General features: G+C 38.9%; 4 protein-coding genes across 4 annotated transcripts; 2 read left to right on the top strand and 2 right to left on the bottom strand.

Moving 5' to 3' along the window:
* Positions 1–13928: 13928 nt before the first annotated feature.
* LOC309840151 (olfactory receptor 52P1-like) lies at positions 13929–14876 on the bottom strand (the record flags this gene model as incomplete). The annotated part of the gene is made up of 1 exon (XM_082682224.1): positions 13929–14876. One exon carries the CDS (start codon positions 14874–14876, stop codon positions 13929–13931), a length of 948 nt encoding a protein of 315 aa, XP_082538350.1.
* A 15137-nt stretch (positions 14877–30013) lies between these two features.
* Positions 30014–30964, top strand: LOC309840140 (olfactory receptor 52K1-like; the record flags this gene model as incomplete). Its single annotated transcript, XM_082682206.1, has 1 exon — positions 30014–30964. The coding sequence occupies one exon, from the start codon at positions 30014–30016 to the stop codon at positions 30962–30964; it is 951 nt and encodes a 316-aa protein (XP_082538332.1).
* Positions 30965–41692: 10728 nt separating this feature from the next.
* LOC309840284 (olfactory receptor 52K1) lies at positions 41693–42637 on the top strand (the record flags this gene model as incomplete). Its single annotated transcript, XM_082682364.1, has 1 exon — positions 41693–42637. The coding sequence occupies one exon, from the start codon at positions 41693–41695 to the stop codon at positions 42635–42637; it is 945 nt and encodes a 314-aa protein (XP_082538490.1).
* Positions 42638–53882: 11245 nt separating this feature from the next.
* Positions 53883–54836, bottom strand: LOC309840125 (olfactory receptor 52M1-like; the record flags this gene model as incomplete). Its single annotated transcript, XM_082682192.1, has 1 exon — positions 53883–54836. One exon carries the CDS (start codon positions 54834–54836, stop codon positions 53883–53885), a length of 954 nt encoding a protein of 317 aa, XP_082538318.1.
* Between the last annotated feature and the right edge of the window lie 17253 nt (positions 54837–72089).

The raw sequence follows: 72089 nt of genomic DNA on the forward strand, positions 1-72089 counted from the left end.
CCAGGAGCATGGAACATTTTTCCATTTCTTTGTGTCTTCCTCAATTTCTTTCATGAGTACTTTATAGTTTTCTGAGTATAGATTCTGTGTCTCTTTGGTTAGGTTTATTCCTAGGTATCTTATGGTTTTGGATGCAATTGTAAATGGGATTGACTCCTTAATATCTCTTTCTTCTGTCTTGCTGTTGTTGTAGAGAAATGCAACTGATTTCTGTGCATTGATTTTATATCCTGACACTTTACTGAATTCCTGTATAAGTTCTAGCAGTTTTGGAGTGGAGTCTTTTGGGTTTTCCACATATAGTATCATATCATCTGCGAAGAGTGACAATTTGACTTCTTCTTTGCTGATTTGGATGCCTTTAATTTCCTTTTGTTGTCTGATTGCTGAGGCTAGGACCTCTAGTACTATGTTGAATAGCAGTGGTGATAATGGACATCCCTGCCGTGTTCCTGACCTTAGTGGAAAAGCTTTCAGTTTTTCTCCATTGAGAATGATATTTGCGGTGGGTTTTTCATAGATGGCTTTGATGATATTGAGGTATGTTCCCTCTATCCCTACACTTTGAAGAGTTTTGATCAGGAAGGGATGCTGTACTTTGTCAAATGCTTTTTCAGCATCTATTGAGAGTATCATATGGTTCTTGTTCTTTCTTTTATTGATGTGTTGTATCACATTGACTGATTTGCGGATGTTGAACCAACCTTGCAGCCCTGGAATAAATCCCACTTGGTCGTGGTGAATAATCTTTTTAATGTACTGTTGAATCCTATTGGCTAGTATTTTGTTGAGTATTTTCGCATCTGTGTTCATCAAGGATATTGGTCTATAGCTCTCTTTTTTGGTGGGATCCTTGTCTGGTTTTGGGATCAAGGTGATGCTGGCCTCATAAAATGAGTTTGGAAGTTTTCCTTCCATTTCTATTTTTTGGAACAGTTTCAGGAGAATAGGAATTAGTTCTTCTTTAAATGTTTGGTAGAATTCCCCCGGGAAGCCTTCTGGCCCTGGGCTTTTGTTTGTTTGGAGATTTTTAAGGACTGTTTCAATCTCCTTACTGGTTATGGGTCTGTTCAGGCTTTCTATTTCTTCCTGGTTCAGTTGTGGTAGTTTGTATGTTTCTAGGAATGCATCCATTTCTTCCAGATTGTCAAATTATTGCCGTAGAGTTGCTCATAGTATGTTCTTATAATAGTTTGTATTTCTTTGGTGTTAGTTGTGATCTCTCCTCTTTCATTCATGATTTTATTTATTTGGGTCCTTTCTCTCTTCTTTTTGATAAGTTGGGCCAGAGGTTTATCAATTTTATTAATTCTTTCAAAGAACCAGCTCCTAGTTTCGTTGATTTGTTCTATTGTTTTTTTGGTTTCTATTTCATTGATTTCTGCTCTGATCTTTATGATTTCTCTTCTCCTGCTGGGCTTAGGGTTTCTTTCTTGTTCTTTTTCCAGCTCCTTTAGGTGTAGGGTTAGGTTGTGTACCTGAGATCTTTCTTGTTTCTTGAGAAAGGCTTGTACCGCTATATATTTTCCTCTCAGGACTGCCTTTGTTGTGTCCCACAGATTTTGAACCGTTGTATTTTCATTATCATTTGTTTCCATGATTTTTTTTAATTCTTCTTTAATTTCCCGGTTGACCCATTCATTCTTTAGAAGGATACTGTTTAGTCTCTATGTATTTGGGTTCTTTCCAAACTTCCTTTTGTGGTTGAGTTCTAGCTTTAGAGCATTGTGGTCTGAAAATATGCAGGGAATGATCCCAATCTTTTGATACCGGTTGAGTCCTGATTTAGGACCGAGGATGTGATCTATTCTGGAGAATGTTCCATGTGCACTAGAGAAGAATGTGTATTCTGTTGCTTTGGGATGAAATATTCTGAATATATCTGTGATGTCCATCTGGTCCAGTGTGTCGTTTAAGGCCTTTATTTCCTTGCTGATCTTTTGCTTGGATGACTTGTCCATTTCAGTGAGGGGAGTGTTAAATCCCCTACTATTATTGTATTATTGTTGATGTGTTTCTTTGATTTTGTTATTAATTGGTTTATATAGTTGGCTGCTCCCACGTTGGGGGCATAGATATTTAAAATTGTTAAATCTTCTTGTTGGACAGACCCTTTGAGTATGATATAGTGTCCTTCCTCATCTCTTATTATAGTCTTTGGCTTAAAATCTAATTGATCTGATATAAGGATTGCCACTCCTGCTTTCTTCTGATGTCCATTAGCATGGTAAATTCTTTTCCACCCCCTCACTTTAAATCTGGAGGTGTCTTCGGGCTTAAAATGAGTTTCTTGGAGGCAACATATAGATGGGTTTTGTTTTTTTATCCATTCTCATACCCTGTGTCTTTTGACAGGGGCATTTAGCCCATTCACATTCAGGGTAACTATTGAGAGATATGAATTTAGTGCCATTGTATTGCCTGTAAGGTGACTGTTGCTGTATATGGTCTCTGTTCCTTTCTGATCTACCACTTGTAGGCTCTCTCTTTGCTTAGAGGACCCCTTTCAATATTTCCTGTAGAGCTGGTTTGGTATTTGCAAATTCTTTCAGTTGTTGTTTGTCCTGGAAGCTTTTAATCTCTCCTTCTATTTTCAATGATAGCCTAGCTGGATATAGTATTCTTGGCTGCATGTTTTTCTTGTTTAGTGCTCTAAAAATATCATGCCAGCTCTTTCTGGCCTGCCAGGTTTCTGTGGATAAGTCAGCTGCCAATCTAATATTTTTACCATTGTATGTTACAGACTTCTTTTCCCGGGCTGCTTTCAGGATTTTCTCTTTGTCACTGAGACTTGTAAATTTTACTATTAGGTGACGGGGTGTGGGCCTATTCTTATTGATTTTGAGGGGTGCTCTCTGAACCTCCTGAATTTTGATGCTCGTTCCCTTTGCCATATTGGGGAAATTCTCCCCAATAATTATCTCCAGTATACCTTCTGCTCCCCTCTCTCTTTCTTCTTCTTCTGGAATCCCAATTATTCTAATGTTGTTTCGTCTTATGGTGTCACTTATCTCTCGAATTCTCCCCTCATGGTCCAGTAGCTGTTTGTCCCTCTTTTGCTCAGCTTCTTTATTCTCTGTCATTTGGTCTTCTATATCACTAATTCTTTCTTCTGCCTCATTTATCCTAGCAGTTAGAGCCTCCATTTTTGATTGCACCTCATTAATAGCTTTTTTGATTTCAACTTGGTTAGATTTTAGTTCTTTTATTTCTCCAGAAAAGGCTTTTATATCTCTCGAGTGGGTTTCTCTAATATCTTCCATGCCTTTTTCGAGCCCGGCTAGAACCTTGAGAATTGTCATTCTGAACTCTAGATCTGACATATTACCGATGTCTGTATTGATTAGGTCCCTAGCCTTCGTTACTGCCTCTTGTTCTTTTTTTTGTGTTGAATTTTTACGTCTTGTCATTTTGGCCAGATAAGAGTAAATGAAGGGGCAAGTAAAATACTAAAAGGGTGGCAACAACCCCAGGAAAATATGCTTTAACCAAGTTAGAAGAGATCCAAAATCGTGAGTGGGGAGAAAGGGGATAAAAAGAGGTTCAAAAAGAAAGAAAGAAAAAAAAAGAAAAAAGAAAAGAAAAAAAAAGAAAAGAAAAAAAAATTTTTAAAAAAAGAAAACACCTGAGAAAAATGTAAAAAAGAAAAAATATATATATATATATTAGATAAACTAGTAAAAAATCGTTAAAAAAGAAAAAGGTAACAGTTAAAAAAAAAAAATTTACCCGAAGGCGAGAAGAAAAAAAGAAAAAAAAAATGAAAAAGAAAAAATTAAATCAACTGCAAGACTAAAAAAAATCACAGGAAAAAAGCCATGAGTTCCGTGCTTGGCTTTCTCTTTCTCTGGAATTCTGCTGCTCTCCTTGGTATTAAACCGCACTCCTTGGTAGGTGAACTTGGTCTCGGCTGGATTTCTTGTTGATCTTCTGGGGGAGGGGCCTTTCAGAAAGTGGTTGTTTTTCTGTTTCCAGAATTGCTGTTCTTCTTCTCTTCGATCTGCCGATGGATTTTCAGGTGTTTGCAATCTTTAGATAAGCTATCTAGCTGATCTCCGGCTAGCTGAAGCAGTCTCAGCTTGCTACTTCTCTGCCATCTTGACTCCTCCCCCAACATAATACATTCTTATACAGATTCTTAGTTCATGAGTTTCTTCCCTTGTTTGCTGTCTTTTTCCCCTTCTGACCTTGCATCCTAGGGTGGCTCAGGCTCTGTATACCAATCTTAAGACTGCAACTGTCTCTATTTCTTAGAAAAACTGAATGGATTATCCTGACCCACTTCACATGGATAGTCTTCTGTTTCTAGCCACCGAAACATTTAATATCCATCTTCTTACTCTTGAGATGGTCCAGACAGATACTTTATATCTACTCATTACTTCAAAGCATGTATTATAGTAGTAACTTATTTAAGCTACTTGTTTGAGTCATTCATCTGAATAGGATATAATGTTGGCCCCAGGCCTATTAGAGTTACAAAATAGAGAAAAGCAGTGTCATGAGAAGGGCTTGGACCTCTAACCCTGCTGGGAGATTGCTTAATTAGTGGATATCAGAAGGGAAAGAGAAACCAAAGGACTCTAGAGGGGACCAGTAAGTGAGGAGAACAGGTGGGCCTAAAGAGAAGATGAGACAATAGAGCAGTACATGTTAAGATGAACCGATTGGACAAGAATGAAGGAGCAGTGATCCTGGGCACCAGATAGAGTTTTTCCTGTATTACAAGGTCAGAGAGACTGAAACTAAGAAAGTAACTGTACAACAGCTTAAATTAGGGTAGCATCCCTGATATCAGCAATATCCTGTTGGGAAGACAGAGTTCGGTATTTTAGTTTCAGTAAGTTGAGAACAATTGGTAACATCTCAGACTTTAAACCTTCATAAAAGCTGTGCCTTAATAGTACATTGCATACTAAAGACTTTGATCTTGGACTAAGGAAATATAGGAAAATAAAATCTGAAAGCCTGAAGTTAAACCTCTTAAGATAAGATCTTGACACATCAATAAGTAAATCATGCCTGCTAGACAAAAACTAAAAACTCCTCAAGGCAAGAAAATGAGATCAAGAGATTTTTCAATACATCATTTACAATGTCTGGTATACATTGAAAAATTACTATACATACCAAAAAAGCATAATCAAAGGGACACAAAGTTAGCAGAAAGAGACTTTTCACAGCTCATAATTTGGGTTAAACAAATATTTTCTCTTTGTGTTTAGAATTAAATATTAAAACAAATATTTTACCATAACTATAAAAACAGTTTAAAAAGTACAAAGAAGATGGGTAAATAGGTAACAATTGTTAGTAGGCAACCTTCTTGGGAGCTTCCTAGGTGTAATCTGAAACAGGTCCCTGTACACAGAAGGCAAGGAAAGATCGAAGAAAGAGTCAAGTCACTCCAGATTGGTGGGTAGAAGATTTAAAAAAGGAACTTACATATGAGTCCTGTCTTGGGCAGCCACAAGGTGAGCTGATCTCTACATACACCCACCAGAACTTTAAAAGTTTATATAGAGGCCTTAACTGAGCTTAGTCATGTATACCACCCAGATGGTCTCAGACACCTTACTCTCTCAAGGATATGTCCTGGGAACAGCTCCAGTGTGAGGATGGTAGGCAGAGCATACTCCCAAGGACAGGAGAGGAGGTGAGAGTGTCTGATTGGGTCCAATGGTTCTCCTGATATGAGGGTTTAAGGAGAGATTTAGAAACTGCATAAAAGAATCAAATTAAAATTATATATCTGAAAATATATCTGAAGTAAAATCATTATTGGGAAAAACATCAGATTGGGTAATGTGAAAGAAAGGATAGAGAACCTGAAGACCAAGTCAATAAGTTATTCAGTATTCTATTAACTGGTTAAGAGAAACAGAAAAGAGTTTAAATAAGTAGAATGACATTTGGGTCTCTATCAAGTAGTCTTACATATAAGTAGTTGAAGTCCCAGGAGGAGAAAAATGGGTCAGAAAAATAACTGAATTAAAAACATTTTCCAAATTTGATTACAAAATTATAAAATTAACCCACAGACCCAGGAAATTCAGAGTCCTAAGCAAAATGAATACAAAGAAAATTACACACTGACATAAAGTCAAACTGATGAAAACTAAATACAGAGGAAAAATGTAATCAAAACTTCTGAAAAAAGGTATAATTATGGGAATAATTAGAATTATGAAAGACTTTCATTAAAAAATGAGGTAAGAAAATGAAGGGCCAATGTATTTAGAGTGCTAAAAGGAAAAATAAACCTATCAATTTAGAATTCAATAGCTAGCAAAAAATTTTTTTAATCTAAAACACATTTTTAAAAAATATTTTATTTATTTATTTGACAGAGATCACAAATAGGCAGAGAGAGAGGGGGAAGCAGGCTCCCTGCTGAACAGACAGCCCAATGTGGGGTTCGATCCCAGGAACCTGAGATCATGAACTGAGCTGAAGGCAGAGGCTTTAACCCACTAAAAACCACCCAGGTGCCCCTCAAAAACACATTTTAAATAAGAATATTTTCAGATAAAAAGTGAGAGAATTTCTTTCCAACAAACTTATACTACAAAAATGCTAAAGGAAGTTTTTCATGTTGAAGAGAAATACTATATACAAATTTAGATCTATAGGAAGGAAAAAAGAGCACTGAAAATAGTAAATATATACATAAAATAGTTTTATTAAATTCTTTGAAGTAGTTTAAGTTTAAGTTTATAATGCATATAAAATATATGTAAATATATAGCTTATGTAAAATATGTATAAAAATGTGGAGATTCCCTAGGAAATTAAAAATAGAGTTACCCTATAACCCTGTAATTGCACTACTGAGTATTTACTCCAAAGATACAAACATAGTGAAAAGAAAGGCCATCTGTACCCCCAATGTTCATAGCAGCAATGACCATAATCGCCAAACTGTGGAAAGAGCCAAGATGCCCTTCAACAGACGAACGGATAAAGAAGATATGGTACATATATACAATGGAATATTACGCCTCCATCGGAAAGGATGAACACACAACTTTTGTATCAGCATGGATGGGATTGGAGGAAATTATGCTGAGTGAAATAAGTCAAGCAGAGAGAGTCAATTATCATATGGTTTCACTTACTTGTGGAGCATAAAGAATAACATGGAGGACATTAGGAGAAGGAAAGGAAAACTGAATGGGGGCTATTGGAGAAGGAGACAAACCATGAGAGGCTGTGGACTATGAGAAACAAACTGAGGGTTTTGGAGGGGAGGGGGATGGGGGTTTGGGTGAGCCTGGTGGTGGGTATTAAGGAGGGCACATATTGCATGGAGCACTGGGTGTGGTGCATAAACAATGAATCTTGGAACACTGAAACAATAAAATTAAATTTAAAAAAATGTATAAAAATATCACAAAGGACAGAGTAAATGGAACTGAACTGTTTAAATTCTTATGTTTTACATGAAGAGATATAATATGAATTTAAGGAATATTGTTATAAATTAGGGATTTGGAGGGTAAGCCCTAGAACTATCTGTACAAAAATAATATGCAGTACAGACAACCACAAGTGGAAGGGATAGAATAGTATTTCAAGTATACCTAAGTATACAAGTATTTTAATAATATGAAGTACAGCTAACCACAAGTAGAGGGGATAGAATGGTATTTCAATATGTGTTCAATTACCTCCCTCCCCCAAATGCAATATAGCAGAAATAAAGGAATAAAGAACAAAGGAGGCAAATAAAAAACAAATAGTAAGACAGACAAACAGACTTAAAGTATATTATAACATTAAATGTAAACAGACTACACATTCCAGTTAATAAGCAGAATTTGTCAGACTAGATACATAAGCATTTTTGTTCTTTACAGTTAATTAAATATAAACCCACTGACAGTTTAAATGTAAAAGGATGGAAAATGATGTACTATTCAGTTTACCAGAAGAAAGTTAGTTGTATAATATTAGGCAAAATTGACTTAAAAGCAGATCACAACTCAAGATAAAGAGGCTCATTTTATAATGCTAAAAGTGTCAATTAAAATAAAATGAAAACAGAGAGGGAGGCAAATCATAAGAAACTCTTAAATGTAGAAAACAAACTAGGGTTGCTAGAGGGGAAGTGGATGAGGAGATGGGGTAATTGGGTGATGGGTATTAAAGGCACTTGTAATGAGCACTGGGTGTTATTTGCAACTGATGAATCATTAAGTTCTACCCATGAAACTGACGGTACAGTATATGTTACCTAAATTGAATTTAAACAAAAAAAATTTAAGGATAAATATATAAAAATTAGAAATATGTATACACCTAATAACAGATCTTTGAAGTACACAAAGCAAAACTGACAGAAATAAAAGGAAAAATAGAGGAAAATCCACAATTGTAATTAGAACTTTTTAACAGTTCTGTCAGTGACTGATAGGAGAACCAGATAAAAAAATCCTTAAAGATATGGTAAAGTTGGCCATTGATCAACTTGACCTGAGTGATAACCATAAAATATACTCTAAACCTGAAGAAATATTAATTTGAAGTGCACATGGACTATTTACTCAGGCTATGTAAGGGCCATAAAACAAGTCTGAATACACTTTGAAGGGCTGAAATACAGTCAGCCCTGTATATTATGGTTTGCCAACCATAATGGAATTAAATTATAAATTAAAAGCAATAATAAATATAGGAACTCACCAAGTACTTGAAAAGTAAACAACACACTTAAAATAACCCATGGGTCTTAAAAAAGTCATAATGGAAATTAAACAGTAGTACAAAATATGTTAACACAACATATTAAAATATGTGGGATACAGCTAAAGCAATGCATAGAAAGAAGCTTCTACATGTGAGTTTTTATGAAAAAAACTTAAAAATCAGTGACCTTAAGTTTCCACCTTAAGAAGCTAGAAATAGAGGAGCAAATTAAACCCAAAGTAAATAGCAGAAAGGAAATAAAGAGCAGAAATTAAAGAAAAACAAATAGAGAAAAGTCAACAAAGCCAGTCTCATTTTAAAAATTAATAGAATTGATATACTTCTCTCCCCTACCAGCATGACAAAATAAGACAAAGTAAACATGAATAATGAATATAATAAAAGGTGACAAATCCTACAGAATTGAAAGGAAAATAAAAGGATATTATGAATAATTTTATAGACTTGTTGGTATATTATGACAATTGTTATTTTGACAATCTAGAGAAAATGGAAAGATTGTGAAAATAGAAAGTTTGAATAGAATCATATTCATTAAAAATTAAATGTAAAATAAACAAAGGAAACTTCAGACCCAGATTTCTTTCCCATGTAATTTTATCAAATATTTAAGGAATACAATACATGTTATATGAACATTTTCAGAAAATAGATCAATAGGGAATACTTTAATACATTTTAGGAGGTAAACAAAACCCTGATATAAGAACTTGACAAGGAAATTACAAGAAAGAAAATTACAAGATCAGTATCTTTCATGAACACAGGCCAGTTATTCCTACCAAAATATTAGCAAACTGATTCCAGTAATATACAAATTTGATAGCACATCCTAACCAAGTGGGGTTTATTCCAGGAATACAAGGTAGTTTAACATTAAAAAATAAGTCAATTGGTATACTCCATTAGTAGAATGAAGGAGAAAATCATGAGATTGCCTAACTATATGAAAAAAATGATGACCAAATTCAATACCATCGGAATAATTTTTAATAATTAGTAAAGAAAACTTATGAAAAACCTATAGTTAATATGATACTTAATTAAGAAAGATTGAATACTTTCCTCTTAAGATCAGAAATAAGACAAGGATGTTTGCCTAAATTTATTGAATGTTGTATCAGAGGTCCTAGCCAATATGAGATCAGAAAAAAGTTTTTTTTTTTAAATCTTATTTTTTAAAAAGATTTTTATTTATTTATTTGACAGAGAGAGATATCACAAGTAAACAGAGAGGCAGGCAGAGAGAGAGATAGCAGACTCTCCATTGAGCAGACAGCCCCGATGCAGGGCTTGATCCCAGGACCCTGGGATCATGACCTGAGCCGAAGGCAGAGGCTTTAACCCACTGAGCCACCCAGGTGCCCCCTAAAAAAATAATTTCTACGAAAATTATTACGAGGGTTTGATTATATGTTTTCTAACAAATTTATATATATATATATATTTACATATATATGTACATATACACATATATATATCAGTCACTGTGGAAGTACAGTGTAGGAGGACTTATACTATTTCGAGACTTATTATAAAGTTATTAAGACAGTGTTGATATGAGGATATGAGATTGATATGATAATCAAATAGATTAATCAAAGAGAAAAGAAAATCCAGAAATACATCCACACATAAAGAGTTGACTGATATTTGACAAAGTTGCCAAGGCAATTCAATTTGGAAAAGAGTTTTTTCAACAAATTCAGGAACTGAGTATCTGTAAATGGAAAAATAAATCTTGATATCTACTTCACACCATATACAATTATTTTTTGTGTTGGATCACAGACATAGAATTAAAAGTTAAATCTATAAAACAAAGCACTAACCATGAATAAGATTGCTAATTTTGAATTTGCAACTAAAAATTTGTTTCATTATGTTCAGTTAGCCAACATATAGTACATAAGTTTTTGTTGTAGTGTTCAACGATTCATTAGTTACTTTATATGCAACTAAAAATTTCTTTTTATCGAAAGAGATCTATAAGAAAATCAAAAGGCAAGCCACAAAATTAGCTAATATTTTCACTATGTTTATATAACAAATGACTTGTATTCAAAATATATAAATGACTAGTACAAATCAATAAGCAAAAAGTTCAATAAAAATGGACAAAAGGCATTGACATTTTATAGAAGGTGTATGCACAAACATTAAGTGTATAAACAGTTGCTCAATGTCAGTCATCAGAAAAATGCAAATAAAACCCATAAATTACCATTTTACACATATTGGAATGGTTAAAATAAAAAAAGTTTGGTAGTTTCAAGAGTTGATCACGATGTGGAACAACTGAGAAGTGTCTTACAGCCCTGGCAAGAGTATAAAATGGTACAATTACTTTGGAAAACAATTCAGCAGATTCTATTAAACATGTTTACCTTATAACCCAGAAATTCTACTTTTAGTGTAAGAAATAGTCGTAGCAGTTTTTTATAATAGTAAAAAAAAAAAAAAAAGGAAGCAACTCAAGTGTCCCCAAGTAGTTAAACTCAGTGTATTCATGCAATGAAATATTAGCAAATAAAAAGGAATTCACAGCTCATGCACAATATATGAATGAATATAAAAAACATGTTGAGCCAAGGAAGTTGGACACATATATATTACATTATTTCACTAATATGAACTTCTAGAACACTTAAATTTGATCCAAGGTAATCAAAATCAAATAGTGATTTTCTCAGTGGGAGACCCCTAAGGGTTTTACCTGGCAAGAGCACAAGGGAACTTTCTGGGATTATAAAAATATTCTGTATCTTGATTAAGGTGGTGGTTATTCTGTTGCACACATTTGTCAGATATCATCTATATTTTTAACATATGCATTTTTTAGGTAAATTATACCTCATTAAAAAATAGTTTTAGAAAAAAAAATCAACTGTAATCAATAGTCCCAGATAGTGTATAGCCGATTTTCTTGATTTCCCCAATAATTTGAATTAAATATCCTGGAGACTAGAATTTATTGGCCAGTCTGAGGTCTCTAGTTGCCTGGAAACCTGGGATGTTTGTGGGTAAATTAAAGCTACTACTTTTGAGCCCTAAAGTAAAGGAAGAATTATTTTCATAACACAGGAGTCATTGAGAGTACATGGGTGGGAAGATTTTGCTGAGGTTGCCTATTCAAGTTGTCACCAGGGATTTATCTTCCTGAATCATCATTATATTTCCAAACCTTAGAAGAGTGTTTGGCATGTTGCATATTCTCAGAAGGGTCAGTAATATTAGGAAACAATTATCCCCTCATTCCTAGATTAAATATTATTAGATTTTTGGTTTCAGGGTCTAGATTTATAGGAACTTACTGGGTAAGGGGTAAACAACACAGAATTTAGAATTAAAAAGATCTGTATTCTGGCTCTGATATTTACTGATTTCTTGGGCAAGTTATTACCTTCTTAATCTTCTGCCTCTGGCTCTGTAAAGTATGGGTAATTATATGCCCTCATCAGATGGTTATGAGACTATAAGACGATGATGCATATTCTTGTGAGGCACTGCAGAGTGTTAGCTAATCCATTGCTATAACTGGAGGAAGTGAACAGGCTAGGTCTTCCTGAGCCTGCGAGTGGCCTTCTGTGCAAGCTCTTCCCTAACTTACTAAAATGCTTTGCTTGGGAGCCAAATACCTATTAACTCCCTATCTGCATGTGGATTCTAAGCAGGGATGTCAAAACCAGAGACTCTGAACTCTGGATCCTAATGGGCCTTCTAATCATAGCCATCACTCTCAATTCTAAAACCTGCTCTGGAGGTCAAACTGGACTGCTTTCTTGATTTTCTCTCCAACGAAGGGGTCTGGTCTTTTCCCTGGATATTTGAGGCTTCTTGGCAGCTCGACATGGCCACTCCCAGAGAACGGGCTTGATATCATCTAGCCTGAGACTTTGTTACCACACCTTACACCCAGGCATTGTTGAAGGCTTCTGAGAAAACAGGCTTTCCTATCTGTACAGACGTGGAATGAAAGAGGTGGGTACTAGGATCTCTTTTCTCTGAGCAATTTAGGTGTCCTTACTCAATACCCATGGTCCCTGTGCTTTTCCTAAACATACTTGTTTAATTTAGCTAATTAAACTAATTTGTTTCACTCTTGTCTCCCTACATGTAGTTCTCCTTTAACAGTGAACAGTGAACAGTCTCCACAGGATTTTTGACCTAATCAAGTCCATACCCCTAGATTTTTAACATACTAAATGCTCACTGAAGAGATGAAAACTTTCACCTTCCTAGATTGACATTACACCTTGTTGCTTATTTCTCTGTACCATGGACACAGTTGTCCCTGTGGTCCATTGTTGAGTGTTCTGTCTTCATTTCTCTGCTTCTCCTCTCTGTGTATGTGTTTCTCCTGTCAAACTTGGAGTTCACTGAGGGAGGTATTCATGTATCCATACCCAAGTTGAAACACCTGACTATGGATGAGGATTATTTTTCCTTTTTAGATCATCAGACCTGTCTTTCTCATTTTATCAAGGTCTCCTAGAAGGTAGGAGCCATGTTAGAAGAGCAGTGTAGAATTCTCTGGGAGGCCATCATCAGCTTGGTGACCATGTTTCCCAATAGACAGGGGATTCCTAGGCTTTGTAACCATATCTACATCACAAGTGGGAAATATCTGATGATTCTTCACGCAGACTGATGCTATATCTCCTCATCAAAGTAAGGATACCATTGGGTATGTGTTTTTCTCTCTCGAGAGACCATTGACCATTGACCAGCAATGGTCAAGAGACCATTGCTATTGGTTCACAAACTGGCTCCCATACACAAAGAGCAAGAAGAGACGAAGGAAAGGGGCAGGCCACTCAAGACGGGTAGGTGGCAGGTTAAATAAGCAAGGGACTTCCTTAGGAGATTAGTCTTGGTGGCCACAAGATAAGTACCTATCTGCAAAATCTTTTTTTTTTTTTCCCCCATCTGCTAAATCTTAAAAGTTTATATAGAGGCCTTAACTGGGTTCAGTCAGATATACTGTCCAGATGGGCCCAACAATACTTTACTCTCTCAAGGCTGTTTACATGGAACAGCTCTCACTGTGGGAATGGTGGGAAGAATGTACGTTCCAGGGACAGAAACATGGATAAGGTTTGCCTAAATGCCCCCAGCCAACTCACAGGTTAACTGGTGGTTACATCCTCTCAGTGGCCTCCTCCAAGAATTGCTCAAGGCCTAAAGGAAGAAGACAGTTCCAGGGTGGGGCTGAAGACTTAAGAGTGAACAATGCCCCGCTTCATCAGTCGGAGGGCTCCATCCCGGATCTGTTTGGTCTTCATGCCGTAGATGATGGGGTTGAGCATGGGTGGTACAACAAGGTAGAGGTCAGCCAGGAGGATGTGGATGTGCCGGGGTACATGCTGGCCAAAGCGCTGTGTGTAGAATGAAAAGAGTCCTGGTGTATAGAAGAGAAGGATGACACCAAGGTGGGAGCCACAAGTGCCAAATGTCTTAGCCCTTGCCTCTTTGGAGGAAAGGCCTAACACAGACCGGATAATGAGTGTGTAGGAGACAGCGATGCAAATGGAGTCTGTGCCCACTACCAGCGTGGCAGCAGTGATACCATAGATGTTGTTTGGCCGTGTGCCCCCACAAGCCAGCTTCACCACAGCCATGTGCTCACAGTAGGAGTGGGCCACCACTCGGCTACAGTAGCTCAGCCTTGCCAGTAAGCAGGTGAGTGGGGTCATGAGCCCCAAGCCACGAAATACAGCAGCAGCTGCCAGCTTGCCCACAGCCTCTGGGGGCAACAATGACCCATAGTGCAGTGGCCGGCAGATGGCCAAGTAGCGGTCAAAGGCCATTGCTAGTAGGATACCAGATTCGACAGCTGAAAAGCCATGGATAAAGAACATCTGGGTAGCACAGGCCTCAAAGTTGATCTCAGTAGCATTTGTCCAAAAAAGCGCCAGGAGCTTGGGCACAGTAGAAGTGCAGAGTACCAGGTCAATGATGGACAACATGCTTAGGAACAGGTACATGGGCTGGTGCAGGGCAGGCTCTGATCGTACCACCAGTAGCACTGCCATGTTGCCAAGTACTGCCAGGGCATACATGGAGCAGAAGGGAAATGCAATCCAAAAGTGGGATGCCTCCAGGCCAGGAATTCCCATGAGCAGAAAAGAGTTTGGGTTCTGATGGCTGTGGTTTGTGAACTGCATGGTCAGGTCCAGGTAGGGTGGGTAGAGAAGACCTTACTACCCAGCTCTGAGCCCCAGGAAGCCCTGAGAGATGAAGCCACAGGGATTCATTCTTATTCTGTGGCTGAAATGAAGTGGGCAGCAGAAAATATTTGAGTTAGATCTCATGAGAAATATCCAGGGATCAGAAGGTTGTAGAGCATTGGGAAGTGATGCAAGGTATGAGGTGAAGTTATTACCAGGGATCAAAGGAGTCCTTTCCACTTGTGCCTGATTCAATGATATCTAGGCTGGGACTGCAGGGTGAGTGGCATGGCTATAGAACTCACTCTATGGTGAAGGAAAGTGACTAGAGAATCTTACTAGTCCTTACAGAATCCTATTCTGTCTAAATTCTCATTTCTTTCTGATCCATCTGCCTGTGGGACAATGAAACGGTGACATAATGATGAAAGGCCAGGCAGATTGGATGGAAGACTCAAATGTAGTTACTTTTTAAGATGGGAAGATCAGGATGAGAAGTAATAGAAAGGAGAGTGGGGGATATTCAATGGGTTTTTCAGGGCACTGAGCCCATGGTTACTCATGGATGAGGCTCAGAACCTGGCTTCTGACCCAGAACAACCATCATATGGTGAGGGCCTGAGTCTCTTACAGCCTGCTAAAGCCATAACATTGCCTGGCTCATGTTAGTACTTGCATCCTGTGGTTGTTGTAGGTGTCTGTATGGATACTGGTAGAAACAGTGAGATGATGCAGAATTAGTCAGTGGCAGAGGTCAGGCTAATTTGGCCATAATATGTGATTTGATAAAGTTATTGAGGGATGAAAACACAGTCTCATAAAAATCGAAGGTACATAAAGATGGTATAAGTGATTTTTAATCACTGGGGACACAACTGTTAACTGTAAGCAGATGTTAACTATTCCACTGCGTATCTTTGCCTATTATCCACACTTTCCATGTCCCCTGATCTTCCCTTACCTATGTGTACCTTCTCATTACTCTCTTATCCACTAGCCAGCCAGTAACTGAGAATTTGAGAAAGAATTTGATTAAATAATAAAGTCAAGAAGGGGATAGTAGAGGAACAGGAGTATGAAAAGGAAAGTTGAGAACAAGAACTAGGAATAGACATAGGAGAGAGAAAGTATCTTTCTCACATTGATTTCTAATATAATGGGATTTAACTGTGTTCTGGTTGCTAGTTGGGACAGAGTGGAATTAACTGAAACCTCTGGAGATAGCCCATTTATATCCCCAACATTAAACTGCAATTCTTCTAACAATCCCTTATACCAGCTATCCATACCCAGAAAAAAGAGGCAAGAAGGGAAAGTAAGCTCTTCTAATGTGGTCTGGGTGAAGGGACCCTGGACCAGTATGCCATCCCAGTGCCAACTGTGGCTTTCACTGTGATACTGAGACAACCATCTTGTCCCTTTATGCCTCATCATCCCTTCTTCCATGTGTTTCCTATTTTTTTTCTTCTGTACTATTTCGCCTCCCTGAATTTCTATCATTCAGCTTGGGATCAAGTATATCCAGAGGGAATTTCAGTTTTGTTGGTGGCTGAAGGGTCAGGGACAGAACAATCTGGGAGGGCGGTCCTTGTAAAATGGTATATGTAAACCTGTTCTGTTCTATGAATGAGCATATTATGTGCTTAGTTCAGCATGTAACTGTGTGTCTATATATGTTGCTGAATAAAATGCATGAACAAGGCTATACTCAGAAGACACAGGTACATACATTTAGTTAAGACACTGTTTTGGAGTGTCCATACTTCAAGGCCCTTTCTTTGGTGTGGAGAAAATTGAAAGCTGAATAATCCAGACATAAATGGGACAGTCTTGCTTTTCCCCTTTTTCCTTCTTCCACTCAGCCTTTTAATAATTGACTCGGTTCCCTCAGCCTGAGTTGCCTCTCAAAGAATGTTCACTCTATCTTTGAAGTTACATAGCGCAATGACTGCCTGCTCCCCTTGCCTCAGACCCATTTGCACAGATAGAGAAAATGAAGTTGGAAAAGCATATGTTGAACATAGTGTGCCTGGATTCTAAAAGAGATCAAGGTGAAAGTCTTGGGGGTCATCACTTCCTGTCTTCAATAATATTTGAGTGAGATCACATAAAAAATGTCCAGGATAAGACTGTAGGGCATTGGGAAGTGACACAAGGCAGGAGGTGGATTACCATTGCCAGCATTCAAAGGAGCTTTTGCCACTTCTGATTCAATGATCCCTAGGCTGTGGGTTGGGAGGGGAGTGGCATGGTTCCCAAACCTTCTCCATGTTGGAGGTGAGTGGCTAGAGACACTTACAACTTTTTCTCTCTACCTGTGAATGCTCTTCTGCTATATTGTAATTTTCTTCTAATTTATCTTTCTCCAGAGATATGGCAAGGAGAGACTCTCAGCCCCTTCCACATAACTCACCCAGAATAATTCTACTTTCTGTCCCTCCCATTGTTCTGAATTGCCTTAGCATTTTGTATTAAAAAAGGCTTTACCTAAAATATGTTAGAACAGGAGCTCAAGTACAGCAACAAAGCTGCCTCCTGAGGAAAGGAACAAGTCGTTCATTGCTGGAAGTGCTTATGAGTATCTGGAAGGCTACTTGCCAAGGATGAGATTTTTATTAGTGGACGAGTAAGAGAAGCCCACTTCAAATCTCAGCTCTCCTTTTTAAGTTATGTTTTGTTAGTCACCACACAGGACATCATCAGTTTTTTTTTTTTTTTTTTGATGTAGTGTTTCATGACTCATTGTTTGCATATAACATCCATTGCTCAATGCAAATCTCAGTGCTCCTAACTCACCAACCGTGTGGTTGCAGTCAAGTCACCCAACCTTTGTCAAACTGCTTCCTCATCTGCAACCTGAAGAGATTGATTCCTACTTCAAAGGTTACTGTGAGGAGTCCTGATGGGGGACATTCATCTGAAGAGTACTATATGGTGCATAGCAGTGGTCAAGAAGTGTGATTTATTTGTAAGTCCCTTTTATCTGAAGCAAAGACCATCTCAGTGAGAAAATGATCTTAGTGCAGCCAGGTCTTTAGCCTGCTCTTAGTTTGCATATTATGGGGTTGATTATACAGATAGACTTACCAAGTCTGGGTCAGGGAGTGGTAGTGAAGTCTCAGGTCCTGTAGGGATTAGTGTGTGGGGAGCAAAAAGGCTGGAATATTTATCCTATTAAGGCCCTATTTGAGAGTAAAAATTCCTTAGGGATGAAGATGTTTAAAAAGACCTTTGGGATTCAGAAAGAGGTGGAAAATTGAAGTTATAATATTTGGCTAAGGGAAGGGAGAAAATAGGGTAATACATATTTATCCTGAAAGCTTGGAGTAGATAGGAAAGGGGGTGGACAGACACCTGCACACAAATAATATTAAAGGCTTTCTGGCATAGGAATACAATTTAAGAAATTTCACTTTTTCTCCTGGCCCCTTCCATGTGTCCTAGATATTTACTTCTCAATGTTTCTTTTGGCTAAACTACTTAGCTTCTCTGTCAGTTCTCACTGCAAAATGAAGAGGCAATGAATATTAAATGAGATGACATATGCAAGGCACTTATTGTGCCTGGTCTGGGCCAAGCACTTGGTAAAAAATTATTTCATTATCTAACACAATGATCATTGACTGAGCATCTACTATATGGAAAGAATTATGCTAGATGTGAGGGCATAGAGTTGAAGGATCACACCTTTTTGTTCATAGTCTGGTTTGGGATGGGCAGACGTAAAAAATTAGTTATAATTTAATGAGAACTATAGATATAAAAAAAGACACAGGCTCATTCAGCAGAAAACAGTTAGTGCTGTAAAACTTAGCCAAATATTCAGAAGTAGAAGGTAGGCTTGGAGGAAGGTGTACATGAAGGAGAAAAGAAAGCAGGTGTAAAACATGGCACACAAAGGATAATAGGCATTTTCTGGCAACCAGTGAAGCCCAGTTCAAAGTTAACATTTAAAAATTTTATTTGACTATAGTTGACACACAACATTACATTAATTTCAGGTGTACAAAATAGTATTTCAATATCTCTATACATTATGCTATGCTCAACACAAGTGTAGCTACCATCTGTCACCACACAGCACTATTACAATATCATTGACTATATTCTCTATGTTCTGCTTTATTCCTGTGACTTATTTATACCTGAATCTCCCACTCCCCTTCATCCATTTTGCCCGTCCCCTCACCCCAATCCAATAGAACAGAGAACCCAGAAATGAACTCTTGCCTACATGACCAATTAATCTACAAAGGAGACAAATATACAACGGGGAAAAGACAGTCTCTTCAAAAAATGGTGCTGGAAAAACTGGCGAGCAATATGCAAAGGAATGAAACTGGATTGCTTTCTAATACCAGACACACAAAAAACCTCAAAATGGTTTAAAGACCTAAATATGAGACTTGAAATGGTAAAAATCCTAGAAAAGAACACAGGCAGTAATTTCTTTGACATTGAGTATCAATGTCAAAGGAGATAAGTCTCCTAAGACAAGGGAAACAAAAGCAAAAATAAAATATTGAGACTACCTCAAAATAAACTTTTGCACAGTGAAAGAAATCATTATAAAAACAAAAAGCAACATACTACATAGGAGAAGATATTTGCAAATGACATATCCAATAATATACAAATAATGAATCATGGAACACTGCATCAAAAACTAATGCTGTACTGCATGGCGACTAACATAATAAAATTTTAAAAGGGGGTTAATTTCCAAAATATATGAAGAAATTATACAACACCCCAAAAAAATCCAATTAAAAAATGGGCAAAGAAACTGAGTAGGTTATTTTTCTAAAGAGGAAATATAGATGGCCAGACGCATGGAAATATGCTCATCATCACTAATCAGGAAAATGCAAATCAAAGATAATCTGAGCTGTAGTGAGTATCCTTTCTTTCCTTTCATCCTCACAACACTTTATCAAATGCTATTGTGTGTGATACTGTCACTTTGAATTTTATTGGTGTAAACTTAGTCAAATAACAGCTCTTAGCCTCTTGTTCCCCATCTGTAAAAATGGGTAGGGTTATCACGAGATAGTACATATAAGATGTTTAAACATAAACTGTATTAATAATATTAATAATTAATAATATTAACAATAGTTTAATACAGTTCTTGTGACATGAAAAATCTTCACTGATTATTATTGTTATGATCATTACATTATTACCTTTCAGTCATCTTCCTACACAGTGGGTTTTGCATTGGTGGTTCAGTGGTAGAATTCTCGCCTGCCTACACAGTGGGTTTTGTGAAGGCAGATACCAGGGTGAATTAGTCTTTGATAGTACTCAAAAGAAGATAGTAATGATGTAGGGTATAGAGAGAACACTGTTGAATGAACAGATGGGATTCTAATTAAATGTAGGGCAGGCAGACATGAAGCTTGACTTCAGACAATAAGTCAATAAACCTACTGATGACTCAATTTTTTTCTGACATTGTCTTAGAGATACAAAGACTAGAAAAGATTCTTGAAAATGCAAATCAAAACTACAAAGATATCACCTCATGCCTGTCAGAATGGCAAAAATTAACTACACAAGAAACAACACGTTTTGGCAAGGATGTGAAGAAAGGCCAACCCTCCTACATTGTTGGTGGGAATGCAAGCTGGTGCAGCCACTCTGGAAAACAGTATGGAGGTTCCTCAAAAAGTTGAAAATAGAGCTATCCTATGACCTAGCAATTGCACTACTGGGTATTTACCCTAAAGATACAAATGTAGTGATCTGAAGGGCACAGGACTTGAATAGACATTTCTCCAAAGAAGATATACAAATGGCCAATTAGCTCAAGAAAAGATGCTCAACCTCACTAATCATTAGGGGAGAGCAAATATAAACACCATGATGTATTACTTCATATCCATTAGGATGGTTATTATAAAAAAACAGACAATTCTGAGTGTAATGAGGTATTGAAATAGGAATCCTGTACCTTGTTGATGGGAATGCAAAATTGTACAGCTGGTGTGGAAAATGGGATGGTAGGTAGTTCCTCATAAAATGTTAAACATAAAACTACCATGATCTTTCCCTAATTCAACCTGGGTACTTCCTCTCTGACTGCTTCCAAATGAGCTTGTGAATCTCAAATCAGGATCACCACCTGTCTCTGTTTCTGCAGTTTAACTCAGACTTTAACACAAGCTCTGTGTAGAAGGCTTGCCTAAAACCAATGTGTTCTGAAGACTCTAGGTGAAGACAATTCAGTGCTTGTTCCTGAAGGACAAGACTTAGAACATCTAATATAGACTCTGGATGTTTCTGTCAGATGAGATGGGAAGCCAGAAGTATATAGTCTCAGTAGGAGCTGTTGGGCTGTCTCATGGAGAATTAGTTCAGGTTAAATGACAGAGAAGCCCCTGTGAAAACCAAATTCCCCTCTCAGGACTATGGCAGAATAGCAGATGCTGAGACCAGTGATAGGAGAAAAGCATTACCTTTGGTATTGTTATTAATGGTTGATAGTTAACTGAGTAATAAAAACATGGATGAGTATAGCTCAGTGATCTCACTGGATCCCAAATTGTGAGAGGTAGGCAGGATAATTGTCCCCATATGGTGGGTAAGGAAACAATCCAAGAAACAGAAGTTAAGTGCCTCATCAAGGTCACAAACTAGGCTTTAAACCTAATCTCCCACTCATAACCTCAACTCACAGTTTCATCCACAAAATGAAACAAAACCTCAAAATTCCAAACCAAAAAAACAAAAAAACAAAACAAAAAAACCCAATAACCTTGACCTAGTTAAAACTGAACCCCAGCTTTCTAAGTCCACAATCCAAGTACACACAGCAGGCATCTATTTGCATATTCTGAGGCAGCTCTATTTCTCAGTAGGCACTGCAGGGCAGGAAGGTGAGGGTGGAAAGAGGCCCAGTGATTGTGAAGCCAGACTACACTGTGCCTCAAGGGAGGCACTGTGCCTCAAGGGAGGTACTGAGTGCCACAGAGTGGTGAGAGAGTAGGGTTGAAGGAAGCCAGGAGCTGGAACCCCTGAAGATCAGAGACTGGGACAGACGTCTCTAGAGTGACCTCCAGGGAAGACACCAGGCCCATCTTGGGTCCCTTTCAGGATGTTCCTCAGGGATTGGGCCTGCTGTTTCTTTTCTTTTGGGGAAAGAGTAGGTGATTATGAGGATATAGCCAAACTTCTCCTTTCCAACTCTCTCTTTCCCAGCCTTCTCTCACTAAGGAAAACTGTATCAGGTTTTCCTAAAACCAGCAGAAAAAGAACTGAGCCTCCAGCTGGAGGGGGTGAGAGCACACCAGGTTATTGGTGGCAGGGAAGACCAGGCGTACACAAAGCATAGTCAGGGAGGTAGTGTGAATGGGGTGAGGAGCAAGCAGACAGAGGAGGGGCACTTATGCTAGGTCAGCTGGCTCCTAAAGGGCTGGAACAGGGTACCGGGAGGACATAAGCAGCCATGTGAGCTAGGCTGACAGAGAAAATTAGAATAACCAGGATAATGGCAGAAATCAGACTGAAAACAGTAATGACTAGAAGGAATACCCAAAGGCTAAGTGGAGAACCACTAGGAGAAGTGTGTATAATGTTTGAGGGGAAGAGACTAGGTTAGTATGTATGGGGAGGTGAGCTTTGGAGTGCATGGGCAGAGTCCCTTCCTCAGTACCTCTCATGCCCAAACAATTTATCCTTGTCTCAGGCATTATCTCACCTCCTGATTCTCTTGTCTTCTAGCATTCTCATCCTATATGTCTGTCTATCGAACAGAGGACCTGCTTTCTATCCTCCTGAAGCCTTTATCTTCTACAAATTTCAGATCCTCCTATGTCGCCGTTTGAAGAAATCCCTTTCTGCTTCCCAGGGCTGTGCTCCTTCTGTATGGTACATTAGGGACCACTTCAAGAAAGCCTTAACTAAATAACCCATACCAGGTTAGTTAATTCCTTATTAGTGCCACTTGCTTTCCTCCTACTTCACATTCTGGCCTCACCACAGTCAGAGCTGGTGTGATCGTCCTGGGACAAAAAGGAAAAATCTGAAATAGGGAGATGGAAGGACCAGGTCGGGTATACTTGCTTATTAAAGGCGTTAGCAACAACTAGCTGTATCATTGCAACATGGTCCTGTAAACAGAATTCTGGCATGAGGGTCAGAAGCTGTGGAATCTAGTCCTAGCTCTGCTACTTATTTCCTCCATGACCATTTGGGGACTCAGTTTCCCAATTACATCTTTCTAAAGTCCTCTCAAGTTAAAGGGGTAGCCAGTTTATAATACTGACTGAATATTTTAGGTGCAGAGCCACATGCACTTTTGGGGGAGACAAAGAAACAAGTGACCCAGACTTCCTTTTGTCATTTGCTGATGTCTTGACTATGCAAACAAGAGGCATAGTACAAAGACATGTAAGGACTGGATAAAACACTTATACCAAGTAGGTGAAGAGTGCAGGGGTCGGAGGAGACTGGATAAGCAGGGTTGGATTGTGAACAGAATTACAGCCAGATTTCATTTAAACTTGGAAAGAAGGAAGCTTGATGAATTATTAAGGCATTTAAACAGAATAGGCAAGCTGTGAGAATGAGGTATATGGGCAAATAAACCCGAGGGCCAGATATGGGCAACAGGAGCATACAGAAAGTAAGAGGCAGGGGCACTCAGAGAAGAGGAGGGACCTGTTTGAAATCTGATCTACATAACTAAAATTAGAGAGGATTTCACAGAATTTCTCTCTGTGGATGTGCTCAAAACTGGGTGATACTCAGTAAATTTCAATTTGAATTAGATGGTAGTATATAATACATCAGCAGGAGAGGAGAACCTTTCTCCAGAGAGTCATTCATACATTTATTTAAATAGCACTTACTGATCATCAATAATGTTCAGTAGAGTCTGTGAATATAGAAATAAGTCACAGCAAATGGACAGACATTTGCACTGGCAACAAGGATCATACTCTCCTTATGTTATTTAATTCAGGATGTTAATGAGTCCTCATTGACAACACTGAGTAAAATCTGCCTGGAGGAGTCTGAGAAGACTTTACTAAGAAGGTGGCAGGATCTTGGCCAGGTATGGAAAGGGGCAGAGGAAAGCATTTCAGATAAATAGTATGAGCTTTAAGCATGCCTTTCAGGAAGTGACAGATAACCCAGTGTGGCTGAAACCAGGATGAATGTTTTAGGGAATGGTGAAGAAGTGAGGTTGTTCCTTAATTTAGGCAGGAACAAATTAATAAGCATGTTGAGTAGTTTTTAATTTTCCTTGTAGCAGTAAGTTCTTATATGCAGTTTTCAGTAGGGATAGAATATGTGGTCTGCACATTATAGTAGTAGATTGAGTAGGGGTAGAAGACTGAAGAGGAGGTTTTTTATTCAGATATAATTAATATGGTATTATTTTAGTTTCAGGTCTACAGCAGAATGATTCAATAATTCTATACATGACTCACCGCTCATAAGTGTACTCCTAATCCCCTTTACTCTTCCCATCTCCCCACCCACCTACCTTCTGGCAACCACCAGTCTGTTCTCTGCCTTTAAGACTTTTTGTTTGTTTTGTTTCTTAAATTCCACATATGAGTGAAATCACATGATATGTGTCTTTCAGACTTATTTCACTTAGCATTGTACTTTCTAGGTCCATTCATGTTATTGAAAATGGCAAGATCATTATTTATGGCTGAGAAATATTCCATATATTGTGTGGTGAATGTGTACATATCACATCTTCTTTACCTATTCATCTATGGATGGACATTTGGGTTGCTTCCATGTCTTGGCTACTATAAATAATCCTGCAATAAACTAGGGCTGCATATCTCTTTGAATTAGTGTTTTCATTTTCTTCCAGTGAATATCCAGTAGTGGAATTCCTGGGTTTTATGGTAATTCTAATTTTTTGAGGAACTTCCACAATTTTCCAGAGTGGCTGCACCAACTTGCATTCTAAGCAACAGTGCACAGAGTTTCCTTTTTTTCCACATTCTCACCAATATTTGTGTGTTTCTTCTTAATTTTAGCACTATGACATGTATAAAGGGGTAGCTTATCTTGGGTTGTTTTTTTTTATAATTTTATTTTTTAAGTGTTCCAAGATCCATTAGCCATCAGGGAGATTCAAATCATCCTGGTTTTTATTCACATTTCTCTGGTGAAAGATGTTCAACATCACCAATCATGTGTCTGTTGATCATCTGTATGTCTTTGGAAAAGTGTCTATTCAGGTCCTCTGTCCATGTTTTAATCAGTTTGCTTTTTTTGGTGTTGAATATATTCTCCTGTTCAGTACCTTGCCTTTTTCGGTTGATAGTTTCCTTCACTGTGCAAAAGCTTTTCATTTTGGTGTGGTCCCAATGGTTTAATTTTGCTTTTGCCTCTCTCCCTTGCCAGGGGAGAGATATTTGGTTTTACAGATCTATATGTCTATTTTTGTGCCAGTACCATATTGTTTTGGTTATTACAGCTTTGTAGACTATCTTGAAATCTAAGATTGTGATACCTTGATTGCACTGAATCCGTAGATAGCTTTGTGCTTTGGATAGTGTTGACATTTTAATAATATTCATTCTTCCAACCCATGAGCATGGAATTTCTTTGTGTCATCTTTAATTTATTTAAAGGGGTAGTCATTATAGTGACACAGGCCAGTGATATGAATCTGGGAAGACAAAAGTCACTGAGAGGAGAAAAGCAGCATGGGAGACAATTTAGGGGCAGGATCAAGGGGGCATCACTGACTTAGAAAGAGCTCCAGGAGCTTTGGCAGCTGGTAGGAGTCTATGACTGGAGCATAATGAAAGGAGAGGTGAGAGGGGAGAAAGCTGAATAGTGAACAGGGGCCAGACTATGCAGAGACTTGTAAACCAGAGTGAGGAGTGTGGATTTCATCCTCACTGCAATGGTAATTCCATGAAAGTCTTGGGACAAACCCTGGCCCAGTATAATTTGCCTGTTTAATGGATTATTTGGCTGTAGTATAGAGAATGGAGTATGAAGCGCTCAAAATTCAGACCACAGAGACCAGTTATAAGACTTTTGTGGTCTGGATGAAAGATGGTAAATTAAATGAGAATGCTGTCAGGGGATAAGGAAAAGAGTAGGGAATAAATTACAGATTGTAAATAAAAAATTATAAATTTTTCAGATTGATAGGATTTGTTTATGAGCTGGATACAAAGGAAGGGGGAGAGGATTGAATCAAGGATTATACCTGGGTTTCTGACCTTGCTACAGGATAGATGGCCAGAATATGTGCTGAGATGGACAATGCAAGGGGAGGAAATAGTTTGTGGGGAGATAAAAAGATTTCCATTTTGGCCGTATTGTTTGATATGAATGTGGAACATCTAAGTGGAGAGGTCCAATAGGCAGTAGGATACACGTGTCTGGAACTCAGAGTAGAAGCTATGCATTTGATAATCCCCTGAATGTAGATGATAAAAAAACAAAACAAAACAAAACAAAAACAAAAATCCAAGTGGAACAAAAGCGAGCACCTAGTAAGGTAATATGAAAATAAAAGAGGGAATAAAAGAAGACAGAAAAGGAGAAGGAGAGAGTAAGGGGAAAAAACATAAGGGAAGGAGTGGAGATGGAAGGTGGCTTGGAAAGGACTGGAAATTAAATGAGGGATGAGGAAGTAGAGATCAAATACAGTCAAGTTTTTATAAAATTGTGCTATGAAGGGGAACCAAGTTAAGAGGTGATTAGATGGAAGAGACAAAGCCAAAGAATACATGATGGTGCTGATATTAATCAAAATAAACATTGTAGAAAGGGGGCAGACCGTAAGCACAAATAGCATGTGCACAATGGGTCACAGTTTGCAGGGTCTATTCTCACATGTTTTTGTCTTTCCTCACCATAAAACTTGGTGAGATGGTTGGGGGAAGTATATCGTGGGAAGTATGGTTATTGCCTTCAGTTATAGGTTGAGAAGCTAAAACTTTAAAAATATCAGAGATTAATGTTAGTTTCTGTTGGTCGACTGATGACACAATCATTACTCATGCCTAAGAATTCTAAAACTTTCCCCTACACCATGGTGAGGAGTTAAGAGTTTTATTTCTTTCACTTGGACATGCTGAATTTGAACTGTCTGTGGAACAACAAGGTAGAGGAAGAATACAGCAACTTAAGACATTGGATTTGAAGGCGGGAAACAAGAGTTCTCAAAGTTCAGGTTTAATATTTGACATTTTCTAAATATGTGATTGTCAGTGACTTAACTTTTAGTTTCTGCAGTTCAAAAAATGCCCATATTTACTAAGCACATTTTTGTATTCTAGATTTGTGCTAATGGTTTTTATTTTTAAAATGAGTTTTTTCCAGCTTTAAGATATAATTGACATAAATTATATTAGTTTGAGGTGTTCAACAATGATTTGATATATATATTATAAAATGGTTGCTACAATAAGTTGAGTTAGCATTCATCACATCACATAGCTACAATATTTTTCTGATGGTGAGAACTTCTAAGATCTACTTTCTTTGCAACTTTCAAATATATGTTATAGTATTAACTATATTAACTATAGTCACCAGGCTGTACAGAACATCCCCAGAACTTATACCTGGAAGTTTGTACCATTTGTCTACCTTCACCTATTTCTCCCACCCCTAGTAGCCATAAATCTGTTTTGTTCATGAGTTCATTTTTTTTTCCAAGTTCATTTTTAAAAAATCTTAATTTCAGTGTAAATAACATGTGTTCTGTTAGTTTCAGGTATACAACATAGTGAGTCAACAATTCCATATATTACTCAGTGCTCATCAAGATACTCCCAATCCCCTTCACCTATTTCACCCATCCCCCACCGACCTCCCCTCTGGTAACCCTTTGCTCTCTATAGTTGAGAGTCTTTGGTTTGTCTTTTTTTCCCCCTTTGTTCATTTGTTTTGTTTCTTAAATTCCACATATGAATGAAATCATATAGTGTTTTTCTTTCTCTGACTGGCTTATTTCACATAACATTATACTCCCTAGATCCATCCATGTTTTTGTAAATGGCAAGATTTCATTTTTTTATGGCTGAATAATATTCTATTGTGTATATATACCACATCTTCCATATCCTTTTGTCTATTGGTGGACACTTGGGCTGCTTCCCTAATTTAGCTATTATAAATAATGTTGCAATAAACAGAGGTGCATGTATCCCTTTGAATTGTTTTTGCATTGTATTGAATTTTGTATTTTGTATTGAAGTGCTTTTGTATTCTTTAGGTAAATACCCAGCACTATGACTATAGGATCATAGGGTCTATTTCCAAATTTTAATGAATTTCTATACTATTTTCCAGAGTGACTGCACCAATTTGCATTCCCACCAACATTGCATGAGGGTTCCTTTTTCTATCTATTCATTTTTTAAAGATTATACACAAAAGTGAGATTGTACAGTATTTTTTTAAAGATTTATTTTTTAAAAGATATTATTTATTTATTTGACAGAGATCACAAGCAGGTAGAGAAGCAGCCGGGGGCAGGGGGAAGCAGGCTCCCCGCTGAGCAGAGAGCCTGACGCAGGTCTCTATCCCAGGATCCTGAGACCATGACCTGAGTTGAAGACAGAGGCCTTAACCCACTGAGCCACCCAGGCACCCCGAAATTGTACAGTATTTTTTATCTGACTTATTTCACTTAGAATAATGCTCTCAAATTCCATCTATGCTACTACCAATGGTAAGATTTCCTTCCTTATGTCTGAATAATATTCGTGTGTGTATCACATTTTCTTTATCCATTTATCCATTGTGCTAATTGTTTAATGATATCTCCATTCTCAGAATAAACCTTTAAAATATAAACTGAGAAAACAGAGAAGGAAGCACAGATCAAATTTCTGAGAAACAAATGTTTAAGCTTTTTCAAAGAGAATGATAAAAGGGATAAAAAGGAGATAGAAAGATAAAGGATCCCAGAAGGAAAAAGAATGGTGTAAAGTTCAGTCTTCCAAAAAGGTGGGAGTGGAGCATCTCTTCCTTTGAATGTCCTGGATGTTAGAAAGAAAAGTGGGTGAAGGTAGAAGCATGTAGAAATGGAAGTTAAATTTAGGTGAAGCAAAACTATGATAGGTCTTTTCATGTTCTCAAGTTGGCTGCAAATATGCCTTTAGGGGCGCCTGGGTGGCTCAGTGGGTTAAAGCTTCTGCCTTCTGCTCAGATCATGATCCCAGGGTCCTGGGATTGAGCCCCACATCGGGCTCTGCTCAGCAGGGAGCCTGCTTCCCCCTCTCTCCCTCTGCCTGCCTCTCTGCCTACTTGTGATCTCTATCTGTCAAATAAATAAATAAAATCTTTTAAAAAAATACACCTTTAGTTGGTGAGATTGCTGAGCATTAAATAAAGACCTATGGAACCCTTGCTAGAGAAAAATTTATAGAACATGGAGGGAAGTGAAATATTAGAAGATGCTAGTCTTAATTATTTTTCATACAGCCAAGATAGACATCTGAAGGACAGAGACACTCCTTTCATAATTAGAGATGTAGCCTGAGTTTGGAACCAATTGGAAGACAGTGAATGTCTTGGGTAAGATTTGAACATAGCAGGGGTCTATATCTTTTACAAAGTGGTTCTGAGCCAAAGACCACAGAAAGCTCTTTTTCCACTCAATTCCTCAATGAAGAGTGCCTTGTGATATTCGCTTAATTGATATTGAATGTTGATTACCCAATGATTTTTAATATATATATATAATATATATAATTTATTTATTATAAATAAATAATATATAAATTATATTATATATAATAATATAAATAAATTATATATATAAATTATATTATATATAATTATATATATATATTATATATATATATATTATTTATTTATTTATTTGACAGATCACAAACAAGCAGAATGGCAGGCAGGAATGGGGGGCGGTACAGAAGCTTTAACCCACTGAGCCACCCAGGTGCCACTTACCCAATGATTTTCAAACATGTTGAGGGCAGAGATCATGTATTTCTCATAATGTATATTAGGATTATTTTCTAATTGAAGGACTAGAAATGAGATCAAGAGCTAATCCTTCCATGTGAATGATCAGAGTTTGAAATTGAATGCTATAATTCTGCTGATACTGGATACCTTCTGGAAGAGCCCTGTGGAAGGGGATGACAGGAAGAAAATTTCCAATGGCCACATCAGCCTCCAATATCACCTCAACCCATCCGGCAGTCTTTGTGTTAATGGGAATCCCAGGCCTGGAGCACTTACATAACTGGATTTCCATTCCCTTCTGCTCAGCCTATACTTTAGCCCTGCTAGGCAACTGTACCCTCCTCTTCATTATTCGGGTTGATGCAGCCCTCCATGAGCCCATGTACCTCTTTCTGGCCATGTTGGCAACCATTGACCTGGTCCTCTCTTCTACGACACTTCCCAAAATGTTAGCTGTTTTTTGGTTCAGAGATCGGGAGATCAGCTTCTATGGCTGTCTGGTCCAGATGTTCTTTCTCCATTCCTTCTCTATCATGGAGTCAGCAGTGCTGCTGGCCATGGCCTTTGACCGCTACGTGGCTATCTGTAAGCCCCTGCACTACACTACGGTGCTGACTGGGCCCCTTATCACCAAGATTGGCATGGCTGCTGTGGCTCGGGCTGTGACACTAATGACTCCACTCCCTTTTCTGCTCAAACGCTTCCACTACTGCCGAGGCCCCATGATTGCCCACTGCTACTGTGAGCACATGGCCGTGGTAAGGCTGGCCTGTGGGGATACTCGCTTCAACAATATCTATGGCATTGCTGTGGCCATGTTTATAGTGGTGTTGGACCTGCTGTTTGTTATCTTGTCTTATATCTTCATCCTTCGAGCAGTCCTACAGCTTGCCTCTCAGGAGGCCCGCTACAAGGCCTTTGGGACTTGTGTCTCTCACATAGGTGCAATCTTAGCCTTTTACACACCTGTGGTCATCTCTTCAGTCATGCACCGTGTGGCTCGCCAGGCTGCTCCTCATGTCCACATACTCTTTGCTAATTTCTATCTGCTCTTCCCACCCATGATCAATCCCGTCATCTATGGTGTCAAGACCAAGCAGATTCGTGAGCGAGTCTTAGGACTATTCCCAAGAAAGAATGTCTAAGTGTAGTGTGAGAGGCAGGTGGAGAAAGAGTGGGACAGACTGAATGCTGGAATCGGGGCAGGGGTATGAGAGGAAATAGAAGGATGCCAGAGTTTACATGCACAAGGAGGAAAACTAAATGATGTCCTGGTATAATGAAAAAAAATCAATTGCTGCCCTGAAACTCAGTCATCAGTCTGATCAGGATTCATGGTACAATGTCCTTTGATAGCCTTTGGATTCAAACTGCTGACTTTGCTTTCTTCCCAAAGAGCCCACTCTATCACGAGGCGTGACAAAGGCTTGACTCACTCTATCTTTGGTAATGTCATCTAAAGACACAAAGATGCTTTCAATTTTACTAAGACTTTGAGAACCTGAGTTTCTCTCCAGAGTCACTGGAATTAGGACCTGGGAAGGACCCAAATTTCATCTGAGGCAAGAGTAACTGTAATAATCTGAAAGCTGATGTCCAGTCTCTGGGTAAATACTACCAGTTTGGGGGAGCTCATGATCTTCCAGCACTACAGGTTCTAAGTCAGTTTTGCTTGTTAAAATTTATTTCTTCAATTGAATCAGCTTATGTAGTCTTTGACTTCTTTTGACCTCTATATTCTCATGGCCAGTCCCTTTCATTAAGCATTTTGAGTAAAACATGTCCTCTGACATTTCTTTATCCATCATACAACACTTTCTTTGCAAATACATGTAGCTTATGTTTTCACCAAGGATGTGAATTCTTCATTTACTTGAGAATCCAGTCACAAAACATTGAATACCACATCTATGCTGGGTACTGGGAATATATCTATATCTATATCTATATCTATATCTATATCTATATCTATATCTATATCTTTAAGATGGGCATGCTGTACTTATGTCTATGTCCAAAGAGAGAGAAGTCTGCTTGAGATTTTTCTCCTATCCTATCTGTCTCCCTCTGAATCCACTCCCTGCTTGGGCATGCTCCCTAAAATAAATAAATAAATCTTAAAAAAAATGAAGGTGTCATGTGGCAATCTCACTTTGTCTCAATATCCTAGGTGATCTTCTATCATGGGAGAGTGCTGAGTCCACATTACACCAAGGCCAAAGTTAGGAAAGATGAAGTAGGATCCAGTATACTTCTGTCAAAAGGGAATATGTATAGCTGGGGCATAGAGCTTTGAGATTGCTTTTAAAACACAACTTACCAAAACTAAATCATGCAGAAATAGAAACCCTAAGCATAACTTGTGTGAAAATTAAATCAGTAATCAAATCCTCCCATTAAAGAAAAACCCAGAAACACAGGGTTACATTGGTGAATTCTACCAAATATTTAAATAACTAACTCCTTCTCAATTTTGTAAATTTGTAAATAAACAAAATTTGTTGGTTTACTCCTTCTCAAATTTGTAAACAATCAAAAAAACCATGACTCTGTACAAAAACTGTATCTATAGTCAATAATGTATTATACACTAAAATTTTGTTAAGAACACTTAATATGAGAGCTATCCTCTTATCACAATAAGACAAAATAAAGACAATTTAAAAAGCATCTTTAAAATTAAAGTTATGGAAAACTGCAGTGAGCAAAGTTCATGGCAGACCCTGATATTAACTAGTTTCCTTCTTTGAAAAATAGCATGAAAGTCAGCTGTAGGTAGACTCTCACTCTTATTTATAAATATCTGAATTATTAATAAGTAATCATATCATCATCAACATCATAATGGCTTCTTGATTATATAGTTAGTGATCTATTCTTCCAGTGATTTAGGAACAACTGGATTTATTTCCATTTTAGAGGAAGGAAACAGATCTGAGATCAGGGAAGTGTCATTCCAAAGTTACTAATTACATTCCAAAGTTAGCTAGAATCTGCTTAGCTTCAGTCAATATGTAAAATGTATGCAAAATAAGATCAGATAACTTTGCTTGGTTAAGGTGGAGATCCTCCCTTTGCAGGTCACTGTCGAACAGGAATTGGGTGAAGTTTATGTTTTAATAAGGCTCTCTTTATTAGAAGACACTGCAAGGAGCAGGTAGAGGTAAGCAGAAGCAAATTAAAAACTAAGGCACAAGGATCTACCTGAAGTGCTTGGTGTCTGAAGAGTTAAGCATGACCCCTGGGAGGTATGGGAGGGGCATGGGCTTCGGGGAAACTCCAGGGGTGGGAGCCCAGAGTCAGGGGAGTTCCCTTGTGTTAATCCGTAGAGAAGAGGCAGAGCCTTCCAGGAGCCCCTGAAAACCCAGTTTGTGCTTCTACAACCTTTTCAGAGGAGATCTGAGACTTGCAAAGACAAAGCCAGTGGCTCCCTTCCCAGCTCCCTCCTTCTCAAACTCCTTCCACTGAAGTTGCATGAAGCTAATGGACTGGCCAAGAATTCTACATCAGACAAATCACTGCGAACAAAGCTGGATGGACTAAGGGAAACAAGAAAGAGGTAACAGGTGTGGAGAGTGAGAAAGGATAAGGGCACTCTCAATTTCCTCCTACAGCTAGCCTCAGTATCCGCTCCCTGCTCACTCTTCCCAATTCCTTTATTGCCTCTATTTTGGTTCTTTTTTTTTTTTTTTTTTAAGATTTTATTCATTCATTTGACAGACAGAGATCACAAGCAGGCAGAGAGAGAGGAAAAAGCAGGCTCCCCGCGAAGCAGAGAGCCCATGTGGAGCTCCATCCCAGGACCCTGGGAACACGACCTGAGTTGAAGGCAGAGGCTTCAATCCACTGAGACACCGGGGTGCCCCTATTTTGGCTCTTTTTAAAAATTTTATTTTTTCAGTATTCCAAGATTCATTGTTGATGTACCACACCCAGTGCTCCATGCAATACGTGCCCTCAATACCCACCACCAGGTTCTCCCTACCCCCTGACACTTGCCCTCCAAAACCCTCTGTTTCTCAGAGTTCACAGTCAAATGGTTTGTCTCCCCCTCCGATGTCCCCCAGTTCACTTTTCCTTTCCTTCTCCTAATGTTCTCCATGTTATTCCTTATGTTCTACAAGTATTTTGGCTCTTCAGTTGAGGAGGTAGAAGTCCTAACAGTCCAACCCAAATATTTTGTCTACAAACTCCAGAAACTCCCACTTTTCTATGCCAGACACTAGTTCACCTCCAAAAAGTTTGGCTGATTATTTCTAAATGGATCCTGTCACTTCTCACTGATCATTTCTTTTCCCAAATTTGCCAGTATCCCTGTTCCAATTAGGAGGCTTCTGCATTAGTCAAGTGAGAGAAAATGAGGACTGAACTAAAAAGATACAGGGAGAGGTAAAAAATATGTATTTTTGGATAATGACATGTCTATTGAAACATGCTAGTTCCACCACTGTCTAATTGTCTCTTTCTAGGAAATTCGTGCCTTTTAAATTTGGGAGGGGGGAATGTGTATTAAGGGAAAAAATTAGAGCCATTTATTTTGGCATTATTCTTTAAAGTAGTCTTTAGAACAACCTCTGCCACACTGTAAGCTCTACAGGAAATCATTTTGCAATGCCATTTCAAATATATAGAGCCCAAATAATCTTTGCAATAAGATTGGTCTTGGAAATTCAAGATTCTAAATCAAAGAAATAAGAGAAAACAAATGTGATTCTCCTCTACTCTTTTTGAAACAGACCCACTTGAGTATTATGATAGAGACCGTACAGTAGAGATTGATACAATAGAGACTGGTTTTAGTGTGCACAAATTGTCACAACAGTGTAAACTTTCACTCTTGCTTAATCATCATCAGCAAAGACTTTTTAGTGGTAATTACTTCATGCTCCTCTCTAATAAAAACTCACATTTTGCTATATCCCCTATGAGTTCGATCATTTTATACTTCAGTATTTATACTTGGAAATAAATTTTTAAATCTTGCAAACAAAATGTGTGAGCATCTCACATTGATAAAATTGAGTCCATACCCTTGAAACTCCATAGATAAAAATATCCGTAATCTTCAAAATCTTTTACTATACCTAGAGCAGGCAGACAGATAGTTTGTAAAATTTTATTTTTTCCCTCCATTTTTTGGAGTTCCAGGTTCTTCCAGAGTTGCTGATGGCCTAATCATTCTGGCACCTTTTGAGTGGTGCAATGGGATTTGTTTCTTATAGGTTCTTCTCCCACAAGCCACATCCTTAAAGGACCTTAGGTCAGTGACTATCTTCCTGTCTCTGGGTCTTAGTCTTTCAAATTCATCATTTGGATATCTTTTTAAGATATATTTATTGCAAGCATAACTGAGTACTTTCTGTGTACAGAGACTTATCTAAGTACTTTTGGGAGAAAAAAATAGACAAGTTCTGTGGTCTAGTGTTGACATTTTTGGCTCTTGAAACAGTACAGACAGGATAAAATATTCACTACAAAACAGGTTCCTAGGTTCTGGATAGTAGGGGAGGATGACGGGCTCCATTCATTCTCCTATACTGAGATTCTGATTCTGAGAGAGGTATATTTTTTATGAGCTTCAACAGAAATAGGGTTCATGCACTGTTGGACACCCTGTGTTTGGGGGAAGAAATTGCAAAGAAAAGGTAACTTTCATTGTGTGAGGAAGTGTGGTCAAGTCATAGGGTCATCAGTTATGTTCAGAAGGTAGATAGTAAGCCAGAAGAATATAGAGACTGAGAGGTAAAGTCAATTATGTTAGGTTTTGCATATTTACTGAGGGTTAAGATGCAACAGGTATGTTGGAACACTAATCAGTTATAGAGTGTGTTATGTAGCAGGCACTGTTCTTGGCAACTGTGAATATATGCTAGTGAAAAATGAAAAAAAGTTCCTGCTGTCTTAAGTTTGTTTCCTACAAAGCCAAGAGCTCAACCTGGCAAAGAAGTGCAAATATTAAAAACACATGGAAAAACCCTCTCTAATGGGATTTGGATTTTATTCTGATACATGTAACCAAGGCTGGTGTAGCTTTCTTAGAATTTCTATCCTGATTCAACGTTAAATTAGAATATAACCAAATATTCTGGGCTTGGATAGTATAGGAAGGTCTGAGCAGGGTGAGAAGACCTATTTTCCAGTAGTCTGGTTGTTCATGCTTCATTTGATGAAATAGTTAACACTTAACCATGTATGTGAGAGGCTGAGGTTATAGAAGTGAATAAGGCATAGTCCCTTCATTCTGCAATATGGATGGTATTTGGAGAAGGATAGAAACTGAAGGACAAAACCAGAAATCTGTATACCTGTTAGGCATCTTTTTTTCCAGTCGTGAGAGATAATAGTGCTTGAATAGTGTGGACATTAATTGGAGTAAGCAACTTTCCAACTAACTGTGGAGGTTGACCCAATTGGACCTGCTGACAGACTAAATCAAGGATGACTTGATTTTACGTTGAGCAACTGGTTGGAGAGGATACAATGTCCTGAGATGTGGAATGCCTTGAGAGTGAATTGAGATATCTGTGACTGCTACAGTGGAATATCAAATTGTTGGATAGATTAGCCTGCTGCTTAAAGAGGAAGATAGGGAAATTTATATTCAAGGTTTTAGGATCTGATAACCAAATTCAGGGTAAGTAGTAGAACACCTAGAAAAAGGATTATATTAAAAGACTGTTACAAAGCAATAGTTTCATTTCTGTCCTCTATTTTAAGGCCCCTTGCCACTGGATAATTCTGTTCCATTTAAAAACATGCCATTTTCCCCTTTCCTTCTTAAAAACAATTGAGTACTCACACACACAACCCACATACATGCATACAAACACGCACATGCACAAATAGCCTTCCCTTTACTGTACTTTCCTGTGCAGCCAGTATCCCTTTTACTGTCTCTTTTACTGTTGGTCTTTGCAGCAAACCTCCTCAAAAGAGGGAGCCATATTAACCGAATTAATTCCTTCCCACACTCCTCCTCCTCCATCTAACTCAATCAAAACAGGCATTGTCTCCCTCTATTCTAGAAAAATTTCTTACCAAAGTATCTAACCATTGCATTTCTCAATAGAAGGCCAGTTCTGTTTTGGAATGATCTGACTCACTAGTCGCATTAAACATGGTAATAGTTCCCTCCTCCTTGATGCATTCATTACATTCAATAGCCTTTCAAGAAACGGATGTTCTGGAAATGTGGACAAGATGCCATTTTCAGTCTCTTTTGCTGACTCTTCCTCAACTCCTTACCCTAAATCCTTTCCACCCTAGTTCTTACTTTTGGGATTGAGCCCTTGGTTCTCTGTTCTTCATGAACCCTTACTGTCTCAGTGATTTCAGGCTTATAGATCTTACCTGCTCCCAGTGATACCCAGTTTTTATCAGCAGACAAAAATGTCTCAAACTCCAGTCTCAAGTATACAAATGAGTCAACATGTTCACTTAGATTTCTGATTGACCTCTCAAACAACATATACACAGGTAACATCTTGATCCCCTCCTCCACAACATTCCCCCACCTCAGTTGAGAAAATTCCTTTTATTGGTGTTGAAGCCAAATCTCTCCCTGACATCTTTTTTTTTTTTTTTAAAGATTTTATTTATTTATTTGAGAGAGAGACAGTGAGAGAGAACATGAGCGAGGAGAAGGTCAGAGGGAGAAGCAGACTCCCCATGGAGCTGGGAGCCCGATGTGGGACTTGATCCCGGGACTCCAAGATCATGACCTGAGCCAAAGGCAGTCGTCCAACCAACTGAGCCACCCAGGCGCCCCTCTCCCTGACATCTTTGACTCCCTTTTCTCGCATGACCTACATTTAATCTGTTAGATTCCATGGTTCTTTTCTCAAATATATCCAAAATTGGATTGCTTCTCAACACAAACAGGGCCATCCTGGTTCTTAACTAACATCCTCCCTTCCCTAATCTCTGGAATAGCCACAGAGTCTTTTCTCCTTACACCCTTACACTTTCATGCAATTCTTATCATAGAGGTTAGAAGAATCTTAAAATTTGTCAAGGATGTCATTTCTTTGCTCTAAAGATATCTTTGAGAGAAATGAGCATTTGCCAAGTTCTACAAAGGGCTACAAGGCCCTGTGTGGTCAACCCCATCTTTATGGCCTCTATAGCTCTCTCACTCATTCACATCATCTAGCAACACTGGCCTGGTAGCTCAGCTTTGAACATTAGGCATATTTCTGTTTTAGAACATTTGTTATGACTGTTCCTTTTGCTTAGAGTTTGTCACTGGGGTCTCTTTCTTTATATTTTTCATCTTTTATGCCTCACTTCTTCTCATTCACCTTTTTGTTTTGGTCAATGCTGTGACAACCACAGGTATAGCCTTAGCGCAGATATAGCCTGACTTCAGCTGCATCCTGCCTCTGGGCTTCTCTGCTCCATTACATGGGGCACCTGCAGGAGACTGCTCAGCTACCCTGGTGCATATGTGAATCTGGAAGCATGAAGAAATTAACACTCTTTGGGTGAACACTTGCCCTGGGTGGGGTGGAAACCAGTGGATAAATATGCCCCTCTTCCATGTCTCCAGTGGACAATTCGGAGGTGCCTTCTACGTGATTCTTCCTGTGGGATTGGACACATAGATCAACATGACCCAGCTCAGTAATGCATGCTTGGTTAGGATTCTGTACTTTCCTGTTTCATTCTTTCATCTCCTTCTTGCTCCCCATCATTTTCCCCACAAAATTACCTGTATGGAACCTAGGTTCTGCCTTTTAAAAAGAGACTAGATACTAAGCTATTTTCTTACCTCATTCAATCGTTGCTCAAGTTCCCTTCCCAATGAGGCCTATCCTGATCTCTTTATTTAAAACTGCTATATTCTCTCTCTCTCCAGCCTCAGGACTTCTTCTCACTCTCCTATGTAACTTACGTATTAGGTTATTATTCTTTACAAACCTTTAGTAAATGTGTTTTATGAAGGCATCAGCCTGTCTTAGTCTTAGATTTATCCTTAACCAATTTAGTAAAAATATTTACCCTCCCCAAAACTTGTTGAATATATTTACTAAATGTTTTCTGAATATAAAATTGAATGGAATATGTTAATAAAAAATAAGAAATTAAAAGAAATAAATAATAAAGGCAAAACCCACAAAAAATAATTGAATGAAATTTCATATTGAGCCATCAAGAAATTCAATACTCAGCGGTAATTAGAAACTGGAGACTAAAATGACAAACTAAGGGAGATGGAAATGGTAGCATCAATGTACCCAACAGTAAAGAGGGTTTTAAAAGAGAGACTGCTGTCAATTCAGATAAAAGTTGCTGAGAAGTCAAGTTGCTTGAAAGCAGGTTAGTTACAATGGCACCATCATTCTGGAGGTCTTTGGTGGTCCAGATGAGAGCAGTTTCAGGAAAGTAATGAGAATGGAATACATATTTGAGTGTTTGAGTGCCAAATGATATTTGAGAGAATGTTGAGACAGAATAAAAGCATTTTCTATATGTTTTCTGTGAAGAGAGGCAGAGATTTGCATAGGAGGATATAAGATCAAAGAAGGGAGAATATTAATTTTTTTAAAGTATGGTTCTATGGAGGAAGAGAAATATATACTTAAATGACAAATAAGGTTCAGCAAACACTAACTGAACAAAAGGATTTTATATATAGTCCCACTTACTATCCTCCCCTACAATTCTCACATAAAAGCAGGGGATTGCTATTCCTCATTTATAGAGGGGGAAACAGGGGCTTGAAAATACGAGATTTATGCAAGGTCATGCAGGCACTTGATCCCAGAACTTAAGGTTTTAAAAATTTTCTGTACTGCATGGAAAGAAATTAGTTTTCAATTTGAGTATGCTGAGTGTGTGTTACTTATTAGGCATTCAGATAAGAGCAAAACAGTCTAGTTATTTAGGACATTGGAATTGGAGAAAGCTAGAACTCAAACTCAGTTGTCGAATTATTAACTATGATATCTTAGACATATCAAGTTTTTGAAATTGATTTACGATTGAAAAGAGACCAAATTTTTCAGAACTTGCTTTGTTCTGTTATAGTGGAAATATTTTAAGTATTATCTCAATGCTTACAAAAATTACTTGGATCTTATAAGAGAAAAGAGATTGCATAAAAACAGGGCAATTCCAATGTTTAATGATTTGAAAAAAGAAAAGTGAACTAGAGGGAAAGATAAAAATTGTTAAGAATAAAGGGCATTTGTTATGGAAGCCAGATATCAGTCTTCCTAAAGATAAGAGGTCTTCTGTGATGAAAATGAAGAAGCTGGGAGATGAGTGGAGGGAAACTCACATGAATAGGGATTTTAACACAAATTTACATAGAGAACCAAAAGGCACAGCTCCTTATTGTCTCAATAAGCTGGAGGCTGGGCTATGCTTAGAGATTTGTGGGTGTGGAAAGGACCAGAAAGACATGTTCTAGAGCAGTTCTCACAATGATGGAACTATTCTGTATCTGAACAGTCCATTATGGTAGCCACTAGTGATGGTGGCTGTTGAGCACTTAAAAAGTATTGTGACTGAGATACTGGAAAACTCTAAACAAAATTTTGAACAAATCTAAACAACGACATGTGGCTACTGGCAATCGTATCCAATAGAGTGGTGTTAAACAGATACTGTGATTAATAGGGGAATTAGAAATTGTAAGCTTTATTTGACTTATATAGATATGCAAGGCCTAAGATTTCATGGCAGAAAATTGCTTTTTGTGATTGTGAACTTGTCATGTAGAATGGTACCAACACATATTCTAAAGAAATGGATTGATTTAAACATTTTCATTTTTTTAAAAATTTCTTTTCAGCGTAATAGTATTCATTGTTTTTTGCACCACACCCAGTACTCCATGCAATTCATGCCCTCCCCAATACCCACCACCTGGTTCCCCCAACCTCCCACCCCCCAGCCTCTTTAAAACCCTTAGATTGTTTTTCAGAATCCATAATCTCTCATGGTTCACCTCCCCTTCCAATTTCCCTCAATTCCCTTCTCCTCTCCATCTCCCCTTGTCCTCCATGATATTTGTTATGCTCCACAAATAAGTGAAACCATATGATAATTGACTCTCTGCTTGACTTATTTCACTCAGCATAATCTCTTCCAGTCCCATCCATGTTGCTACAAAAGTTGGGTATTCATCCTTTCTGATGGAGGCATAATCCTCCATAGTGTATATGGACCACATCTTCCTTATCCATTTGTTCGTTGAAGGGCATCTTGGTTCTTTCCACAGTTTGGCGACCGTGGCCATTGCTGCTATGAACATTGGGGTACAGATGGCCCTTCTTTTCACTCCATTTGTATCTTTGGGGTAAATACCCAGTAGTTCAATTGCAGGGTCATAGGGAAGCTCTATTTTTAATTTCTTGAGAAATCTCCACACTGTTTTCCAAAGTGGCTGCACCAACTTGCATTCCCACCAACAGTGTAAGAGGGTTCCCCTTTCTCCACATCTCTCCAACACATGTTGTTTCCTGTCTTGCTAATTTTGGCCATTCTAACTGGTGGAAGATAGTATCTCAATGTGATTTTAATTTGAATCTCCCTGATGGCTAGTGATGATGAACATTTATTTATTTTTTTTTAATCAGGGTATTCCTGGTGTTACCATGAGCACAGAAAACACTACCTTTTCTCCATTCCTTTATGTAAGTGTCTTGTGATATCAATTCTAATGATGTTTAATGTTCTACCTACTCAATGAGATTCAAAGTTTCTTAAGGGTAGAAAATATGGATTATGCCTATCCAAGTCTATGAGGACTACTAACTAATTTTGCTTAAGGTATAGCAATGGGAACAAGAGCTAATTCTCCTAAGAAGGTATATATAGAAGGTGAAGGGACCCTGTAAAAACGGACAAAAAAACCTTCTACAACCATGACAACCTCCAATATTACCACAACCCATCCAGCTTTCTTCTTGCTGGTAGGAATTCCAGGTTTGGAGCACCTGCATGTCTGGATCTCCATTCCATTCTGCTTCGCCTATACTCTGGCCCTGCTAGGCAACTGTACCCTCCTCTTCATCATTTGGGTTGATGCAGCCCTCCATGAGCCCATGTACCTCTTTCTGGCCATGTTGGCAACCATTGACCTGGTCCTCTCTTCTACGACACTTCCCAAAATGTTAGCTGTTTTTTGGTTCAGAGATCGGGAGATCAGCTTCTATGGCTGTCTGGTCCAGATGTTCTTTCTTCATTCCTTCTCTATCATGGAGTCAGCAGTGCTGTTGGCCATGGCCTTTGACCGCTACGTGGCTATCTGTAAGCCCCTGCACTACACTACGGTGCTGACTGGGCCCCTTATCACCAAGATTGGCATGGCTGCTGTGGCTCGGGCTGTGACACTAATGACTCCACTCCCTTTTCTGCTCAAACGCTTCCACTACTGCCGAGGCCCCATGATTGCCCACTGCTACTGTGAGCACATGGCCGTGGTAAGGCTGGCCTGTGGGGATACTCGCTTCAACAATATCTATGGCATTGCTGTGGCCATGTTTATAGTGGTGTTGGACCTGCTGTTTGTTATCTTGTCTTATATCTTCATCCTTCGGGCAGTCCTACAGCTTGCCTCTCAGGAGGCCCGCTACAAGGCCTTTGGGACTTGTGTCTCTCACATAGGTGCAATCTTGTCCACCTACACACCTGTGGTCATCTCTTCAGTCATGCACCGTGTGGCTCGCCAGGCTGCCCCTCACGTCCATATACTTCTTGCTATTTTCTATCTTCTTTTTCCACCCATGATTAACCCCATCATCTATGGCGTCAAGACCAAGCAGATTCGTGACCATGTGTTCAGTCTATTCCGGAGAAAGAATGCGTAGATGCTATTGAGTATATGGATGTTGGATTGAGGTGGTAGGGAAATGTCTTAAGTAGGAAAACTGTAATCTCCATGTTTGGCAGTTCTTTAGTATGACAATGGAAATGAGGTTTCATTCCTCACAGATGCAGTTAGATCAAACTTTACCCTAACTGATAGTAGAGATTTGACCTTCCTATTCTCATAAGCTTATCACATGACTAAAGAAAACAAAGAAGCTTCCAATGTGCTATTGTCATCTAGGTGAAAGACAATAGGAATATTGGCTGAGGATGGCACAAGAATTTGAGGTTTTGGTGAACTCTTCATCTAGACTATGAATGAAAAATTGAACCACACATTTTGTGACCCAAAGGCCAACAATACTTCAAGTACTAAAACTGCTTCCATATCTTTTCTAAATGGCATTCATGCCTCTGCCACTCTATTAGCTTACTACCACCCAATGTTATTGGGTCTACATTTGGATAGATCCACTTAAAAAAAAAAAAAAAAGATTTACTTGAGAGAGAGAAAGAAACAGAGAGATAGAGAGAGAGAGAGAGAGAGAAAGGAGAGGTGAGGTGCAGAGGAAGAGGGAGTCCCAAGCATACTCAGCACAGAGCCCAATGCTGGGCTCTATCCCATAATCCCAAGACCATGACCTGAGCTGAAACCAAGAGCTGGATGCTTAACCGACTCTGCCACCCAGGAGCCCCTGAACAGCTACACTTCTAAGCAGACTTATTTCTTCTATTAAATCAGTAGGAGTCAGAAAAGAAGTCCAAGGAACTAAGAGCCAATTCCTTTGTCAAACATTTAGCAAAAGAGGCTTCTGACATTCCTTTATGTAAATTTATATCACATAACTTTTCATGTGCATATGTATTTTTTCTCAAACCACTTAGTAATATTTATTGAATGAAGAGACGAATACCATCTTTGGGCTATGTATAATGGAAACAAAGATTAATACCCTTTCCTTTTGAAGTTGAGACTTCTGAAGCTAAAGAAGTTAAAATATATAGTTGTGATAGGCTGTATTATTGTTCACAGATATTTACTCTCCCATCTATCTACTATGGAAGGGGAATTTTCTCACTCTTGGAATGTTAAATATTGATATGTGACTTTCTTCAGCCACTGGAGTTTGAGTGGTCTTAAAATATTCCACAATAATTACAAACTTCAAAATGTGTTCCTGTAGCTTGGTCTAGTCTGTCTTGCTTTTTGCTTGTGTTAAAAGAATGGGCATGTCCCAGGACAGAATTTTTCCTTCAACCTAGACCAAGAGCCCTTGACTGTTCCCAGACCCTACCCAAACTCTTGCTTGGTTTTCTTCAGCAGAGATGGGGCATCGTGCGTGATAGACTAGATTAAAAAAAAATACTTACTCTCTCAGGGTATAAAACCTCACTGACTATGGGATTGGCTGTTTGCACCACTTTGGTCAATGGGGCATTAGTAGATGTGGTACAACCAGAAACTTGAAATTTGCTTGTGCAATGGGGCTTGTCATCTTCTGACTTTGCTGCACCATAAGGCTATACTCTGGTTAGCCCATTTATCCAATGATAAGAGGAAAAAGTGGAGTAGAACTGCCTGATCAGCTTGCAGCTTGAAGTGGAACCTTAACAACCAAACCCACCTTGGATCAGCAGATTCCCCAGCTGATTTGTGCATGGATAAGCAAATCCAGCTGATACCAGCAGAGTCATCTTAGCCAATCTCCAGATGTATGAAAGATACATTTTTATTGTTATAAGTCACAGAGTCTGTGGATATTTTTTTCCACAGTACATTTTGGAAACTAATTATCTGTCATTGCTATTTAGTAAACTGAATATAGTAAATGGACTAAATAAGTATTTCCAGGCTTCAAGATCTGATTTGTCCTTATGTTTGGTACAGAAATGAACCTGCCCTTCAGGTGATACTCCTACCCTCCACAGAGAGTGATTTTGTCCAACATATAAGTCTAGTAATATATGAAATCAATTACTATGTAATAAAAAATGTTCTGCATGTCTAGTTTTATTCACAATAGTCAAAGGTGATTTATCATCATATATTAATACTATGTGCTTAGATGGAACATAGCGGTATGAGAATACATACATGCTATTTTTAGAGTTGAAGTTTTTACAGTTAAAAGAAGATATGGAAATCAAGAGGATATGGAAAATGTATACTAATTCAAACTTAATTATAACACTTCCAACAATTCTTGCACCCCAGTTCTGGCTTTTTGGAGCCTGAGTAATTGTCTGTAAGTTGCCCCAACAATGCTTCTTCATGGACCCTTGACTGAGCCAACATCCTTTTTAGCTATGGTAGCCCCAAACCCATTGATAACTTAGAATGGCCAACTGACAGAGTTGGAATGCAAACGAACATAAAGAAGACAAGCTTCACCCAATATTTTAATAAGCAATGTTAGAAAGAAGCACAATTCCTTGAATATAATTAAGTAGTGTTTTGTTCAGGATGCTTCCCTATCACTGCTGTGTCTGTTATATCCATTTATTGTATTTTTTAATCTGATATTGTATATTTCATCTGATATTGTAATTAGTAGTTAAGTGTATATATTTTATCTCAGATATTGTAATTTCCTTTTTTGAAAGTTTGATTTAGGCATTTTTTTATATCTTTGATGTCTCTAAACATGCTCAATCTTTCCTCTAGCCTCTTAAACAATTATAAATGTTTACTGTATATTCAACCTCCTTATTTACTAATTTTATTATCTGTACTTTCTAAAAATTTTGTTTTTGTTTTTCTTATGTGAATTTCCTGATAATTTTTTATTGAATGTCAGATATGTTTAATTTTACTTTTGGAAACTGGATACTTCTATATTATATATATATATATATATATATATATATATTTTTTTTTTTTTTTCTTGAGATTTATTCTGGGTCATCATTAAGTTGTTGAAACATGAAACCACTTCATCCTTTCGGTTTTGTTTTTAGGCTTTGTTAGTCAGGACCAGAGGAGCTTTGAGTTTAGGCTTAATTTGTTACCACCATTGAGTAAAAACATTTTTGGGAATAAAAAAAAAAAATCTGATGACTCATGAGGATTTCCACTCTGGCTTGTGAGAAAAGAACTATTCCCAGTCCAGGGTGAAAACTGGAGATTTTTTCCTCTAATATTCTGGGGGTGGTTTTGCGTTTTGGGTAATTTCCTCCCAAGTAATCACTGAATGGTACTCAGATGATGGACTGCAGATCTCTAATGCATTTTCTCTCTTCTCTGGTATTCCGACCTATGAACTCTAGCTCCTTTGGACACTTATGTTTGATATATTATTTGGGGTGCCACATATCTGAAATTAGAAGTCAGATTTTTTAAGAGTATGTGATCACCTATGTTGATAGAACAATCCAAGGTCATAGCTAGATCCCGGCCTGGTATTAAAAAAAAATTATTTTGTTTTGAGAGCAAGAGTGAGCAGGGCAGGGAGGGGCAGAAAGAGAAAGAGAGAATCTTAAGCTGGCTCCATGCTTAGCATGCAGCTCAACATGGGGCCCACTTTCATGACCTGAATCAAAATCAAGAGTTGGTTGCTCAACCAACAGAGCCACCCAGGTGTGCCTGGATCCTGGCATTTCTATCGCCATGGAATAGAACAAAAGTCAAGAATGATATGAAATTCCTCATATTAGAGAGATCATATGATAGCTATCTTTCTCTGATTGACTTATTTTACCTAGCATAATACTCTGAGAGGCAGGGCAAGGGGGGTTGTGGGGGGAAGGGAGGGGTAAAAAAAGAAACAAGATGGGACGGGGTGGGGGAGGGGGAGACAAATCATAAGAAACTCTTGGGAAACCAACTGAGGGTTGCTTGGGGAGGGAGGAGAGGAATGGGTGGTTGGGTCATGACATTGGAGAGGTTATGTGCTATGGTGAGTGCTATGAATTGTGTAAGACTGAGCATTCATAGACCTGTAACCCTGAAGCAAATAATACATTATATGTTAATTAAAAAAAATACAGTTACCATATGACCTAGGTCCACCCAAGAGAAATGAAAACATGTGTTTTCATTCATTAAAAACTTATACACAAATGTCTACAGCAGCATTATTCAAAATAGCCAGAAGATGAAAACTGATGAATGGATTTTTAAAATGTGTTAAGTTCATACAATGGAATATTATTTGACCATAAAATAGAATGAAGTACGGATACATGCCACAACATGGGTAAACCTTGAACATGTTACATCAAGTGAAAGAAATCAGTCACAAATGTCTACATACTATATGTTTTTTATATAAAATGTCCAAAATATGCAAATCTAGAGAGACACAAAGTAGATTAATGGTTGCACAGGGCTCCTGGGGGAATGCAGGGCTAGAGAATGTGATGGCTTTTTTTTTTTTTAAAGTGATGAAATGTTCTAAAATTAACTGTTGTTCATGTTTGTATTTTTCTGTGAATATCCTAAATTCAATGAATTATATACATTTTGTGTGAATTGTATGGCATGTGAATTATATACCTCAATAAAACTGTTTTTCAAAATAAAAAAAAAAGAATGACATGAAAACAGGAGTGGTCCTCAGAAGTTTAAATACAAAGTTGGATAAAAGACCAGAGGAGTCAGGAAGTGATAGAACATCCATAAACTACAGAAGATGTTGAAGTTGTGCATATATCATTCTGTAGATTCCAAGATCCCTAATTGTCTAAAAAGGATGGTTTGCAAAATAGGAGCACAAAATGGCCTGCTCAGGTAGAGAAAAATCTTAGAATTCGTTTGTTGCTATTTTCTTCAGCCTTTTAATATTTACATCATTGTAGGTTTCCTAATATAAAATATAATGGAAGGGGGTGGGATTATGGACATTGGGGAGGGTATGTGCTTTGGTGAGTGCTGTGAAGTGCTGGTGATTCACAGACCTGTACCCATGGGGATAAAAATATATGTTTATAAAAAAATAAAAAATTAAAATTAAACTTAAAATAAATAAATAAATAAATAAAAAATATAATGGTATGTGATGGTTATGTATAGGTTATGTACAATTATAGAAATACAATAATCAATGTGTCTAATATTTGCATATGTGTAATTATATATACACACATGTAAATGATCAAATTTATACTTTATTGACTTGGATTTCCTAGATATACTCCAGCCATTTGTACCTCTTTCTTGGGGAAGCATGTTCTGTTTTCTGCTCTAATATTGGCATTAAATCCCTCTCTATTCCCAGGAGTGGCACTTGGTCTGTGTTTCAGGTAGTATTGACATCAAGTAGACTTGAATTCTAAAATATTTCTATCACCACTCTTTGAAGAGATTATTGCCTGCCTGTGTTTAGGAAGTGAGTTAAAGACAGAGAGACCAAACTTACCAGGACCAGACTGAAGAATGGTCCTCGATGCTACCCTCACTATAGTTTCATCTCCACAAATGACATGACTAAAGTCCAGGGATCTGAGGACCTCTCCTTTGGGTTAGATTCCAGTTTGGGAGGTGTCTAGTCACTTTTAGTTGATGAGTTCCTGTAATGCTGAGACTGCCCTCTGAGAATGTGGTTGGTTGGTCCTGGCTTTGTATCCCTCCTTAGTTCTCTCTCTTTCTCTCTTTTTTTCTTTTGGTCCCTCCTTAGTTCTGAAGCTTTTGTGACACTGGCAATGTAAAAACACTTTTCAAGACAAGGGTGATAGTTTACAGAGAAAGAAGGATGATGTAAAGTTTGACTGTTAAAGGAGATCTTATCCTTATTTTAAACAGATGGGTATCAAAATATTTTTATAACACTGAATCCATTTAAAAGTTTGGTATAGCAGTTTTATTACAATGCCAATATTTAATGCAATCCAGGAATTATATATTTGAACTAGAGGACAAAAATTCTAGATGTTAACTTGATTTTGAAAAATTATATATCTCTTTATACAGTTAAGGAGTTCACTTACAAGAAGTTAGAGAATCTCTTCTTTAAAGCATATATGTAGACCCTAGTGTTTGACTTGAGACTTCCAAAATGGGCAGAATTTGGATGGGCCTATTTTCATTCTCAAAATGCAAATCAAATACCTTAGCTTATGCTTCAGGACTGTATTCTGATTGTGTTACCAGTCTCAATCTCTAATGATATTACACGCTAGCTGAGGAACTAATATCATGTGCATGGCAATGTCAGCTTATAGATAAATATAAAAATATTTGATCCTTAATACTGATTGCTAAGTCCATTGTTAGCACTTGGCGTGGGCTATAACAAACAGCTGTCTATGACCCAAAGGTTTTTTTCCTGAAGACTTAGACTGCAACATCTTAATTGTATCAAGTTATAAAATACCTGGATGATATTTGATCATCTCATCCATCTGAACTTAAAGAAATTCATGCATTCTTAAATTCATTTATCCATATATCCAAGCATTTGTTGATGCCTTAAATATGTTTTGGGTGGCATTTTTGTACTCGTGAATTACAGGATCAGAATAGGCCAGTGTGACAGACTCATATCAAAGAAACTTGAATGGTAGGAGCTAGAACCACTGTCTCTTCAGCACCCAATTTGTAACAGCCCATTCTGCCTTAATTCTGTTTTATCATCTGTTTAAAGCTTATTTTTTAAAATTATGTTCAGTTAGCCAACTTATAGTACATCATTGGTTTTTATAGTTTGGTTTTTTGTTCAAAGCTTTGCCCAAGAATTAGTTTGGAGTCCAAGTATAGTCTATTTGATGACTGACACCTTGTTTCTTCCAGTCTCCTGACTTTGGTTCACCTTCTTGTAAGCTTCTGTCATTATCAGGAATACCACCTGCAGGAAAGGGAGTGTGTAGTTATATAAATGTAAGGAAGACATTTGGATCCTGAATCATGAGAAATGGAAGTTTCTATCCTCATTTAATGGGAGATAGAAAGCACAGGAAGTGGAGTCTTCTGAAAGATTCTTAATGGAATACTGCTCCTTCCCATAGCTAGTGTTCACAGGCATGTAAAAGGTTCCATTCTTGTCTTCCCTTGGTAAACAGACTTTTTCAATTTAGGATCTAGTAAAAGAGCTTAGGTGTTGTCTCCTAAAATCTTATTTTATAGATGCCAACAAAATTCCCAGATTAGTAGGGAAAAATCTCATTCAAGATAAAGTCATAGGTCCTCTATGTGTTTTTAAAATAGCCATAAAATGGTATAGCTTGATTTTCACACAAAGATAACACAAAGATCTTCACACAAAGATAAAACTTGGGAAGATTCAGATTGGGGAAACCTGCCAGTCAAGAAGATATTTCTCTTGTGTAAGACTATATTGTTAACCCAGAAAGGGCCTTAAGTGGTGTGGAAGTGGATCCTAAGCACTCCTGAGGTAAGTGAGACTAGGGTGGGGTAAAAGAAAGTAAGAGTGATCAGTCTGGCCAGTTTGTACACAGCTCCGCTGCTGGGGTGAAGAAATGAGAATTAGAAGGTTATAGAGGAGACCATCCCTGCGAGGATCCTGTGGGGACATGATTGCAGTATCAGTGGATCAACAGTACTAGAGAATCTAGTAAGAGACGGTCATTTCCCATAGTCACAATATGAAAAAGTATCATAAATATAGCATAAGGATGTACTTGGCGTCAAAGACCAGGGAATAAGGAATAAGGAAGGAGATAGTCCTCTCCTATGTGACTGCCATGGTGGAAATCTTACAGGAACACACCCATCCCATACTGCAATTTTAAGTTTAACACAAAGAAGAAGGTGACAGAAAAACTTCTAGGGGACTTTTAAAACCTGTATCAGACTAAACTACAAATTGGAATTAAGTTTTATAGCTCAATTTGATTTTAATTTTACTCAGTTTTAATTTTAAGCCCTATTGTGGATGATGGAGGAAAAAACCTGAAGTGACATTTTGTACAACTGAGCCTGTGACTTTGGATCTTTTTCACTGGTTATACGGGAGATGTTTAGAAGTATGTGGCCTCTTACCATCCAAGACTAAATAAATGGGTGTCACTAGTTGAAAATCCTCAGATGTACATGAATGGGTGCTGGGGCAGCTAAGGAGATCAGAGGAAAGCTGGCTCTGTGAATAGACTTTCTGAGAGAAGCAAAGAAGAGAGTTTCCTAGAGCTGAGGTTGATAGATTCATAAATGAGAAACAACTACAGATATTCTATTGCTTTTCCAGGAACTTGCTTTAGTTTTTCCTCTCCTGGGTCTCTCAGTGCACAATAAAATACTATTATTTTTAAAAGGCAAGTTTATTCTTTATGTGAGGAATTATGCAGGCATTTTAGATCATCTCATTATATCCTTATAATAAACTCAAGAGAAGCTACTATTGCTACTTTCATTTTTAAGAAAAGAAAACTGGGGCTTAGATTATGAATACATCCAAAGCCTGCCAGTTATTGGTTCAGATCCATCTCTGCCTTTTACCTAAATCCAGAGCCCAAGTTCTTACTCACGTGTGTCACATGACCATTTACTAAAATAACTGTAAGGATGTCCCCTCCCTCAACTTTACCCCAGTCTTCACTTCTTCCATCAAGACTTACTTGCAGACCCAAGAGGTGCTGAGTATCTTTTATTCCCATCTTCAGTGTGGGTGATAGAAAAAGGACAGAGATTTGAAGAGGCACATTCACCCCAATGTTTATAGCAGTAATGTCCACAATTGCAAAAATATGTAAAGAGCCTAGATGTCCATCAGCAGATAAATGGATAAAGAAGAGGGGGAGGTTTTACATAAGTATATATTATATGGGACTAGAAGGTTTTGTGTATTATGCTAAGTGAAATAAGTCAGAGAAAGAAATATTGTATAATTTCACTCATATGTGGAATTTATGAAACAAATCAGGTGAATATAGGGGAAGGGAAGGAAAAATAAAGGGAAAACAGAGATGGAGGCAAACCATAAGAGACTCTTAACTATAGGGAACAAACTGAGGGTTGCTAGAAAGGGAGTGGGTGGGAAGATGCGGTAACTGGGTGATGGGCATCGAGGAGGGCACCTGAAGTAATGAGGACTAGGTGTTGTATATGCAGCTGATGAATCACTGAATTCTACCTCTGAAACTAATAATACACTATATGTTAAATTGAATTTAAATAAAAAATTTAAATAGTCATATTTGTGTGGAGAAAGGAGATACTGGATTGGAATAAGATGTTCAGTTACTGGACTTGTCATGTCCCCATACTACATTCACCGGGGTACATTCCCTTCCATACTCTTCTGAGCTTAGCCCCTTCATGAAAGTTACAAAAGAGCCCAGACAGGACTATGGTTGACAATGGGATTAAATGCCATATTATAACTAAGCTTACACCCTGAGTCTGATAGGTCTGGGTGTTGTCATGGGTGATTGTCCCTGGATGGAATGGGAGCACACGCTTGCCTGGTATTTCTCCTTTTTACTCCCAATCATTCAATGTCATAGGGGGATGAAGCTGGAGATGGTATTTAGTTTTGGTCTGTAGTAGACACAGAAGATCATTTAGAAACACCATATGGGGTATTTCTGAGATTATTTGGCTAAAAATTTTTTAGTAGTAAACCTGCTAAATGCAATTTAAGCCGAGAATAAAAGCCTTGGAAATCCACACACATTCTCTGCCTTATGTGGTATAAATCAGACTTAAGACAATATGCCAAAAAGCTATCCCATGACAAAGGTTCCTTGTCATTCCCTTTAGCATTGGTGCCACTGTTGGGTTTGAACATTTTTCTTTATTTTCTCTGAAGTCCAGGGATGTGGTTAGGAGATAATTCTGTTAAACAAACTTTTAGCTCTGGGCGTCTATCTTTTCATCAACTACTAATTAAAAACAAAAATAAAAACAAAAATATAAGTAGGTAGGTTATATTTAGCACCAAAATTTATATTCATAGAACACAACCTTTCTAAAATAAGTGAACTGGGTTTGGCACTGGACTCCAGAGTCCTTGATAAGGAGATGGGGAATGAACACCCCATCCCAAAATAGAGAAAAATTAATATGCCCCAACTAACCTTAGTGTTAGGCATAGGATTCTGAACAAATAAAATATCACAAACCCTTTTCTAAAGTTTAGCTTAAACCCTTAGCTAGTTCTAAGTTTGTTTTCCTTTAAACATTTTTTTTTTTTGGAAGATATGAGGTTTGAATACTTTTCTTGTTTAATCACTGGCTTCTTTAGATTATGCTTTCAAAACACGAAGATTTATTTTTAACCTAAGGTAATTCACCTTAGCTTTGTAATGGTTTGTAAAATGAAGTTAAATTCATTTGAACATTTTGATTTAGAACTAAAATAGATAAACCATAATTCTGAATCACTAGAATTGGGAGTAGTTGCTTTATTTTTCATGCATTACCACAAGATTCTTGTAGGTTCCTAACCTGAAGTAATCATCTTGTTACAGAACTTCTATGATCAACAAAAGGGTCAAATCATAACAAAATAAGTATGAGCCAAGAATTTTTTTTAAAAGATCTGAAGTTATTTCAAGGTTTGTATCTACCACTTATTCATTTTTACTCCACTCCCTACCCAACTTCTTTCATGTCAGTAATCCCACTGTTACTTTCTTTCCTCTTTGTCATTTTATTATTTCAGTATGGCTACTGTACTTCAGGACCATTTCAGGACTGCCAAAACAAAATCTCCTAGTGTCCTTCCGTCTTTTCCTCCCTGTTGCCAGTTAATTATTAAGAGGAAATGTGGAATAGTGTATTTCCATTTATTTAAATGGGGGAATAACCTGACTTGAGAACTTTAACGTTTATGGGCAGGAAGTTCCCATTCTAAGTCCTATTAGATAAAGATTTCTCACATTCATATTGCTATTCATCCTAATTTCTGGGGCAAGCCAAAAAGATTGGAAAACTAGCCAATGCAGTTGAATTTTTACAAGTCTTCACTAAAAATTTGTAAACAGTCTTCAAGAAGGTGTTAGAGTAGAATTTTATCTTCTACAAATTGTGCAAAACATTCTTCAAAGAGAAACTAGAAATCCTTTATAAAAAATGTCAAATAGACCTATTTCTGTGGCCTCTGTGCAATTACTTTTATGTCAAATATGAAAAGGGATACTGTATAAAAACTCATACCTTGATTTCCCCAGGTAGTCCTCTCTCCACTTTGAGAAAATCCACAGTCAAGTGGAATATATTCTAGCATTTTTCTTAGAACTTTATGGCTCATCTCAGGTAAGCCCGATCTTCATGGGTATGATTGTACTGGCTTCCCTAGTCAAAGTCATTTCCTGCTGTCCTTATCTGTATGCCCTGCAGATGCAGAATGGTCACTTGGTTTGAGTGCCTGCCTTGAGAATGTGGAGAAGTCTCTCTCGAATCTGTTTGGTGCGGACAGCATAGACAACTGGGTTGAGGATGGGTGGGATGAGAAGGTAAAAGTTGGCTAAAAGGATATGGATATGGGGAGGCACATGATGGCCAAAGCGGTGAGTGAGAGAAGAAACAGCAATAGGGATATAGAAAACAAGAATGGCACAAATGTGAGAACTACATGTCCCTAGGGTTTTAAGCCTAGCCTCAGGGGTGGCCAACCCCATTACAGCCCTGAAAATCATCACATAGGAGGCAGTGATGGCTAATGAATCCAGGATCAATACCAGGAAGCCAATTCCCATTCCATATAAGTTGTTGACTGTTGTGTCACCACATGCCAAGGTAACTATGGCCATGTGCTCACAATAGGAATGGGCAACAATTTGGGTCCGGTAAAGAGGCAGCCTCAGGCGAATCATCAGAGGCAGGGGTCCAATGTAGAGTACTCCACGAAGGAGGGCAACCAGGCCCAAACGGCTCACTGCTGCATGAGTGAGCACAGAGGTGTGGCGTAATGGGTCACAGATGGCCACATAACGGTCAAAAGCCATGGCAAGGAAGATTCCTGACTCAACAGTGGCAAAACAATGGATGAAGAACATCTGGGTCAAGCAAGCATCCAGGTCAATGCTGTGGGCCCCAAACCAGAAGATGGCTAGCAGTTTGGGCATGGTAGAGGTTGACAGGACCAAGTCAATGACAGCCAACATACACAGGAAGAAGTACATGGGTTGGTGCAGGCTGCGTTCCACTTTTATCACTGCCAAGATGGTCACATTCCCCACTACAGCCACCAGATACATAGAGCTGAAGGGGATGGAGAGCCAGATGTGCAGGGATTGCAGCCCTGGAATGCCAGTAAGCCAGAAAGAACTAGGCACCAAGCAGGCATTATTAGACATGAACATGTTTCAGGCAGTGGAGTATCCAGGAGTCAGGAGCACTTGATTTTTACTCAATTTCTGGAAACTGTAGCTAGATTCTTACTTTCATCCTGTGCAATTGGTGGAGCCTATAATAAAGAATTCTGAATGACTCCTTGGTATGTTATAGATTTTATTAAAGAAACTACATAGGGCGCCTGAGTGGCTCAGTAGGTTAAACATCTGCCTTCGGCTCAGGTCATGATCTCTGGACTGAGCCTAAGGTAGATGTTTAACCACCCAGGCACCCCAAGAGCACAGAGTTTACTTCGGGTCCTGTCCTGGTTAGGGTTGCCATCTTTCTGTTTCCCATCAGATTCTCAGCAACATTAATTCTCAGATTCCCCATCCTCACCAGGGTGACTTTCTTCACACAGCCAAGTTTGTGCTGAGAGATTTCACCACCTTTTTGGTCTTTACCCAGGCAAATTCCCCACATATTTCAAGACCCATCCCAGATCATTTCTCCTCTACAAAGCCTTCTTTGGGATCTGTAGTCTATACCAGAGTGGGTGAGTAGTCACTAAATTCAAACAAACCCATGCACATTTCAAATATTCTTTTAATTCTTTTTTATATTTTAGATATTTTCATGGCAAATAAGCATGAAAATGGCCCTATGTAACCTCAGGGATTCCTAATTCTAGCTGCAACATAAGTTTTTACAGGGTTGCTTAATTCTTGGTCAGCCATTAATTGCTGAAAAGAAAAAGGAGATTTGTGAACTTTAAAATATTCTACAAGTGTTCTTGTTATATTATCTCACCAACTTGCTGTGAAGTGTGTAAACCTGGTGATTCACAGACCTATAAAAAATAAAAAATTATATTAAAAAAAAAAAAGAAAAAAAAACATTATCTCACCAACTTCAGCAATTCTTTGAATTAAGAACTTTAATATGCCAATAAGTGATAACATGTGAAGTCTTTTCTTCAGAACTCAATTGTGAGCTTCTGTGGATTTATTGGACAGGAAAGGGAAAGGCATCTGGAGGCTGCACCACAGGGCACAAGCTTTGCAATCTAATAAACCAGATTTCCCATCCCAGACCTTTATTTTACTTGGTTTCTGGGCAGGTAGCCTAACCTTTTGACAGTTCATTTTTTTCCATATAAAATATGGAGAGAATATCTACTATAAAGGATAATTATAAGGAACAAATGAAAATTAGTATGAGGTTCTTGGCACATGGCAGCAACTTTTTCTCCCTGAATTCTTACTGTTCACTATGGGGAACAGATCAGAACTTGAGATTCTGCAATTTGGAATAGTTCCTTTTTCTCTATTACATGGGACATCTGAGGAGGTCTCAAAAATATAGGAATTACAGAGATGGGACAGGGATTTAAGTGGAATGGTAATAATTATACAATTTTATCTCACACCAAGGAGAATGAAGTGTTGTCTAAAAATATTGTGATAGACCCCCAATCCAAAGCAGAAAGAGGCCTGATTACTCTGTAAGGTAGGTTACTTATGAAAAAAGGAATTAATGTTCATAGGATGGACTTAAACCCAGATTTCTGATTTGTGCCAAACCCAAATTTTGTGCTGGAACAAGCAGAATATGAATATTTATAAAAGTAAAAGCCACCAAGTTGATAACTGGCATCTTAAGGGGTGGTCTGAACTAGATTGCAGCCCTGGAATTGTGTTACTTTACATAGAACATTCCAGAGAAACAGTTTCTGTGTCAGCCTACATAAAGGCTTCCCCACATGAACACTGTCTCCAAGTCCTATTAGAAGCATCTTGGTAGGTCTGAAGCTTCTGAGAAAGAGATTTTATGGTGGCAAAATGGATTAGCAGCAAGATAAACTTAGGTTCAACTACTAATTGCTGTTTCTGGCTTTGATTGAGGGAGTGTATACTTTGCCTCTGCTTTCAATCCTGTTTCCTAGTCTGTAAAGTGAAGGAAATAGCTACTGTAGAGTTTCTTCATGTATTAAATCAACTGTCTATAAATGTGTGAGTTTTTGTGAGCATGCAGAAGGTCAAGTGTTAGGAAGCCTGCCCCTCGGAATAGGTACTGTGTTCCCTCCTTATCTACTCCTTCCCTCTGTTCTTTGACCTCTTCCACAGAACACAGACACATAGTACTATTTCCACAGGACCTTGGTGACTCCATATCCTTCTTTCCTAACTATATGAATAGCTCTTTTAACATGGGTATAGTCAGTTGAAGAGACCTGCTGATGGTATAAGAATCAACTCAGGAGAGTAGTTTGTCTGACTGTGGGGGAAGAGACCAGAAGCCCGATAAGGTTAGAATAGTCCAATTTTTCCTCTTGTGTTCTGATGGACAGTATTAGGCAATGAAGTTCCTGCCTTGGGTTTCTCCTTTTTTTCACAACCCAGGCCAAATTGTACTCTTTATTCTACTTTTGACTAGACCCAGGAAAAAGATAAGTCCTGGCTGAACCAGAAGACAAATGTAGTTTCTGGAACTTGGAATTTGTGCCCAATGACTTTGTCCCCCTGTCTGAAATGTACTTACCCATTGGGAGTGCTGTCCACAGAGCCCTACGCTGTGTTACTGACAGGGGTCATCTCTTGTCTGTGTACTTGGACAAATTTAGTTTAGAGTCAAGGGGAGGGCATAGCCTGGATGTCTTCACTATTTTGTCCTGTGTCCTCTTAATCCAGGTGCTGAAAATAGCCAGTTCTTTCCCAAGAGCAGCACAAAGAAACCTAAACACTTTCCCCTGGACCTTCAGTCACCCTGTCTTGGGAGCAGTATTCAACTTCTAATCCCACTTCACTCCCAGCACTAGATTATAGACTTAACTCTATTCCCCTAGCTGGGGTTCTTGACTGGCTCCAGGTTTCTGACTACCCAACCCCCAAGATGGAGGTATTTTAAGGACTCCAAAGGGGATACTGGGAGAAAGTTCACAAGAGAAGGGTGAAAAACCACCAGCTGTTTATATAATCCCCATGGATACTTTAGTTATTGTTTATGTTATTTAAAAAAAAAATCTAAGCTATGGCCTAGGTTTACTTTATATACTATGTATATTCACCAACATTGTGAATTTCCCTTCTTTTTAAAAAAGCATGTTTGGGGCACCTGGGTGGCTCAGCTGGTTAAGTGTCTGCCTTCAGCTCTTCACTTGCCTTATTAGCTCTTACTTTCCCTCTTTTTTTCCTTTCTAGTTCTTGGGTGCCATTATGAAAGTATGAAGTTGACTGTGCATTCTCTAAATGTTAATAAAACTTTGATTTTTTTTTCCAACCACCTCTGGGAAGAATCTGTTTTAACATACATTAAGATCCCCAAGTAGTTCAAGGGAGGATGGTCTTCTCTGTGAAGATTCAAATTAAATAACTGTTAACATCTTAGGCAAAACTGGAAAGATATAGAAATTTATATGTAGGAAAGAGGCATCAAACTGGATTTTAAAGGCCACCCTCCAGCCCCTCCATCAGGTTTGAGATCTAACTGGTATATTACATTTGTTTGAGTTAAGGTGTATAAGGTGATGATTTGGTACATATATGTTTTCAGATATTTACTACAATAAGGTAGTTAATACATCCATCACCTCACATGATTATGATTTTTTGATAAGTACACTTAAGATCAACATGCTTAGCAACTTTCAAGATATTGTTAACTACAGTTACCATGTTATAGAGGTGATCCACAAAACTTATTTTTCTTATAACTCAGAGTTTGAATCCTTTGATAAACATCTCATTTCCTTTAACCTCCAGCTGCTGGCAAACAATTCTACATTGCCAGGAGTCTGGCCTTTAAATTCCATAGAGAAGTGAGATCATGTGCTATTTGCCTTTCTCTTCATGACTCATTTCACTTAGTGTAAAACAATAAAGGTCCGTCCACACTGTCAAATGACAGGATTTCTTTTTTTAAAATTTAAAATTTTTTAAAGGTTTTTTTTTTTTAAATTACTTTTCAGTGTACCAGAATTCATTGTTTATGCACCATACCCAGTGCTTCATGCAATATGTATCCCCCACAATACCCACCACCAGGCTGGCCCAACTTCCCACCCCCAGCAGGATTTCTTTTTTATGGTTTTATGTTTTATACCATTTTTTCTTACTGCTATGGGGTATTTATTCTTCAGTCAACCCTTATGAGGGCACTTATGAGTGCTAAGTACCAAGTAGAAAGATCTCACCGCTAGTATAACAAAACCCCTATCACATGAGAAAACATAGAGTAAGGCTATTTTCCCAACCAAGGGTGAGCGATGGTGTGGGAGGAAGGAAGGAAGAGACTGAGAATGAGAGTGAGCCACCACTGGAATATATTCCGTATATCTCAGGCACATGTTCTTTTGTCTGCACCAGGTAGCCCCATGGGTGAAAATCTGCTTCTCTGAGTATCATCTACTACTCCTAGATCAGTGCTTTAATTGATGGATTCATTGTACAGGTCTATGATTTATTTGTCCTTAGTATGGCTAACACTACAGAAGTTATCTTATTGTAGCATTAGGGAAGGAAGAATATTCTTTCAGAACTGAACAAAGTTTTTGTTATATTGTGTATATTATTGTTGAAGAATGGGCTACATGTCTCATAAAATAGATTAGATGGTAATCACATACCAGGTATGTGATTAAGCCCAGATATGTGATTAAAAATCACCACCACCACCAACAAAACAGGACACATATTATAGAGATTCCCAAAATGGTCAAAGATAGATCTATATGATCCAGCAACTTTACTTATGGGTGTATACACACAAAGTAGATGAAAACAGAATAACAGATGTATGTATTTCCATGTTTACTACAGAGTTATTCACAATAGTCAAGATAATGGAAGCAAATTAAGTGCCTATCAATGGATGAATGGATAAGGATGCGATACACACACAGGAATACTATTCAGCCACGAGAAAGGAGAACATCCTGCCATTTGTAACAATATGAATGTACCTTGAAGACATTCTCAGTGAGGCAAGTCAGAAAGAGACAAATACTATGTGACATATATATCCACATATCATATATAGATATGGATATATATGATATGTAGGCTCTAAAAAAAAACTAAACTCAAAAAAAGTACAACATAGTTTGGTAGAGAATGGGTGTGTGTGTGTATGTGTGTGTGAAGGAGAGAAGATGAGTGTTTAAAAGGTACAAACTTTCAGGGCGCCTGGGTGGCTCAGTGGGTTAAGCCTCTGCCTTCAGCTCAGGACTCTGAGATCAAGCCCCACATTGGGCTCTCTGCTCAGCAGGGAGCCTGCTCTCCCCCCACCCCCCCAACTCCCCACCTGCCTCTCTGCCTATTTGTGATCTTTGTCTGTCAAATACATAAATAAAATCTTTTAAAAAAGGTACAAAATTTAAATGAGTAGTAAATAAGTCCTAGAAATCTAATGCAGAGCAGTGAATATGGACAATACTGTATTATAATCAAAGCTGCTAAGAGACTGGATCTTAATTATTTCAACGAATAAAGAAATTATGTGATGTAATGGAAATAGCTAATTATCACTGCAATGGCAGTCATAGCAAAGCATATAAATATATCAACATGTTGTTCACTGTGACATAATATATAAACATAATTTCAATTAAAAAATTACTGTTTAAGTGCTAAAAGAAAAAACACTGTCAACCAAGAAATCTCCAAACTATTCTTTAAAAATGGAGGGAATAAAGACCTTCCCAGAGGAATGGATTCATTGCTAGCAGAGTTTAATTATAAAGGCTGTCCTTTAGGCTGAAAGAAAAGGATACCAGAGGGTAAATCAAGCATGCAAAAAAGAATGAAGACCAGAAACAAGGGAAATTTCATGACAACTGTTAGGTTTTCTTCATTTATTGACCTATTTATTTATATCCTATATACACATAACAGAGAACCAAAACATAGGAAGGAAAAACTGAATTGAAGGGAAAAATAGTTGGAAATTTTAAAACCATATTCAATTTGTGTAATAATTAGCAAGGATATAGAAAATTTGAATACCATCAACCAAATCATAGTTGACATTTATAGAACACTGTATAATTATAGTAGAACACACATCTTTTCAATCATGCATGGAACATTCTCCAGGATGAACCATATGGTATTCCATAAAACAAGTTAATAAATTTAGGACTAAAACTGTGTAAATATATTCTCTAATAACAATGGAATTAAGTTTGAAGTCAACATTCAGGAAGTCCTGAATATATGTAAATTAAACTTCTGAGTAATCCATGGCTCCAAAAAGAAGTCTTATATGAAATTAGAAAACATTTTGAGCTGAGTGAAAATGAAAACATAACCTCTCAAAATTTATGGGACGGAGCTCAAGCAGTGCTGTGAAGGAAATATATAGTTTTAAGTGTCAAACATATAAGGAAGAAAGATCTCAGATGAAGAGTCTAAGCTTCCATCTTAAACTATAACAAGAGCAAATCAAACCCAAAGCAGGCCAAAGCAAGAAATAACAGTTGGAATGGCTATCTGTAAAATAAAACAGAAAAGTCAACAGAGGAAAAAAATTAGACCAAAAGCTAGTTCATTTTAAAAGAACTGTTATTCAGTCTTTAGTTAAGACTCAGAGAGAAAGAGACAAATACTAAAACCAGGAATGGAAGAGGGGACCTCATCGCTGACCCTGAGTTTTGTGGGTATGGAGAGGGCATGCTATTAAATGGCCTCTTAGAATTTTGGAAAAGACACAAGCTAGGGTTGGCATAATTCAACCTTGGAATGTGTATAGCTCTTTTAGTACCTTAAAAAAAATTTTTTTTTTTGTTGTGTTATGTTAGTTTATGATGCAGTGTTTGTATACAACACCCTGTGCTCCATGCAATACTAATAAAGCACAGGCCTGACTAATTACTAGAGAAGGAATCCATCTCCCCACCAGACATCTGCTTGGGTGAGATTAGGAACAGTTCTGAGATCCTTCTGGACAGACTGCAGTACAATTTATTCACTCCTGAGTTCTTCCCCAGTCTCATCTACTTATGCTGAGTGAAATAAGTCAAGCAGAGAGAGTCAATTATCATATGGTTTCACTTATTTGTGGAGCATAACAAATAACATGGAGGACATGGGGGAATGGAGAGGAGAAGGGAGCTGAGGGAAATTGGAAAGTGAAGTGAACCATGAGAGATTATGGACTCTGAAAAACAATCTGAGGGTTTTGAAGGGGTGGGGGGTGGGAGGTTGGGGGTACCAGGTGGTGGGTATTAGAGAGGGCACGGATTGCATGGAGCACTGGGTGTGGCACAAAAAAACAATGAATACTGCTAACGCTGAAAATAAATAAATAAATAAATAAATAACAAGTACCTTAGAACCCCCCTTCCCCGCAAACATTCTATTTCCCTTCAATCCCACTGTTCTCTTTAGAACTGAGTATAGCTCCTCAGGAACCCACAAATGTTGAACAACTTTATCCACCATCAAAACATCTAAAGACAATGGTGAAACAAGTACAAGATAACTGCAAAGAAAGGGGAAGTTATAATTTGGAGTAGAGGAGGTTATCAAATGACCACTGACAGCCAGAAATAAGATGAATCAGTCTTCTTAGGCTGCTAACGCAAATTACTGCAGACTGGTTAGCTTAATAAAAATTCAGTTCTAAACAAGATGGGATTGGGAGGGAGACAAAACATGAGAGACTCTTAATCTCACCAAACAAACTAAAGGTTGCTGGGGGGAGGGGGTAGTGAGAGGGTGACTGGGTTATGGACATTGAAGAGGGTGTGTGCTCTGGTGAGTGCTGTGAAGTGTGTAAACCTGTTGATTCACAGACCTGTACCCCTTGGGCTAATAATACATTATATGTTAATAAAAAATAAAATAAAAAAAATTCAGTTCTAGGGGGCACCTGGGTGGCTCAGTGGGTTAAACATCTGCCTTCAGCTCAGGTCATGATCCCAGGGTCCTCTCCCTCTGCCATTCTCCCTGCTTGTGCATACTCTGTCAAATAAATAAAATCTTAAATTCTCAGTTCTACAGGTTGGAAGTCTGATCATGGTATCAGCATGGTTGATCTACAGTAAGGGCTCTCCTGGATCGTAGTCCACCAGTTCTTTGCTATGTCCTCATATGGCCTTTCCTCGGTTGTGCATACATGAAGAGAAAGTGAGAGCTCTCTAGTGTTTAATTCCATGAGACCAGGGCCCTACCTTTATAACCTCACTTAACCGTAATCAATTCTTAGAGGACCCACATCCAAGTAGCCATGCTGGGGCTTTATGATATTTGGGGTGGGGCGGGGGAAGGTGGGGAAACACATTCAATCCACAATTTACTCCATGGATGCCTACAAGACTTTTTGCCCATTTACCTGATAAAAGAACTCATTCTACTACCTGGAAAGTAATTTGTCAATTAGTTGAAAGATTGCATACACTGGGAGATCTATCCTTGAACTTTGCATTTTTTTAAAAATAAAATAAAATTTAATTATTTTTTCATTGTTCCAGGATTGTTTATGAACTTTGTATTTCAATGCCATCCCTAACAATGACCCTGAAAGGAGTCCCCTCCTGGGGGTATATGGCCTCAGTACAATTCTTATTTAGTGGTGGATGGAGAGAAACTTTGGGATTGCCTCAGATACTGAGTAATCACAGTGCTCCCATTTCTCCACACTCTGGTTTTGCATTTTAGTAACAATTTAACTCCTTTAAAGACCAAATTGAAGTTGGAAGTTTATCAATTTATAAGGACCACTTTGGTTAACAATTATAGAAGTTATGTTGAATCATGATCTCTGTACAAATCAGTGTTCTGAAGGAATGCACTGCCTCCACACTCTTATTAATAGACAAAAGGTTGATATCCAGGATCTATAAAGAACTCCCCAAACTCAACACACACGAAACAGACAATCATGTCAAAAAATGGGCAGAAGATATGAACAGACACTTCTCCAAATGGCTATCAGACACATGAAAAAATGTTCATCATCACTAGCCATCAGGGAGATTCAAATTAAAACCACATTGAGATACTATCTTCCACCAGTTAGAATGGCCAAAATTAGCAAGACAGGAAACAACATGTGTTGGAGAGGATGCGGAGAAAGGGGAACCCTCTTACACGGTTGGTGGGAATACAAGTTGGTGCAGCCACTTTGGAGAACAGTGTGGAGATTCCTCAAGAAATTAAAAATAGAGCTTCCCTATGACCCTGCAATTGCACTACTGGGTATTTACCCCAAAGATAAAGATGGAGTGAAAAGAAGGGCCATCTGTACCCCAATGTTTATAGCAGCAATGGCCACATTTGCCAAACTGTGGAAAGAACCAAGATGCCCTTCAAGGGATGAATGGATAAGGAAGATGTGGTCCATATACACTATGGAGTATTATGCCTCCATCAGAAAGGATGAATACCCAACTTTTGTAGCAACATGGACGGGACTGGAAGAGATTATGTTGAGTGAAATAAGTCAAGCAGAGAGTCAATTATCATATGGTTTCACTTATTTGTGGAGCATAACAAATAGCATGGAGGACATGGGGAGATGGAGAGGAGAAGGGAGTTGAGGGAAATTGGAAGGGGAGGTGAACCATGAGAGATCATGGACTCTGAAAAACAATCTGAGGGTTTTGAAGGGGCGGGGGGTGGGAGGTTGGGGGAACCAGGTGGTGGGTATTATAGAGGGCACAGATTGCATGGGCCACTGGGTGTGGTGCAAAAACAATGAATACTGTTACACTGAAAAGAAATAAAAAATTAAAAATTTAAAAAAATCTTGGAAATTTTAAAAAAAGGTGTAAAAAAAAGAACTCAGTAAAGCTTCAAATTGTTAAAAAAAAAAAAAGAGAGAGAGAGAGAGAGAGAGAGACACACACACACACCCTGGTCGTGATACTGGTTTTCAAAGTCAATAGTAGACTGGAGTAGTGAGGCAGGAAGAGTGGTTTTGTTTCTATAGGTCACATGTTCAGTTTGGTGGGGTTTATGGCTAGCAGAGGTTACTTGGGATATAGCAGCTAAAAATCAACTACAAATAAAGTCAGCAGAGAACACTTTGATCCCTACTCACATTCTCCAACATTTTACATTGCTCTTTTTTTGAATATAGATTTCTCCCTTTTTGTACTTTCACCTAGTAAGTCTTCCTTGCCCTAACTTTATTCATGGGAGGAAGAATCTGGCCTACTCCTCAAATTTTGGATTTGCCACCTTCCTTAGTTATATCATCCAATTCCTTAAGATTACTCTTACACACACACACACACACACACACACACACACACACCCCTCTGGTTCTGTTTTTCTAGAAATCCCTAAACTCAGCTTTTGGAAACTAGAAGAACAGACTTGTAAAAGTCAGTTTTCTAAATTGATTCTAGTGTCTAGAATTGGTTCTCTGATCTGATTATATTTAAAAACACTACTATTTCCAGCAGTAAGGAGTAAAGAAAGAACAGTTCATGGCATGATAGGGCAATAGAGACACATGAAGTATTACCACGATACTTGTAATCGAATACTTTTAGGAGGCAAGGTTATAAGTGACCCTGTAGGACAGCATCAAACATTTATCAAGGTAACAAGTAGAATGGAATTGGCTAGTTATTCCTAATGTTGCTGGACAAAGTGGTGGGGGGTGTGGCAACCCGTTGCCGCCATTACAAGATGGCGCCGGAGAGCCTCGTAAACAAGTGGTTGGACGCGTGGCCTTAAGCTTATTCTGCCCAGCAACAAGGCTGACCTACCATAGTGAGCCACGTACCCCAGAATGAGACACGCCCCAGCTAGCCTGTATATATGTGCAGCCCTGGCTCTACCCAGGCGCTTCCTGCTTCCATCACCCTACAAACCTCAACCAAGTGCACTTCAATAAAGCGTGATAGAGAAGAATCCTGTGTCGGTGGTCTTCCTTCCTCGCGGGCGAGCGTTGGCGGGCCACAGCTGGTGCCGAAACCCGGGATAGTTCGGCGGACACCGCGGGGAGCCTAGAAAGGATTCAGAACTCTACATGCGAAGTGGTTGGCGCCGGTAAGTATTCCCCGGTATGTTATTTTGGACACTTGAGCCTTGGGTAGCTGCTATAGCTATAATTGTCCTTGCAGTTGTAGCCTTGCTTTTTTGCTTTTGGATACGTGAGTGCAAATATCCAGACTTCGTGAGCCCCATACAGGCACATGCGTGCTTACGGGACGGAAAACACGTAGAGCATCTGAAAAAGGGCAGGCGTGCTTTAGCGGAACATCAGGACAGCCTTTCGGAATCAAGTAGTATAAAGGAAGGGGGAAACAAAAAACAAATGAAGAAGTCAGAAAAGGGATATAAAAGAGGAAGTGAAAAACAAAAGGAAACAGATGATAAAAGTAAGCACAGAGGACATAAGGCAACCGCTCCCAGTGCACCCATCTACCCGAGTTTAGATGAGTTCTATGAGGAATTCGCCGCTCTCAGTGTAAAGCAAGAGAGGGACTCAGGAGATGACTCACTAACGGAGGACGAGGAGGAGGAGTTAGAGGAAGAGGCGGCTAGATATGAGGAGGAGCAATACGGACTGCCGCCTCCGGCAAGAGCTCCGCCTCCGCCTTATCCAGGCAAGCAGAACGGAGGGGCCCATAGGCTCTCTCGAAAAACGCTCAGATGCCTTGCCGAGTTCACCCTGCTGGACGCTGTTGCGTTCCCTGTCTTTGAAAACCAAAACCAGCAAAGATATCATGAGCCCATACCCTACAAACAGTTGAAGGACTTAGTAGAGGCCGCCCGTACTTGGGGGCCCAATGCACAGTATACGTTAATTTTACTGGATAGGATCACCACCGCAGCCCTGACACCAAATGATTGGTGGGAGATAGCTCGAGCGTGCCTAAACACAGGACAGTATCTAGACTATAGAGCAGTGGTTACAGAAGCCGCGCATAATCAGGCGCGAGTGAATGCTTGTACACCAAACACAGCACCCTGGACTGCTGATATGCTACTGGGGCAGGGACAGTGGGCTGATAACCAGACGGCCTTCCCGGTGCCTGTTTATCAGCAGATCGTAGAAATATTTAAAAGAGCATGGAGGATGATACCTAAACGGGGAGAGGTATCAGGAAACCTGACTAAGATAATCCAAGGACCGAATGAGCCTTTTTCAGATTTTGTGGCTAGAATGATAGAGGTAGCTGGAAAAATTTTTGGAGACGCTCAGGAGGCCATGCCTCTAGTGCAACAGCTTGTTTATGAGCAATGCACTAAGGATTGCCAGCGAGCAATCACACCATGGAAAGGAAAAGGTTTAGATGCGTGGCTAAAGGCCTGCAGAGAGATAGGAGGACCACTCACCAATGAAGGACTGGCCAGAGCTATGATAGCGGCTACTAAGCACGGGAGACGTGATGGCTGCTTCATTTGCGGACAGCCGGGACACGTAAAGAGAAACTGTCCTAACAAGGAAGGCTTCAGGGCAAAGGGACCAAATACCAAGCAGCCAGGGACATGCCCAAGATGCAAGAAGGGGAAACATTGGGCCAATGAGTGTAGATCCACAAAAGACATTCATGGACAACCTATAAATAACCCATATGTCCCGGAGTCAAAAAACATGCAGAGGGGCCCACGCCCTCAGGGCCCGAAAATATATGGGGCGTTTCAGGAGGGGATCCTTCAGCCGCCGAGAGCACCCGACGAGCCACGACAGGCTCCGCGGGGCTGGACCTCTGCGCCACCGCCGGACTGGTTTTAACCTCTCGTATGGGTATACAAGCGGTTCCTACTGACATGTCAGGACCTCTTCCTGTAGGCTCGGCTGGGCTGGTTTTAGGCCGATCATCCAGCACCATGAGGGGCTTATTGGTCCTCCCCGGGATCATTGACCCAGACTATCAGGGTACAATTAGGGTTATGTGTCACTCACCTTTTGGCATTGTCTCCATTGCCCCTGGGGACAGAATAGCCCAGCTGGTAGTTCTCTCATCCTTGCATGACCGTTTCCCCGCCCAAAATAAGGTCAGAGGAGATAAGGGCTTTGGATCCTCTGGAGTCGATATGGCCTACTTATCTTTGGAGCTAACAGGTCGCCCCATGTGTAGTTTGGAGATAGAAGGAAAGGCCTTCACCGGTCTAATAGATACGGGGGCCGACCGAAGCGTCATGAGCCAACGATTCTGGCCAAGGAATTGGCCGCTGCAAAAGGCCTCTCAAACATTACAGGGGCTAGGCTATCAAAACACACCTGAGATTAGTGCAAAAACTCTACATTGGAGGATGGAAGGGAACAAAGGGACTTTTCAGCCGTTCGTACTGGACCTTCCCATCAATCTCTGGGGAAGAGATGTCCAGAGTCAATTAAATCTAATTCTGACTAATGAGGGAACGTATTCCAAACAGAGCAAAGATTTGATGATGAAACAAGGCTATATGCCAGGCAAAGGCCTAGGTAAATACTTGCAGGGAGAATCAGAGCTAGTCAGTCCTAGCTTGAAAAATGATAGAAAGGGATTGGGTTTGAGCGCGCTAACCGCACGCTTAAAGAACTAATACAAAAACAAAAAGGGGGAATAGAGGCGGTTATGACCCCTCGAGATCGCCTATCCCTAGCAATCTTTACTATCAATTTTTTAATTCTGGATGCCAATGGCAAAAGTGCGGCAGATAGACACGCAGAAGAGGCTGAGGCCATAAAGGAACGTGTAATGTGGAAAGATATCCTGGATAACAAATGGTATGGACCGGATCCCGTGATTAGGAGATCCAGGGGAGCTGTTTGTGTTTTTCCACAGGACCGCTCGGATCCGGTGTGGGTGCCATCACGACTGACGCGAAAGTTGGATGAAAGAACCGATGACAACACCAAAGAAGCAGACATGGACTCCAACCCTGGAGATGCTGATAGTGCTGATGATCTGCCTGACCAGAGTTGAGGGAGCTACCTTTTGGGCCGTTTCAAGAACATGGCCCATCCCCATGCCAGTCACAAACGCGACAAAAATATTACCCCATCTGTATGTTCCAGAATGTGTTTTTGATTTACCCTGTAAACAAATCAATAATAAGGTACAGCGTTATAACGCTACAAATTTCAACCTTCAAGGCACCTTGTGCTTTACCACTCTCGGAGTAGGAGTCATGGGCATGCTAATGTTTGCAGGACTACTGGTGGCTTTGTTCTTAATTCTGAGGGTAATGAGGGCTCGCAGAAGAGAGAAGGTGGCCATAGCGCGTGCCTTTGCCGCTATAGAGGCTGGAACATCTCCCCAAGCTTGGCTCAGCATGTTAAATGAAACATAGGTTGTGCTCTTGCACTCGGAGGGCTTTGAGTAGCCCATTGCACCTGAATAGAGACAGCCTTGCATTTTCCGCGGGTGGTTTGCACCTAGGAGTGCACAGGGTGAGCCACCCTGAAAGTCATGAGTGTCTGCATACGGGTACCTCCGTTTCTCTCCCGTCCCTAGGCAAAGGAGGACATGTTTACTAGGGGACACTCCTCTGATTTTAGCCATGACTGCAAAATAAAAGAAAAAGGGGGAGATGTGGCAACCCGTTGCCGCCATTACAAGATGGCGCCGGAGAGCCTCGTAAACAAGTGGTTGGACGCGTGGCCTTAAGCTTATTCTGCCCAGCAACAAGGCTGACCTACCATAGTGAGCCACGTACCCCAGAATGAGACACGCCCCAGCTAGCCTGTATATATGTGCAGCCCTGGCTCTACCCAGGCGCTTCCTGCTTCCATCACCCTACAAACCTCAACCAAGTGCACTTCAATAAAGCGTGATAGAGAAGAATCCTGTGTCGGTGGTCTTCCTTCCTCGCGGGCGAGCGTTGGCGGGCCACAGGGGGGGAATAGATGAGCTCTGACATTTGAATTTCTAGTTCAAGAACTATATAAATGACCTGAAATTGTCTATGTGTGCCCTGTGGCCACAGGCCTGAGACTGCTGGGGTAAAACAAATAGAAATGACCACAGATTATCCTGGGACTGGCTCAATTACAGTGCACGTTGAACTCAGTCTTGCAGGCTCTCTAAGAAAGTAAGGGTCTTGACTGGGAAGAAATGGGATCCTGAAAGTTGGAATGGGGATATAGGAGAAGAGCCTGATAATGCTGGGACATTGAGCCTTTTCATTCTGATGAATCTTCTTTGCCAGTGAAAGTGGCCTGTCTGAAGGGGATTAATCCTAAATTGGCCGAGGAACCTGTAGTGACTTCCCCTAAGGCAGTTGTCATACAGGATAATGCAGGCTCTCCTTGGGATCCACTTCCACGTTACTTTTAGGCCTATTACTATGCTCAAGTTCCAGGAAGAGCTCTAAAGATGGGGTATAAAGTGTCATCTCTGAGAAAAAGCATTATACTCCAAGAGAACTCAACTTTTCTAATTCATACAGACAAATCCAGAGAATATGTGTGGGAATGGACACTAAATATGTTGGTTAATAGTGAAAGGAAGGTAAAATGGGATCTGGTTAAGTTTAATGAGGGGAGTCCAATAAGCAGAGATTCCAGATTTAATGTTGCAACTCAAGGGGTTAGAAAAGGTCTAACAGTATGGTTTATTGGCTAAAACATGGACCAAAACATGGCCCACAATAAATTAACTTGAAATGCCAAATCTGCCTTGGAAAACAGTGACTGGAAATGGAAAGTTAAGGTAGATTTGTCATTTAAGTTCTGTTTGCCCACCCTTACAGGGTCCAGAGAACATATCTTTCACCACAACTGTGACAAATGAGTTTGTCAGGGGAACCCCAGTGTCTTTGAAGAGCTCTGTGATTGCTCTTTTCTGCAGGTCAGACCTTGGAGTCTACATGCAATGGGAGTAATCCTGCCATCCCAGTATCCAAGTGGCAGCACTTGGTCGTATTTTCTGTCTCCTGGTGTTAGCTCTAGGCCTCAGCGCTCAGCTCCACCTCATAAAAGCCATTTGTGAAAAGCCCACAGCAAATATTCTCAATGGAGAAAAACAGAGCTTCTCTCTTAAGGTCATGAACACAATAGGGATGCCCAGTCTCACTGTTGTTGAACATAGTACTAGAAGTCCTAGCATCAGCAATCAGACAACAAAAAGAAATATAGGCATTCAAACTGGCAAAGAAGTCAAACTCTAGTCAAACACTATGTCTCCACCTCCAAATTACTAGAACTCATTAAGCAATTCAGCATTGTGGCAGGATACAAAAATCAATGCATTGAAATCAGTTGCTTTTCTATACACTAACAATGTAACTATAGAAAGAAGCTAGGGAATTGATTCCATTTACAACAGCACCAAAAACCATAACATGCCCAGGAGTAAACCCAACGAAAGAGGTAAAGAATCTATACTCTAGAAACAAGAGAACACTTATGAAAGAAATTGAGGAAGACACTAAAAGATGGAAAAACATTCCACGCTCATGGATTGGGAGAATAAACATTGTTAAGTTGTCTATACTGCCCAGAGCAATCAACACTTTCAATGCCATCCCTATTAAAATACCATTGACATTTTCCAAAGAGCTGGAACAAATAATCCTAAAATTTATGTGGAACCAGAAAAGACCCTGAGTCACTAAGGGAATACTGAAAAAGAAAAACAAAGCTGGGGCATCACACTGCCTGATTTCAAGCTATATTACAAAGCTATGATCACAAGACAGCATGGTATTGGCACAAAAACAGACACATAAATCAATGGAACAGAATAGAATTTCCAGAAATGGACTCTCAACTCTATGGTCAATTAATCTTTGACAAATCATGGAAAAATATCTAATAGAAAAAAAGACACTCTAGTATATGGTGCTGGGAAAACTGGACAGGTACATACAGAATGAAACTGGACCATTTCCTTACATCATACACAAAGGAACTCAAAATGGATGAAAGACCTCAAGGTCAGATGGGAATCTATCAAAATCCTAGAGAAGAACATAGGCAGTAACCTCTTGGACATTGGCCACAGCAACTTCTTTCAAGATATATCTCTAAAGGCAAGGGAAACAAAAATGAACTTTTGGGACTTCATCAAGATAAAAAGCTTCTGCACAGCAAAGGAAACAGTCAACAAAACTAAGATACAACCTATGGAATGGGTTGCAAGATATTTGCAAATGAGAGTACAGATAAAGGGTTGGTATCCAAGATCTATAAAGAACTTCTCCAACTCAACATCCCCCAAAACAAATAATCCAGTCAAAAAAATGGGCAGAAGACATGAACAGACACTTCTCCAAAGACATATATTTGGCTAACAGATACATGAAAAATGCTCAATATCACTTGGCATCAAGGAAATTCAGATCAAAATCACACTGAGATACCACCAGTTAGAATGGCAAAAATTAACAAGACAG

This window comes from Mustela nivalis (assembly GCF_964662115.1).
Source record: "Mustela nivalis genome assembly, chromosome: 9".
Lineage (NCBI taxonomy): Eukaryota > Metazoa > Chordata > Mammalia > Carnivora > Mustelidae > Mustela > Mustela nivalis.